The following is a 72,089-nucleotide window of genomic DNA, read 5'->3' as shown; positions in this document are numbered from 1 at the left end:
TGGGTGTCCGGAGCCAGCTGTCGGAAAGAGGTGGACCATGTCCACAGGTAGCCACTGATCAGTGAGCAGGTCAGTGATTACACGGGCCACAGTCCAGCGTGGAAAGCACTGACGATGTGTGGTCATTGTCCAGTGTGCACGGTGTTCATGACCTTGCTCGTCTGGCTGCGTTCCCTGGAAGACGTTGGAATGAGGGGTTTGCCCCCTTGGGACATCACTGAGTGCAGTGCCTAGAGTAAGGTGAGGCTGCCCTTGCACTCAGCGAGCTCCCAGGCAGATCCCTGCGGTCCTGCTGGCCCCAGTCCATAGCATCGGCTGAGGCTTACAGGAGCAGAGCTGGTAACTTCTCTGGAAACAGTGGGCAGAGTGCTCAGCTGCCTTCCCAACACCCATCCAGCCCTCTCTGGCTTCCCCTGGGTCCACTCTGTGTGTCGCTGAACATCTATGCAGTGGGACTATGCAAGGACAAAGCCAGCACGTGATTGCACATTCACTCAGGTGACCCTCTTGTCAAGCTTCTCACAATGATGCCCTCCATGTCCAGAAACAAAAGCCACCAAGCTAGCTGTCACTGAGTCCACTCCAGTCTCCACCACCATGGAGTGATAGAGCAGAAACATGACCCACCGACTAGCAATGGATGATGTTTCAAAATCACTCTTGGGGGTCTTCCTTCAATTTGTCCCTGGGTAGACTTGAACCTGGAACCTTCCTGTTAACACTCAAGCATGTGAACATTTGTACCACCCAGGGACTTCTGAACCCACACATGGTTCTCTTCGTGTGGACTTAATGAACGAAAAGAAGAGTCATCAATGTGTTACCCTTTTGAAAACTTGGGAAATAAATAAATCTGTACTATTCTTTAGTAGAATGGACATATTCTAATCTTATACATTTTAAATTTGTGCCAAAATAAAACCACCTCAGAAGGTCTTTATCTGTTACCTGTGTAGATGCTAGGAGCTGACAGTTACTGGGCTCTAACTCTGGTGCTGAGATGGTTACATGCTGGGTTGGTAAATGAAAGGATCCTGGTTTCAGTCCAACAACTTTCATTGGCAGAAAGGTAGGAAGTTTCCTCCTATAAATATTTACAACCTTGGAGACCCACTAGAAGGTCATAGTGAAGCTGAACGACTTGGTAGCTGTAGGTTTGGTTTTGATAGCTGGTGAAATAATAGATCTTATGTTGCCTTGCTAACCAAAGCCTAGACCCAGATGTCTGTCGTTCTCCGCTGTGTGTTATAAAGTCAGTCTTCTTTCAGCCTGTTTAAATATCAAATGGATAGCTTTCCTAGCATTGGTAGGCAGTGGAATTTGAAAAGGTTTTTGGCGTGTTACATCTCCGTAACAGTTGTTAACTATAGCATGGACATTAGAAAGTAGCGTTGTCAAAGTCCATGCTTCCCTCTGTCTGTGTGTCTGTCTCATAGCAGTGAATGACTGCAATGTTCCAACATTTGGGCACAGACCCACAGGACTATGGAGGAGTAAAAGAGCCTGTTTTTATCAGGAAGCCCAGGGAAATTGAAGCTGAGCTGCCCCCAGGTCTCCAGAGTCCCTCCATTTGGGTCAGCAGGGAGAGGATTCGTGGGATTGTGACCTTGGAGAGAAGCCCAGAGAGTCCCAGTTGCCCCAAGCCGGCCACACTGATGGAAAGTCCCAGGAGGACTTAGAAGTCGATTTCCCTTCCTTGAATGAGGAGTCAACAGGACTGTGTGCAGCCTTCAAGTTGAGGACAGTGATGCACCTGCACCCTCTTTATCTCGGATCATAGCACCAAAGACCAGCTAGCCTGGGGACGCGGCAGCTGTGTTGAGGAGCCATCGTCGTCCGTCACGAGCCACAACGGGCCTCTGCCAGAGAACAGACCTCTGACCAACCCTGAGCCATCTTCACAATCTCAGCGCATTGGACCCATTGTTGCAACACAGTCTCAATCCATCACACAGAGAAGCTGCCTACCCCCTCCCCCAACCCTCTACTTCACCTGGGAGCTCGGGAGAGACCCAGAGGGAGCTGCGCTGCTAACCTAAATGTCACATGCCTCCAGCGATGTGAACCCACTAGCCCGCTGTTCCTGAGGAGAAATTCTACATCTGTGAGACTTACAGGTTTAGAAACCCAACAGAAGGTCACCTTTGAGTGGGCTCTGACTGCCACAATGAGTATTTACTCTCCCAGGCATTTCCTAGCAATTAGCTCCTTTCGATAAAAAAAGCTATGAGTGTCCTCAGATCTGAGCTGAAGATTACACCACAAAAATCAACTCAAAGTGGATCAGGGAACTAGGTGTAGAACCAGACTATGAAGTTCATCAGAGAAAAGCACTCTAGAAGCCCCATATATAGACTTCTAAACGTAACAAAAGCCCTACAATCAGGAGAAGATAAATTGAACTTTATAAATTTCAAACCCCTATGCACATCAAAAACTTCTCTAATATGGTCAAAAAGAAGCCCATAGACTGGGAAGAATGTTTGACATGGCACACCTGTTAAGAGATTAATATCTAAAATTTATAAAATACTCCAACATCTTCACAAGAAAAAGGAAAAAAAAAAAAAGAAACACCAACAAACCCTCAATCACAAAATGGGCACAGGGTATGAATCTATACTTCACCAAAGAAGCGATTCAGATGGCAAGAAAAACACATAAGAAATGTTCAAAATCCCTAGCTATCAGAAAGATGAAAATCAAAACAGCAATGTTGTATCATCTCATACAAGCAACAATGGCAAAGATCAACAGGACAGATAAACAACAAATGCAGGTGAGGATGTGGAGAGATCATTACTCTCATTCACAACTGGCGGGGATGTAAAATTGTACAATCATTCTGAAAGGCAGTCAGGCACTTTCTTGCAAAGTTGGAAACAGAAATGTCATTTGGCCCAGCTATCTCAGTACTTATACACTAGAGAGACCAGCACCGTCACACAAGCATCACACAAACAGATGTACGCACACTCATGCTTACTGCAGCATTATTCACAACAGAGAGGGGATGGAAGCAGCCCAAGTGCCCATCAACAAACAAATGGGTAGAAAATGTGTAGTACAACCACACAATGGAATTTTATACAGCACTGAGAAACAATGAACTTGTAAAACACTTCAAACATGAATAAGTCAAGAAGACATTATAGTGAGTGAATTATCTCAGTTTACAAAAGGATAAATACACAAAACTAGGATGGACGCGTGGGAGGGCAGGGCAGGAAAAGAACGGATAATGACCACCACGCTGGGATAGGAGAAAGGAGGGGCTACCTGAAAGGAAGAGATTTTTCGACATTACACATGTGGAAACTAGCAATCTGCAACAAGACCTGCGTTTAAAGTGAATCAGGGGGAGGAAGAGGGAGGAAAATGCGTGTAAATGAATGAACACCTAGCCTTTCCCTAAATTTTCACTAAAACCACAATTTTTAAAAGAGAAAGAACCTCAACAATGAGCCCCTGAATGTTTGTTTCCCATACACGAAACCCAACTCACATCAAGTCTTCAAGGAGGGGCAAATATGTAAATAGAAGCTAGGTTGTTCTTCCCTTATGGGGTTTTATTGTCCACATATTACTTTCTTTGATGTTGTCTCCAAATTTAAAAAACTTTTTTCCCCCCTAAGAATCTGACAATCACATCTCTGCTTTGTTTGACCATAAAGTGGAAAAGTTTTACAACGCACACACAAAACAAAATACAGTACCTCTGCATGACACTGTCAACATCATTTACAGCACAATTTTACACAAAGGCACAAGTGTCATAAAAGAAAGAGAACTTCTATCCAAGATCTTAAAATGACTCATGTCATAAATAAGTCAGATTTCTGAGAGAGAACCAATAAGTCCTAGCAAACACTATTTTCCCACTAAATCATTACCTTGACCTTTTCCTGTAATATCACCTCCCAACCTCCTCAAAACCAGGATCTCTGGTCGTGGAGAAACCATAAACCCGTGCTTTCTTTTGTAATTCTTTTTAAATTTTATATTGTTTGCTCACAAAATTTATATTCTTTATTCTTATTGTGTTTCATATAGTGATTCCCCTGAACTATGTTTTATAAAATCAATCACCATTGGACCTTGTCATAATTACTCTGTCTTTTCGGGCCCTCACCAGATCCTTGTCATTTCCTTCACCTCCTCCCTCCACCCAGCAAACTGTGCAATCCTGTGGTTTTGCCTCTCCCCATCCTCACCCCTCTGCTCCCACCTCTTCCACTCTTGGGTCCCCATACATTTTTTACTAGTTATCCTTCTATTTGTCCTTATGACACTGAGTTAGGTGACTCAGCACAATACTCTCCAGTCTCTTCCAAATTGTGTAGTATTTTCAAAATTTTTGCTTCTGTGTGATGCATAGTATTCCATTATCTGAATGTATCACAATTTCTCAATCCATTCTGTTGTGGTTGGACATTTGGGCTGCTTCCATAATTTTATGATGCTAAATAACTACTATGGACATTGGCCTAGTCTATGATCTAAAGATTGGCAAATACAGCCAGAAAGGCATAATCTGGAGAGGATTAAATGGATGGATGGGACCTTCTAAAGATTAAATTCCTGGCTACATAAAACACTTTTTCTAACAGGGTGAAAAGAAAACCTACTGACTGAGGAAAACATTTGGCCTGAGCACCATCACAGACAAGGGTCTCATAACAAAAGTTTACATAATACTCCTGGGCCTCCAGAAGAAAACACTGATAACCCAATTGCAAAATGGGCAAAAGACATGGAAAGACTTTTCACAGAGACAGAAATTTGGATGGCCAAGAGACACATGAAGAACTCCTTAAAAATCACTGTCAATGAGAGAGGTGCAAATCAAAATCACAGTGAGATACCATCTCACCCCAGCAGCAGTGGCAGAGTTTAGTAGGACAGCAAGCAGTAAATGTTGGAGAGGATATGGAGAGGTGGAAACTCTCATACACTGTTGGTGGGATTGGCAAATGGTGCAACCACTCTGGAAAACAGTTTGGTGTTTCCTCAAAAAGTTGAACATAGAAACTCCACGTGACCCAGCTATTCCACAGCTAGGAAGGAATATCCCCAGAGAAAATGAGAACTGAGGCACAATCCGAGATCTGTAACCCATCCACTCTTGGATCTCCATTTTGAGATTGGGGAAAGTTACACTGACGTGGGCAGGTGTCCATGTTGCTGGGGATGAGGACATCCTTTAGAACAGCTGGAGATTTTTAAATCTTTCCACATTCAGTCAGTAGCATTTTTGTCTACTCTATCACTGTTTAGGGACCTCTCTAAAGTACTCAAGAGCAACGGTGTGTCTCTGGAGACAAAGGTGCATATGGTCTTTGCAATCCCTTGTTATGCATCAGAGAGCTGGACAATGACCAAGGAGGATGGAAGGAGAATTGATGCTTTTGAGCTGTGGTGTTGGAGAAGAGTATTGAGAATACCATGGATTGCCAAGAAAACAAACAGATTCATTCTGGAGAGGGTTGAACCAGGCTGCTCCTTGGAGGCAAGGATTCTGAGGCTTCGTCTGACATACTTTGGTCATGTTGTAAGGAGGGACCGGTCCTTGGAGAAGGACATCATGCTTGGGAGGGTGGAGGGCAGGCGCAGGAGGGGAAGGCCCTCTGGGAGATGGATTGATTTGGTGACTGGGGCAATCGGGATGAGTGTGTCGGAGGCAATGAGATGGGTACAGCACAGAGCAGAGTTTAGAACTGTTGTACATAGGGTCGCTATGAGTCGCAAGCAACTCGACGGCACACAACAACAACAACAATCACTGTTTATGGGCCTATCACCTCTGCTGACATTGTGAGTGACTCATCTCGGTGGGCTCCCATGTTTATCTGTATCCGTTCACATATATGGACACACACACGTGCACTGACACACAGGGATGCACAATCACACCACTATACATGGAGCACACAGATGCACACTTGCACACTAGCTGACACATGGACATGTGCATTCATATAGGTACACAGATATGCACGTGTACCCGCATGGACACCTTCACTTCTCACATGTGTATGAACAGACAAGTGCACCCTCACACACGCATGCATGCACACATGCACAGCAAATCTGACCTGCTCTGAGTCCAGCTGCATCCACTCTCAGAGACTGTGGGTCTGTCCACTCCCTCCATGTGGACGACAGTGCCAGCTGCCTGCCTGGGGAGGCCTCGGTCCCCATGGACAGAACTAGCAGGCGGTCTCCTCAGCTGGTGGTCATACTTGTGAGGAAATTCACTGATATCACAGAACTCTACGTATAAAACTATTGCAGTGGAAAACCATGTTCGACCCACCCTCACCATAACGAAAATGTATTCATTCAAGCTTTACCAAGATCACCTACGTTAGTGGTTTTTCCCATTGTCAGCCAGGTTGCACATTATTTCTGAGGCCTCTCTTACCTACCTGCCTCACTATTATTCTAAAATGATGAGATAGTTTCCAAGATAATGAGTAAGATTTGGTAAGCAGAATCTAAAGTAACAATTTTAATTAAACTCTCCATGCTTTAACTCTCCTGTAAATGTGGCAACTGCCTTGTCAAGCCCAGGTCCACTGACTTGAGAAGAACTCTTTCTGTTTGAACACTTCATTCATAATACCTTTGTTTTAACAAGTCCTGATGACACGGTGGGAAGGAATTTGGCAATAATCAAAAGCTTGACGGTTCAAACCCACTGGCTGCTCTGAGGAGAAAGATAGCACACCCGGGTCTTGTAAGGATTTACAGCCTCGGAAACCTGTGCAGGAAGTTCTGCCTGCCCTGCGCTGCTCTCTGCTGCCCTGCCAGTCCCTGCCCTATTCTACCTGGCCCTGACCTGCCCTCGTCTCCTCCCTGCCAAGTCTTGCCCAGTCTTGCCCTGCCCTGCTCCACCTGCCTGTCCCTGCCTGTCCGTGTCCTGCTCTGCCTGTCCTTGCCAGTCATGTTCATCTCTGCCCTGCCCCTCCTCAGCCTGATCTGCCTGACCCTGACCCTGACCTTCCCTGCCCTGCCTGCCTGTCCCTGGGGATTGGAGCAAATGGCATTCGACGTGCAGTCTTCCCTCTCACAGAGCACAGGACATTATTCTCAAGTGGCTTAAAACAAATCATTTCTTTGCTGCATAATTACCACCCCCCCAGTCCTCTTTGTAATAACCTGGTCTTCTAAGATGTTCCTGTATGTATAATGCCTAATTATATATGCCTTTTAAATAGTTCTTTCCTTCAACTGTTCCAATGAAGTATTCATTATTTATCCCACCGTTTCTTAGTTTCTCCCCAACCCCCGTGTCAGTCCTCTTTTGTTACAGTGGTGCTTTGCAGTATTTGTCCTTTAGTGACAAAGAATGAATATTTTTTTTAAAAAAAGTGACATGGAAGAGGGGGGAAGGAGAGAGGAGGGAGGGGGGTAAAATGTGCAATAATGAATGAATGAAAATCTAATTTTTCTGTAAACTTTTGTTAAAATCACAATTAAGAGAATTTTATTTAAAAAAACAACTCATTTCTGTTGTTTCTGTCTTTCCCATAGTCACATGATTTTTTTTTATTTAAGAAAATTCATTACTTTAGTAAAAAGGAAAAATTCTAAACTCACTACTCCTGTGTACTGCAAATGATTGTTATCAGTTGGCAACTTAATGAATTATTTGACATTTTTGTTATTGTGTGCTGCCACGTTGGAACCAGCTCATAGCTGACCCTCCAGTGGGTTTTCAGAGACACTTAGTTACATGAAAGGAGATTGCCCATCCTTCTCCCAGGAAGCAGCTGGTGAATTCAAACCTCCTGCCTTTAGGATTGCAGCAAAGCTTCTTACCACTAGGCCACCAGAGCTCCCTGGATTGGAGAATAATGATAGTAACAGTGGCTAATTAGTCTACACAGAGCCAGAGTGGCTTAGTAGGTAAAATGAGGAGCTGTTGACAGAGAGGTAAGCAGTTCAAGCCCACCCGTCACTCCATGGAGGAAAGAGAAGCCTCTGTCATGTCTCTATGGGAGCCTGGAAACCTGGTGGAAGGCCACCAGGAGGCAGAAACAACTTGACGGCAATGGCTTTGGTTTGTACTTAGATTTGTCTAACAGCATAAGCCCATTTGGGCAATAGCTTTGATGTTTATGTTGTTGTCCTTTGCCTTTGGGTCTACTCTGCTCTTGACAACTTTAGGTTCAAGAGAACTGACAGTAGCCTCATCCTGCCCTCTCTCCATGGTCTGTTGTAGCTCTCACCTTTCATGAGAATGCTTTTCATTGTTTCCTGCCATGATCTGCCCACAGTCAGTACAAACATCATGACTTCTTTGCTTATTTGAGTCTGTAGTAAAGGAACACTTGTTATGAGCTGTCAAGTCACCTGTGACTCATAGTGATGTTATGTACAACAGCTCTGAAGCCTTCCCTGTCCTGAGCCCGTCTTACTGACTCCAACTCACCTACCCCCATTGCCCCGGTTACTGTATCAATCCATCTCGTCCGGGATCTTCCTCTCCTGCGCTATCCTTCCATCTTTCTGAGCATGACGTCTTTCTCCAAGGACCACTCCCCCCTGGCCAATGCCCAAACACTGTGAGACGGAGCTTCAAAATCCCAGCCTCCAAGGAGAAACTTGGTTTCACCCTCTCTAAGAAAGACTTATTTGTTTTCCTGGTGGTCCGTGGCATGTTCAAGACTCTTCTCCAGCACCACAACTTGAACGCATCAATTCTTCTTCTGTCTTCCTTAGTCATCTTCAGCTCTCTGATGCATGCAAAGACCATGGCCTGGATCAGGGGCACCTTGGCCTCTAGACTAACGTTGTTGCTTCTCAGCACTCTGGAAAGGTTCCTGACAGAAGATTTTTCCAGTGCAATTCATCTTTTGATTTCCGGACTGCTGTTGCCAAGAGTGTTGATTGCAGAGCCGAGCATGCTGTAACTGTTAACAACCTCAATCTCTTTTCCATCCATCAGAATATTTTATATTATTGTTGGCCAAGTGCCTTGTGCTTTTGCAGAAGTTCACATGAATTCACCATCAAGGACGTTTATTTATTTTTTTAATGTTTTGTTGCTGTTTTCACAGAACAAAGAGAGTTGCAAACTGTGTCACTGACTTGTCATGGTTCCTCGGGGTTTTAAGTCACCACCCGTATGCAGAGGCAACTGTAACTCATCAGGTTCATGTTCTCCAGTGTTTCGAGTGGACAGTATGGCCAAACGGTGATGACGAACAATGGATAACGCGTGTGTGACGGCATCACTTGATGCTGAGAGAAAGTGAGAGCCAGGGCAATAGTTGCACATGAATGGAGCTGTTTGCACACTTGCCAGAGACGAAAAAGTGAAAGATCATGAGGAGAGAGGTGAGGCTGATGGCGGGGCGCAGGAAGACGAGATGCTGGGATCAAGTGGGTCCAGACCTCAGGAGCACCGGGAGAGCCCCTGCCCCTTTCTTCCCCCAGTGGGCCCTGTGGGAAGTCTGCTCTCCTACCTCGGAGAAGTCAAGCTCTTACGGAGCAAGGACACTCCGGCACTTGAGGGTTTGCCATGAAGCTGGGCTAACACAATGACAGTGAGTGTAAAAGGGTTTATTTGATTAGTTCAATAAATTGTTGTTGTTGTTGTGCACCATTGAGTCAGAACTGATCCATAGCTGACCATCCCGTGGGTTTTCAGAGGCTGTAAATCACATGAGAGGAGATTGCCCCTCCTTCTCCCGTGGAGCAGCTGGTGGATTCCAACCTTATACCTTTGGGTTGGCAGCCCAGCTTCTTAGCACCAGAACTCCCCAGTTTAGTAAGTAGAACAACTAATAAAAGATCAAACATTTCTGGGATTTTACACTCTTAACAAAAACATTTGACTAAGATTCTCACTGCTTCCAATCAGGACTGGGAGGTACAACTTGGCAACCTTCATGTGGGTGGAGCCATGATCTCCTGTACTGCAAAGCTGACACAAGCTACTGTCCACCACAGCGGGAAGACTGCACTGAGGTCTAGCCCAGAGTTAGGAAAAGTTCGAAGGGAAGTAGTGCATATTTGCAGCGTCCAAAGGCCGAGCTTTGTTTCAAGTCCCCCAGCCCCTGGGTGTCTAACCACCTGCAGACCCACTCAGCACTCCTGGGGGTTCTTTTCCAGGGTCAGACCTCCTGTCAGCCAGGCAAACCTTGTGCTCACTCACTGACGTGCAGCAAACACTTTCGGGTGTTGTCACCACTGCAGAGGTGCAGCTTGTAGGTGTGGCTGGCGTGCCATTCTCCCAACGGCACAATACCTGCCTGCAGAAGCAAAATCTCTTCCAAACAAGTGGTCCCTTCCAAGACAGAAGGTCCAGGGAGCAAGGCTTCCTTTTGCTATCCACTGTCCTGTAGTGAGATGTTTCACGTGCTTTCCACATCTCAGAGTCACAATATTAGTAGGTAGGCTGAAGAGAAAGTCTGCACTTACCTTGCATATGAGATATTCCACCCTAGCAGCATTAATGTGTCCCAGCCTTGACCGCAGCGATGGGGCTGAGAACCACGTGGCCTTGAGCAGATGCTCGCTCACCAGGACATCCACATGACAGGGTGCACATTTGAGACATACCCTCCCAACCTTGGCACCTGACCTTCCACAGCTGGCAGCTTTCAAGTTATGAGAAAACAATGGTTGTGACTGCAGTGATTGTCGAGCATGGTCAGAGCTTTCCAATCTTCATGTTCTCCTCAACGACCATGTCACCTCAGAAAGCAGAACCTTACCCCCGACAGCATCACCCTGTGTGAGGTGGGTGAGCTAGACACACAACAAACACTGTTTCTGCATCATCATGAGTTACTAGCAAAATTAATAACATAATAGAAATAATAATCATCAGAAAGGAGCTTTGTCAGCCAGGAGAATCTCATCTCCTGCTAGTCTAGCTAGGAGACTGTCTGTCAGGGTGTTAAAATGTCTGTCAAACAATGCTACCAAAAGCAATCTACATGTTCAACGCAATCCCAATATAGATAGCAAATTCATTTTTCAAGATCAAAAGGGAAATTGTGAAACGTATTTGGAGAGGAAAGAGACCCCGAATAAGCAAAGCACTTCTGAAAAACAAAAATGAAGTGGTAGGCATAGCACTCCCTGACCTCAAAACCTACTACACAGCAGTAGTAACCAAAATAGCATGGTACTATGTGACAGGCACATAGACCAAGGGAACAGAATTGAGAACCCAGAAATGGACCCATCTGTCTATAGTCAACTGTTATTCGACAAGGAAACAAAACCTATCAAATGGGGAAATGACAACCTCTTCCACAAATGGTGCTGGCCAAACTGGACTGCTACCTGCAGAAAGCTGAAACAGGATCTACATCTCACACCATACACAAAAAAAATCAACTCAAGGTGGATCAGAGACCTGAGCACAAAGCCTAAAACCATAAAGTTTATCAGAGACAAACTGAGATCAAGCTTAGATGGCTTAGTCTACAGCATAAAGAGACTGCCAAGTACAGCCAAAAATATACAATCTGGAGAGAATAAAATTAATGAATGGGACCTTCTAAATATTAAAACCCTGTGCATGTAAAAAAACATTTTCCAAAAGAGTGAAAAGAAAGCCTACTGACTGGGGAAAAACATTTGGCAATATCATTTCAGACAAGGGTCTCATATTAAAAGTTTACAGAATCCTACAGGGCTTCCACAAGAAAAAAACTGATCACAAAATTACAAACTGGACAAAATCATGGAAAGAATTTTTATAGGGGAAGATATTCAGATGGTCAGCAGAAACTTAAAGAAATGCTCCAAATCATTGGCAATAAGAGAGGTGCATATCAAAACCACAATGAGATACCATATCACTCCAGTAGCAGTGGCAAAGTTTAACAGGACAGCAGGTAATAAGTATTGGAGAGGATATGCTGAGATAGGAATGCTTATACATTGTTGGTGGGATTGAAAAACTGTCCAAACACTCTGGAAGGCAGTTTGGTGTTTCCTCAGACGGTTGAACACAGAAATTCCATATGACCCACTGCTTGGAATATACTCCCAGAAAATGAGAACTGAGGCACAAACAGAGACGTGTACAGCAATGTTCAGAGCAGCATTATTCATCATCGCAAAAACATGGAAACAGTCCAAATTTCCCACCACAATCAAATAGACTCAGAAAGCATAGTATGGAACAGAAAGCACATGATGGAATACGACATAGCACTCAGGATCAATGATTTTGTAAATTACTACCTAACTTGAGAGGGATTGGAGAGCATTATACTAAGTGAATTAACTCAGTCTCATAAGGACAAATACTGTATAAGACTATCACTGTAGAAAGCGTATAATCCAAGGGGAGATGGTGGAAGCAGAGGGATCAGGATGGGCAGGAGGCATCATGGTTAATCATAGGGTTGCACGATTTGATGGGTGGAGGGAGAGGAGGGTAAAGGAAATTAAAAACATCTGGTGTGAAAAACAATGTATGCAAGCTTTATAAGTAAACTAGTAAATAATAAAAATTTTCTTTTTAAAAAAACTCGTCTCCTACCTGGACAGGAGATGCCTGTGGAGCATGAAGAGCTGTGGTGGCCTGAACTCCCACAAGCCCACAAACGCCACAGGACAGACTGGCTGTGGGCATCATGGCGGCCTAAGCAAGACGCTTCTTTCCTCTCTGCATCTCAGTGTAGTCTCCTCTGGGCACAACTCAATCAGCAAACAGGTCATTTACTTGAGCAGGAGACAGCCAAAGTCCCAGCAGGCGTCAGCACTCGCCACACAGCTCTGAGAGGGACGCAGAGGATCCGCGGGAGCTTGGCACCACGGTTCTTTCCGTTCAAAGATGGGGTTGAGGAGAAGCCAGCCAGCTCTCCAAGTCCCACAGGTGAGTCGCTGAGGTGGCTGCACACACCTGCACTTCATTTTATTCTGCTTTGCAGATGCTGACGGGCTTTTAATTGCTTGCTTCCTTTGTTTTTACAAATCATAGGTCTGTGACAATCCAGCTTCAAGGAGGTCTGTCAGCACTATTTTCCCAGCAGCAGGAGCTTTTTTGTTTCTGTGATAAATTTTGGAAATCCTCATATTATTTCAAATGTTTGCATCTGATACTGCCTACTTAATAGACTCTGGTTTAGTGTTATTGCTGGTGTTATGTGTTGTTGAGCACAACTCCTAGTGTCCTTATTAACAGCAGCTCTGAATCCTGTACTATCCTGTGCCATCTTCATCATCTCTGACGTACTTGCGCCCATTTCAGCAGTAACGGTGTCAATCCATCTCATTGAGGGTCTTCCTCTCTTTCACTGACCTTCCATTCTTCCAAGAATCATGTCCTCCAAAGAATAATCTCTCCTAACAACATGCTCAAATTATTTGAGACAAAATTTTGTCATCTTGGCCTTCAAAAATCATTCTGGCTATTCTTTCTCCAGGAAACATCTGTCTGTCCTTTTGGCAGTCCATGGGATGCTCAAAGACAGCAATTCTTCTGTCATCCTTATTCATTGACTCTCAGATGCATAGCTAGTGATAGGAAAAAATTATGGTTTGAATTAGGTGAACTTTAGTCTTCATACTGATGTCGTTGATTCTCAGTAATTTAGAGAGATCTCTGACTGCAAACTTCCCCACATACGATATGTCTCTTGATCTCCTGAATGCTAGTAAAAGGGCATTGACTGTAAATCCACATAAGATTAAACTGCTGACGGCTGAAGTTATGCTTAGAAGAGGCTGGGGCATCAGGGATATCATTGCTGATGACAGACAGACTCTGGCTGAAGACAAAAAATACCAGAAGAATATCTATCTGTGCATTATTGACCGTGCAAAGACATTTGACAGTGGGGAACATAACAAATTATTGTTAACATTGAGAAGAATAGGAATTCCAGAGCCATTAATTGTGCCTATGTAAAACCTGTCACTCACAACATTGTATTTTAAGATGGATCTAGAAATGACTTTTTAAACTATGAAAGCAACCCCATTTTTCCTCACCTTTTCATCTTCAGCATAGTAGATCGTATGATTGTCTGACTCAAAATGCCCCATGCCAGTCCATCTCACTTCGCCAATACCTAGTGTGTCAATATTTATGCGTTCCATTTCTTTCTTAACAATGTCCAATTTTCCTACATTCATGCTTCTCACATTCCATGTTCCGATCACTAGTATCTGCTTACAAACATTTCTTTTCTTTTGTGTTTCCGTATTTAAGGGCTCAGCCTCAGTGGCCATATCTGCTAGTCTAAGTGTGCTTTATTGTACATAGTTTTTCGAAGCCCTTTTAATTTGGAAGTGAATCACCAATCCATGTTCCTAGTCTGCCTTAATTCAAATACAAAGATTTAGAACAGCATCTGACAGACAAGCATTCTATAGGAAGGAGCAGAAGAAAGACATTTCCACAATTATAGAAACAACCAATAGATTCAGTGTTGTCCCTGCCCTTGACACATGTGTCTTGACCCACCCCTTTCCCTGCTCCACCAGCATTCCCTTTTATTCCTGCCTACGCCATTCGACAACTCTCTCCCCCTATCCAGCCCTGGTTATGATGGCTTACATTTCAAGACTTCTGGGCTTCTGTGATTCTGAACGGCTCACACTGCTGCCAGTTTCTTATGATGCAGTCAGTATCTCTGAGATTAGAAGTCTCTAAGTCCAAATACCCAGAGAGTGGGGTGGAGCTCCCCTATTAAAACAAGCTTGGAAGGAGGAGTGGCATCCACTTCTGTAATAGCTTGCCTCCAGAAACCCTATGAACCTGGAGAGAGGATAAGAGACACCCAAGCGTTGAGGACTCTACTTCATAGGGTCGCTATGAGTCGCCTGCAACTCGACGGCACTTAACAACAATAATATCAACATGGAGAGAGAGATCAGCTGGCCCAGTGGACAGAAGGCGATGCTACCAAGCCGAAGGTGGGTGACTTTCAATCTTTGGTCCTTGGGCCTGTCTTTCATTGTTTTTGTTCAGACATTCCTCTAGGTCGTATAGCCCTGATGTACAAGTTGCCGTATAGCAATGACTTGTGGTTGCTGTGAGACTGAACACTGTGACACTGATGTGTCAAATGTGTTAATGGCTGGTTACCCAATGCGGACAGAGAGTGGGGTGGAGCTCCCCGATTAAAACAAGCTTGGAAGGAGGAGTGGCATCCACTTCTGTAATAGCTTGCCTCTGGAAACCCTATGAACCTGGAGAGAGGATGAGAGACACCCAAGTGTTGAGGGCTCTCCTTCATAGGGTCGCTATGAGTCGCCTGTGACTCAACGGCACTTAACAACAACAACAGCAAAACGTCCAAATACCAGGTACTAGTATTAAGGAAGACTACCTATCACAGAAGGTTCTTCACCAGGCATGTGTCCTATATCCGTAGCTTTTCAATCTATATGAAGAACACATCATCTTGGAGGCTGAGCTCTATGTGGAGGGATGTGGCATCAGGAGTAGAGGAAGACTCATCAAAGCTCTGCATTTTTCAGATGACACAACTCTGCTTGCTGAAGCTGAGAAGGCTTCTGCTTGCTGCAGACGATCAAGGACTGCAGTCTTCAATATGGATTGAAGCTCAACATCAAGAAAACAAAGATTCTCACCACTGGGCAAATTGGCAGCATCAGGATAGATGGTGAAGCGATTGAGCTTGTTCACAGCTTCAAGTTGCTTAGCTTCACAATCAACACTCTTGGTACCAGCAGCCAGGAAGTTAAAAGATTAATTGCTTTGGGAAAGTCTGCTGTCAGGGACCTCTCCAGAGCACTGAAGTGCAACAATGTTAGTATAGAGACTAAGGTGCACCTGCTCCAGACCATGGTCTTCACAATTATGTGCTATGCATCTGAAAGCTGGACAATGACTAGGGAGGACAGGAGAATTGAGGCCTTTGAGCTGTGGTGTTGGAGAAGAGTGTTGAATATACCATGGACTGCTAGGACAACAAACAGGTTCATCCTAAAGAGAGTGAAACCAGGCTGCTCCTTGGATGCAAGGATTCTGAAGCTTCTTTTAACATATTTTGGGCATGTTGCAAGGAAGGACCAGTCCTTGGAGACAGACATCATTCTTGACAGGGTGGATAGACAATGCAAAAGGGGAAGACCCTAAATGAGATGGATTTATTCAGTGATGGTGTAATGGGGTAGGTGTGTCAGAGACAATAAGGTTAGCACAAGATAGAGCAGGGCTCAGAGCTGTTATGCATATGGTAACTATGAGTCACAAGTGACTCAATGGCACAACAATAGCAACATGCAAAACCTATGCGTGGATAATGAAGCTATTGTCTAAAGGAAACATAGCATTGTTTAAACTCAGGAAAAGTGTGCTTCAGGATTGTACCCTTTCTCCATACCTATTCAGTCTGTATGCTCAGCTAACCATTCAAGAAACTGGACTGTATGAGGAAGAATGTGGTATCAGGGTCAGAAGAAAACTTATCAACAACCTGCATCACACATATGAAACAACTTTACTTGCTCAGAGTGAGATGATTTGAAATACTTGCTGCAGAAAATCAAAGAATACAGTCTTTAATATGGATTACATCTGCACATCAAGAAAACAAAAATGCTCACCACTGGACCAACAGGCAGCTTCATGATAGATGGGGACAAGATTAAAATTGTCAATGATTTCCTCTTACTTGGGTCCCGTCAAGTGGAAAGCCACAGACTCAAAAACGCAGTCCCAATCCCTGATGAGTCTCTGTCGGGTCTCTGAGTCTGGGAATCTTCAAGGAGCAGCCTCTTCTTTCTCTCATGGCAGGGCTGATGGATTTGAACTGCAGACCTTTTGGTGAAGTCACTAATTATTTCCTAAACAAGAAAACATGTGACCTCTGACTCCCAGCTCCACTTCCTGCACCACCCAGTATCCCCAGCCCCTCTTCTGTTAGGTGTGCACTGAGGTGGGTCTTGGAATGCACCAAGGAAGACCAGTCACCACATCAAGAGACAGTGTGTTAAAAATTCTGAGGAAAGAAAGGTCTTAGGATGACAGCCAAGGATCATTATGTCTAGGAAAGAAGCATCTTCTATCACCATTCACAGAATCTTAAAGGTACCAAGTACTTTTCAAAACAATGTCCCTTTCTGCCCCTTTTCTGCTATTTTGAATAAAATGTCTTTGAAAAGCAGCATTGTCCTTGCAGTTTGAAATAGATTATCTGTTGGTATGTGAATCAGCTGCATAAACAATGCATACGAAGGCGCATATGAACAATGCATATATCAGGGTGCACAATCAATGGTGCACACATTCAGTGCATACAGTATTGGACACAGGATATGCACAAATATGGTATACACATGCAGTAGCACATACACAAGTGCTGTGGTGCATATACAATGTGTCCATCCGTGTCCACATACAATGCATATAACAGTGTAAATATATATGCACTTACTATGTACACATCAAAGGTACACATATAATGCGTACAACAGTGTGTAAACATGCCATGTGCATAACGGAGTACAAGGCCTCTGACAGTACATCCACGGTGAGCGCAGTGGGGTAATGTGCCATCAATGAATGGTGTACACGATGCAACAGCCTGCAGTTCCAACGCTCACGCACTACAGGCATGACTACATATGTGCGCAACATTTCTGCAACCATGTACTTGTCCAATGCCCATAATAACAGACATGTCCAGTGGCATATCACAGTGCCTGCTTTTTATTTCCAGTTGTTTTGCACGAATGAGATTGAGAAATACAAAGGCATCACCAAGCTCATTAAATGCAAAAATTAATATTTTAAGCACAAACTTGAAAAGGGGTAAGGAGAGAGTAAGATATGAGAAATCCTACTCTTGTTCTTCAGGTGAGTCGCTGCCCTAGAAGTGAAGGCGAGCCAGGCACCTTAGTATGTGATTGTTTAGTTTCATTATTCTCATCACTTGGTGGTAATGAGCCACCTCACACTCTGGGTTCTCCTGCTTCTTGAATCGATCAACTGTTGGACTGTAACGCAGACACACCTGACATCAGCTGCCCTTTCCCTTGTCCTTCATCACATATATGGAGGATCATGTGGCAACCCGCTATCTGGTGTCACATGAGTAAATTATTCATCATTGCAGAGCTGCTGATGTGAAGCACTCAGGGGGACCCCCTCCGCCAGAGCAGGCTTGTCAGGTTTAAGTTTTAAGCCCAGTTCCCTTTTCTAAAGCCTGATCAGTTCAACAGACATGGAGCCATTGCCCACCTTGGCCCTGGCGTCATTACTCAGCCACATGTGAGCTTGGTCTTTGCCATTAAATACATTCACTTGCTCGTCCCAAGCACCGACTTCATCATCACCTCTTAAATGAGAAGAGACTGAAGATCCCCAAATGCCCCAAAGTTATTCTCCACAGACGATGCTGTTGATGGCTTCTCCTCGATCAAGCATCTTGAAGGTCGCCTGTCCTGTTCGGCGATGTTCGCTCAGTAACTAATAAAGATCAGCCCACAGTTATTCATATTAGGTTATCATCTCCCCTGGGTGAAGCGTAATCCATTTTGCAATGTTTTCCCCAACAAGACAACATGAGTTTCTCCATGTGAAAATGAATTAAGTGCACAGTTTCTAAATATGGGATCTGACATTGTTCTTGTTGCAAAAAGCAATTTATTCCCCAAAAGGCTTACACTTCAAAGGTTATATAAAAAGGTTCAAATATCAATGCTATCCATTTTTCAATTACTGGGCTTCGTAACACCACAAGCTTTTGGACAGATAAGCAGTGGTATCAGTTTTCCATTCAACATCTTATAGGTTTCCAATTCCACTGCACAGAGAAAGCAAATTTATTGTAATACATTTAGCTGCTTGGGAAACAGGGACATCCAGATTGTTTCCTGCAAGACTATAGAAGTATCAAATCACATCTTAAAGGGATATTTATGAAGTGCTAGATACTAATGATTGTGATTATAGATATAAATGTCCATCTATAAACAGGCTTCTAAGAAACAAGGTGGTGAGGGAAACTCCTCTCCATGTAGGAAAATGAAGGTCCATCCGAGTCTGAAAGCTCTTCAGTCCTCCCTGTGCCATTGAGAGAAGAAAGCAGGGATGTCAGTGTTTACTTTCTGACAAATAAAAATAATCATATAGTTCACATCTGAGCTATTACACATAAAGGGTACCTGGTTCTGAGCGAGAACATTGTTTACTGCCAAGTGGTGCATGTAGCCAAGATCTGTCACAACTGGGTGACAAAAGCAGAGTGCTCTGGCTTCTGTCTCGTTATCCTCTCACAAATGACAATGCCAAAAACGTCTAGAGAACTAGAGAATCAGCTTCCACAGGCTTCTCAATAATATTGACTCATAAGAGTGGTCATGGTGTAGCTGGATTTTTAATAAACACCACAGAAGGGAAGTAATACAAGCACAGGGCAACTTCACCTGCACAGACACACATGTGGCTCGTTCATAGAGAGAGGACATTGAGTGCTGTCCAGACCACAGCCGCAGGAGCAGTCGCTTCACACCCCACCGTGGGGGTGTCCCAGACCGCACGCAGGTACAGCGGATCGAGCCTGGATGAATGGCTGACCTAAAGCATAGTCAGCATTTCGTTTGTCCCTCAGCCGCAGGCAAGTGTCCACGACAGTGCGTTTGGATATTCGGAAATTCTCTCTGTCTAGTCCCAAGAGACACAGGAGTGGCAGCCACGGCAGAGACGGAAACAGCATAAGCGAGTAGACACCTGAGCCCCCAGAACAAGACAGCGTGTGAATAAAGCCCCAACAAGGTACCTCGGAAGGTAAACACGCACATGGGAAAACAAAACAGCAGAAAAGCTGTTGCTGTCCAGTTGATGCCAACTCACAGTGAAATTGCCCTCCACGGTGGCAAATGTCCAAGCTGGTGCTAGAGGGCAAGCCCATGCAGTAACCACAGCAACGGTCAGGGCATCTGCACTCTCCAAGATGGGTCAGGACCAGGCAGCTTTTGGTTCTTTTGTCCATAAGGTCATCAGGAGTCAAAGCTGACGTGATAGTTACCACATTACTAAGCAGAAACTCTGAGACATAAAAAAGATGGCCGGGTTGAGGCTTAATCAGGGGTTGTGACTGGCAAAGACAGAAAAGCAGAGACAAGAAGGGATTTTGAAAATCTCAAAGCAACTGCATATCCAGAGGGTTCCAGGACCACAGAAAGATAGGACTTTTGTTCCGAAAGTCCCAAGCATGTCAGGAGGCCAATCGTAGAGCATTAGGACAGACACAGGCTGTTTCACAGGAGGGCATCTGAAGCCCCTGCACTCACTCCTGCCCTCACTATCCTCCAAGCTCTACCAGGTCCCCTTTGTCCTGTCTGTGGGACTCCACTGAGGGTCATACAAGTACAGAGGTTCATGCATGGAGTCTCGTTGTCTATGACCATCTCTGCTTCCTGCAGCCTTTACATGGAAAGAAGTTGAAAATGGGGTTCCGTTTGAGAAGGGTGCTGATTGTAGTGAACGGATGAGAGAGGGTTTCTTCTTGTCCCCAGCCTAGGTCTTAGAGAGCCACAAACCCCTCATTGAACACCCAGGAACACTCAGAAAAACACAAAAAGACAATTTCCCTTGAGTGGATGTGGCAAATAGGATCTCCTTGAGCGTGGGAAGCGGAGTAAACTGCGCTACGATGGGAAGCACTGAGCTGACCAAGGCGGTCAGCGTGCGGAGGAGGGTCAGAGGCCCCGAGGCCGACTCAGCGGTCCTTCTAGCTCTTCCTGTGGCCACCATGTGCTCAAGGCCTTTACATGAAGAGAAGTGGAGTTGAGCCTATCGCCCCGTTGTGGGCTCTTATCAGGTGATTTTCAACTCAGACCAACCCCATGTGACAGACAGACCATGGCCCACAGAGCTCCGTGGGCTGTAACCTTTTCCCAAGAAGATCACAGAGCTGCCAGAGTAGCAACTGTGCTCGAACCACTGAACCTGAGTTGGTCATCACTGGATATGGCATGCCCCTCCCTGGCCACTCTTGTTTCTGCCACTGGAGGTCTGCCAGAGCTGGGCAGCACATCTGTGTAGGCTCAGAGCTAGAGGAGGAACTGAACTGGCTACAGAGAGAGATGATGTGAATAGACAAGGGCCCTTTCTATCCTCTCCTGCCCAGCAAGGGCTTTCACTACAGAAAATGACAAAGGCTGGCTCTTCAGTAAGATTGCTGCCTAAAGGATTGGAGCGGAGTTCAGATTAATGAGAAAAGAACCATGGTACAATCACACAAAATATTGTTGTGTTGCCATGGAAACCAACTCATAGCTGAACCTTTAGCAGATTTTCAGAGGCTATAAATCACACGGGAGAAGATTACCCCTATTCTGCCATCGGGCAGCTGACGGATTAGAACCCTTGTCTTTGAGTAAGCCGCGCAAGTCCTTACCACTAAGCCACCAGGGCTTGGTCAGTCATTAAAAGAGAAATATTGTATAAGACTTCTCTTATATGCAGTTAGGTAAGTATTTCCTTATAAACAGGATAATTACTGATGGTTACCAGAATTGTAAATGAAAGATAGAAAATAGATAATGTTGTTTGTTGTTAACCATCGAGTCAGAACCGACCCATAGCTGACCTTCTGGTGGGTTTTCAGAGGCAGTTAATTGCACAGGAGGAGACTGCCCATCCTTCTCCCCGTAGCAGCTGGTGGCCTCAAACTGCCTTCGGGATTGCAGCTCAGCTTCTTGTCACTAGACCACCAGTGCTCCCTAAATGGATAATAGACACATATTAAGACACGTGAAAGGAAAGACCTAGAGAATCAGGAGATGATCAGCACAGTGTAACTATAGAAAGGGGAGATTCAGGCAAAGAGAAGGGTTAATGGGAACCAGAGCCAGAAAGAAGCAAGAAAGTGTGACTATATGGTAGATACTGAAATTAATAGTATTGAACAATGTATTGATTTTTTAATAAAAAATCATTTAATTTTTAACTTTCACTTAACTATTTAAAAACACCTCCATCTGAATATTTCCCCTTCTACATTTCCCCAAATTAGAAGTGTCTTCTGCCACAGCACATCATTCCAAGCGAATGAGCCATTTCCTTGGGATGCATCAATCCCCCTCTCTCTTCATTGTTTTCCTCACTGGAGAATCTAGTTTAAGACAAAGTCCAAGAACAGTATCAGGGCCTTGTTTTCTGCCCTGGAGAACACACTCAGTGAAGGAGAGAGATCTAAATAGGCAACTCTGTGACACTTCCATATGTCCACATGTTCCCGGATGGAGCCGGCCCAACAAGGTGCAATCTACACAACAGGAGCGGAGTCCGTTTCCCAGCTGACTGCAGCGCTACTTGTGACTGGCAGACAGGAGCGATCACTTCTCAACACTGTTGCACAATTTTGATAGATACTGTCACACCTCAAAGACTGTTGACAACCTTTTCTGATTTGAGACACTCCTTCTTGATGTAATCTCTCAGGAAACTAACATTTACACACACAATGAAACTCAGAACAACAGCTACTGCCATCAATTCAGTTTCTACCCAAGATCCCCCTTTCAAGTTTCTAGGGCTGTAAATATTTTACAGAAGGAGATCCCCTTCCTGTCTCTCCCGGCACAGTCACTGGGTTGTATAGCCAAGCTTTTCTCTTACCAGCCATGTCTGCCCCTCACTGCACCACGGCAGCTCCTCACACAGGAAGGGCATGCTGGTACTCATAGTGCGTAATAACGTGTCGTAGTGCATGAAGTGATAAGAAGCTGAACAAAAGCTTGATGGGTTGGATGCTAGTCCTGCCCCTCAGTGAGTGGAAGATGAATGCCTTACTTCTGGTGAGCCACGGGGACTTGATGGAGGGCAGCCTTGAGTTCGAATCAACTCCAAGGTAATGAGGAACATTTGTTTTAAAATACTCAACATATCACTTTGTATGTATGATAGAATCTAAGGTATAATGATACAATTTCAAAATTACTGCAGAAAGTCTAAAGTTTTTACCCCAAAGTTTGGGACATTTGAGAGTAAAACTTAAGTCATTCGACAGCCAGACCCTTGAACTGGAGTTGTGCTGACCTCCTGGAGGTCCACCTGCTGTTAGTCCATCCTATTACCTCACCAACTGACCTGCTCATGTCAGGTAAACGAGCCAGGAGAAAGCTGACCTTTTTGTCCACGTGGGGCTGGACTAGAGGCCTGGTGGTGTGGAAGAGGCCACAGTGTATGTGATACAGCAGTGATACTTGTCTCACCGGGTCACTCACTCCTCACTGAAATGTCCTTGACAGTCTTTCACACACTATGATGAGTCTTCAAAACAAAACAAAGCAAACTCCTCTTTTTTTATTGAGTATTGACTAGACAGCTAAAGAGATTAATGGTGGGAAAAATGCAATAAACTTAAATTAACATTTTGATGAGAAAAAGGCACAATTCTGGACGGTTATCATTCAGCCAGCAGTGTCTTCTGTTCTGAGCTGTATGTCACCTACAGGGTGATGGGAAAGGTGCTGATGATCAGTGGCCCGTGGGGGGGACAGAGGCTGCTGCGGGAGGTGCCCTCAGCCTTAGGCCAGGGGACTCTTGTGCTCTCTCACAGAGCCTAGAAGAAAGGTGTCTTGCTGTCCTCCCATCATGCATCAGAAAACTGGCCTTTGACATGTGTAGTTCAACTCAATGAATCAGAGAGATTTAAGAATAATTTTCTTTCATCCTTTGTGTTGTTGAAAAGTCTCCAAAGGACCCATAAGGACTCGCTGGCTGTGTGGTAGGAGCCTGTGCTGGGAGGTCTGGCCCGGGGCGGGGGGATCTGCTGTTACACCCTACTCCAATCACCATCCTTCCCACCCACTGCAGCGTCAGTTATAGACACTCAACCCCCCATGTCCCACTCCTCACAAGGAGAAGTATGTGACAGGGGTCCCTGTGCACAATCCCCTGAGAGGTGACAGGTCTTAGGTCAGGGCCAGTGGCTGCGTGCACAGCCTGTGCTGGTGTCCCCACAGGACTGTTGTCACACAGCCTTTGTCTCCTGAGTTCAAGGCAGCAAACACATGGAGAAATATCGTGGATTAATCCTTTCAAGATGTGAAAGCAAAGTTATTAGACTTTTGTATGAAAACGCGTATATTTTATTTCAAGATTAAAGAGTGTGGAAGTGTGTGTGTGTGTGTGTGTGTGTACACGTGCACATATGTGACTGAGCATGTTTTACTATCTGATAACTGCATGTATCACTTTTAAACATTCATTGCCATGAATACCAGCTATGCAGGCAGATCTCATAGATGTTACACATTCAGTTCCAAACCATGGCTTCAAAGTAGCTGTCAGGGTAGAGTGAGGCATACCAATTCATTGATTCCTCAGGGCGGCAGCAAAGAGGCACACCGAAACTGTACTGTGGTACAGTAAGCGTGCAGCAGTGTGATGGGAAAAGAAGCTTGACACGTTTTTTAAAATGACCAAAATGTGACGCAGAAACACAGAACAAGTCCATGGGGCTGGGAGGATGCTACCTCCAGCCGGTCAAAACCAGTTTTCATAAAGAGTGGTTAGTGAAACTCCATGAAGCAGGGTCGGCCTGTAATCATCATGCTTCTGTTGCTGCCAACGTCCTGGGAAAGCGTAGGAGGAGCGCACAGGACTCCCCCAGAAATCAGCCCCCAAGGCCTTCTGCGAGCACCTCAGACCCCGGAGAGGCCCCTGGCGCAGTGACATGGTCAGGTTTATCTTCAGTATTAGATCATATCGCACTCTCGTCTTGTGCCACGTGTTAGACTCTAACCGGAAGGCTGAATGTTTGAACCCGTCCTGCGCTCTGTGGGGGAGAGGGCACACTCCTCCTGTGCAGGCTCGCGGCCTGGCAAACCACATGCAGGAAGCCTCACCAGGCTTCACCAGGAAGCAGAGTCGGCTTGACGCCACGGTTTGACACCCGTTTTATGGCACGCTTGCTATGGAAACAGAACAAGGTAACTGGTGTAACATTTTCTTTTTTCTCTTGAGAGACTTCCTTACGTCTTATTGTGATTTGCATGAAATACAAGTACACTGGTTTTCTATTTGATCACTTATGCACATTTTGCTCTTTGGTGTTAATTACAATAGCCGCACCCACACTCCTCCCCAGGCTTTGCTGGGCTTCTCATCTCCATCCGCCCTTCTTGCCTGAGCTTTACCCTTGGGTAAATCCTGAGAGGTTGATCATTCTAGGAAGTAGATGCCGCCTGTGTGGTATTGTTCACTTGAGAGGCCTGTCTAATGTCTGATTGAAAGTTAAATCAAAACATTAAGCTTTACATTAATTTCAAAGGGTGACGCAAAGCCACAGCTTTCACTAGTATCTGTCAGACCAGCAAGCATGGCCATCCTTCTATGTTTTGTGTTGGTCCCATTTTCCCTGGTCCTAGCCAGGATTTCTCCTGTATTCTCTTTTAGAGTGGCTCTGTCCAGTTCTTCCGGTCTCGGAGTCCTGGAAGCTGAAGTTCACATGGTTCATTAGGCTGTGGCCCAATAGCTTCCACGTATCTTTGCTCTTCTCAGTCTAGACAGGGATGGACCAACAGCAGTCCCTTAGGTGAGTACCACTCACCAGATGAGGAGCTGGAGCACGGTCTTGGGGGGCCGAGTTAAGTCATCCGAGCTTGATGTCCTGAGAGAGCATGGTCCCAATGACCCTATGTCCATCTCACCTGCTGTGAAATTATGTGACCTACAGTCATTACTTCTGTCATTCAGTATTTTAAAATCTCGTGTTCTCATCCTCAGCCAGCAAACATATAGCAGATAGATGCAGAAAGAGCAGTTGGCATTTCATACTTTGTTTTCTGTACACTTCCTCTTCTACTAATGTACTTAGGAAGAATAATACACTAGTCTAAATTAGGTTTTTCCCTCCTTCTCTCTGCTGGTAATTAGCACAAGAGGGGGTGGGTCTGAGTTAACTATTAATACTTTAGAGGTAAATTTGAATTTTTGCAAACAGCGACAACAACACATTATCAGCCACAGTAAAAACCTGGTTCTTTGCTTTTGCTTATTTTAAGAACTTATCAATGACTGGAAATCCCCAACTGTGCCAGACTATACCACAGTCGCGTTTTCCAAGCTGCTGTTCATTTATGTCGCAGACTGCTGTATACCTGTATTGTTGTCTAACAGTGTTAATTTCTCCTAACCATAAGGGGTACAGAAAAAGAACTTTTCATGATGTCCCTGAGCCATCAGGCAATAGTCTGTGTTTACACAAGGTGCTTTAGCACGCCTTGGCATTTAACTCAAGTACTGTTGCCTCAAAATGAGAACTTAACGCAAAGCAAAAACAATTCATACAGCCAGGGAGAACTCCTAACCTCATTGTTATGTTAACCAAGTCAAGCATGACTTACTGTTATTACTCGTAGTCTACACTGGGGAATGGAGTAAACAGGTTTAAAGGGAATTACACATGTGGGGGGCTCATAACCCTTCCCTCCTCTGAACTTTAACAACTACCAGTTAGAGAGCATTTGTCAAGCAGTGCACTTTCTCCATATTTGACCCTCAGGAAAATCCACCCCACAGTGATGTTACCTATCTGCCAGATTGGAAAAGTAAACTCTCCGAGCTCAGGGAACTTGAGTAAGGTCACATGATGAGAGGTAAGAAGGCCAAGAGTTGGTCCAGTGCATTAGACACAGAAGCCCAGTGCTCACCTGCTTTGCTACATGTCCATGTCCAGGCTTCTCCTCAAGTCCTGTTACCCTACTTTTCTCCACTGAATCTTCATTAGAACAATCGAGAAACAGTCAAGCTGAAAAATAATGAGCATTATCAATGGCTGCCTCGGGTATATGGAGATTGATGCTGCCAGGTGCTGATTCACTAATTCTGTCCTCTCATAATTCTGGGGTGACACAGTGCCTGCCACGGTGGGCCTAGGCATGGTGGGGATCAGTGGGATGGTGCAGGTTGAACAAGGTTTCTGTCTGTGAGTCATACGGCAGTTACAAGTCAGAGTCAACTCTTCAGCATGTAGCAACAGTCCTGCTGATGGAGAGCTCATGACCCCTCACTCTTGGGCCCAGTTGCCCACCCAGCGCTCTCTCCTGCCTCTGGTCACAAGCCTGATGTTACTTCCTGTCACTGTGTGACAACCTTGAGTCTTTACTTCTTATTCTGTGACCAGTAAAAATAGCTCGTGCCATGTTGGCATCATAGGGAGGCATGAGAAGTGAGTGGCTAGTGCTCTGGAAGGAGACACAACACAGAGGGGGCCTTAATCTTCTCTGAGAACTAGCTGAGGCTTGTCCCTGGCTCTCCAGTCCACCTATCCACCAGCACCTGCCTGACACTAGAGCCCAAACATGGACCTTGCTTCTTCCCACACCTCGCCCTCCTGCAGCCACCAAGACCTCTTCAGATACAGTGATGCATCAGCCAACCTCAGACAAAAATCCACAGGAGAATTACACTTTACACTTTCAGTCATATTGTCCTTAGATTAGACACTCTCACACACAGCAGTGCAGAGCAGCAGCAGCACTTGCCTATTAGCGTCACTTGGCCCACAGGGATGTTCAAAAGATCCCCAGAGCCTTATGCAAATTCGCTTTCCTCACAAAAAGCCTCCTTTTCTGTCAGGCGTCCTTGTACCCTCAGTGGATCAATCGGTGCGAGCAGAGGTATTTTTCCCCGAGATGAACAGAGAAAGTGTGGAGGCGAGGACGTGCTCTAGAGAACATGAAACAAGGAGCCTGGGTACAGAGGGTGCAGCCAGCCCCACCCTTGGGAAGGGACGCTCCCTCCTCCGCTTGCATGGCGTTAACTCTGCTCTGAGGTGTTGGTCTTGTGGACCCTCCATTGCTCTTACTCCCTGAAGTCTGTTCCAGTCATGCACTCTGAAAGACAGTTACTGTTCAACATCTCTGCTGCATTTTGATGAAGAGTTTATGGCACTGAAAAATTGTTGAAGATGTTGTTGTTGTTATGTGCCGTCGAGTCGCCTGCGACTCATAGCGACCCTATGTTGTTGAAGATAACTATCCTTTAATTATACATAGTGGCTGCATGAAGCAAAGATGGGAACAAACTCCTCCTGGCAGCCAGCAGGAGCCCTCCCGGCCAAGGGCACAATGGCGGCTTCCACCAGGAGGGCCACCAGGTTGGAACAGTTGCTGGTTTCCCAGGGAGCTCTGTGTTCTGGGCACTGCAGAACCGAAGCCTGATGGTGCTTGCTTCACCTCCTTGTGTCAGGAAGACAAACCAGCAAGCAAGGGCATCCGAGGCATTGCCAAGAAGGTCACAGGGAGCCGCAGTTGTAGTGAGCATGGCCCCTAACCCCATAGCATGTTAGAAATCCTCTTTCTTGTGAAGTTAAGGATGTCAGCCTACGGTTGAGACTCCCTTGGGGATGGCCAGCATCCAGGCTGCAGAGGGCGCTCTGAGAGTTGCAGCAGTCTCAGTCATCCTTCAGAACGCGGCCAGAAAACCCGGCCAGGCTTCTGGAGTCCAGCTTATGAATTCACTTAGTGCTACCTTTTGCACACTGGTGTCGTACAGATTTATCTTCTTCACATAGGGAAAAATTTATTTTGTACATCTTCAAAGAGTATTCCATGAAATATATTTTTGTTAAAGCTTCAATATTAGAATCTATTTGGAAGACTCTGTCTCTCATATACAGTTTGAAAGTTTATTAATTTAAATTGAAATTACAATAAGCCACCATAAGCACTGTACCTCCTCAAGCCAAGCCATTTCTAGTTCTTCTAAAAGCCAAATGAGTTCATCATAATTAATGCTATAGAATAAACCCTGTGTAATAATAATTAACCACATATTGTTAAGTGCTATCAAAAATGCACAGCATTTAATTAGCTTGAAACAACATTCTCTGTATATTACAAAATGAGCTCATGTGATTCTTCCGATGATGATTCTTCAGCAGGAAGTACTTTTGCTAACAGTCTTTGAATGTATTTATTAGTACTCCAATTATATTGAAGTAGTGCACTAGCAATTTAGTTTAAATATTCCATTTCAATTAAACATTTGACCTCTTTGAACTCTCAGGAATTCTCAAGTTAGGGATTAGTTTGTAATTATGCTATTTGTGTTACAGTATAATATAATAACTCTAAAGTTTCACTGTTTCATTATCTAATTGAGATGTTCTGTATAATGAAAGATTTCGACTTAGCAGCACCAAGTCCCTGAGGGTGGGACTAGACACCGTGATTAGCCAAGGTCAGGAGTGGAAAACATGACCATCCCTGACACACTGAGCCAGAGCTGGGACTCTGCAGACGTGTGGCCTGCTCCAAACCAGCCCCTGACATGCCACATCTTCTTAGCTAGCTTCTCCTCTGAGTAGTGTCTTCTTTGAAATTAGACAAAGCCACTTGATTCAGTTTACCTCTCAGGGCTGCCTTGAGATTAAACAAGGACATCCAAGAAGAACTGATATCTTTCCTTGTGGTGTTCATGAAGATTATTGAACATATCATGGATTTTCATAAGAATAAACAAATTGGTCTCAGAAGAAATACAGCTAGAGTGCTCCTTAGTATAATGGTGGAGAGACTTTGTCCAATATACTTTGGGCATGTTGCCAGGAGACGAGTTCACAGAGAAGACCCTTATGCTTAGCGAGAAAGGCGAACAGCCTCGACCACATGGACTGACAAGTAGCTGCTACAATGGACTCAAACACAGACTGGATTGTGGGGTCGGTACAGGACTAGAAAGGGCTCTCTTGCTCTGTTGTCCGTTCACTACGAGATGTCAGGGCTGAGTTCATGCACCAAAGAATGACATTTTTAAATTTAGAGCAAAAGAATTTGTGCTAATTTGTGATGTGCACAACTATAGTAAAATGTGGTATTATAGTATAATGTTTAGTTTGAAATGTTTTTGGCATTTTTATTTTTATTCTCTGAAGAAAATAAGATCTCATTAAAGTAATTATATTGGATATGGATTTGCATTTCTGTTGATCATTTTAAGTCCAGTAGTGAGTAATACCTACACAGAAATACCATAACTATTGAAGTAAAACACTTAAATAAGATGGCAAGAATGTTTACTGAGCATCTACTGAATATGGAGTTTGTGATCATGTGTTTCATTCATTTTCCATAAAATAGCATATATATTTTGTCACCCGGCATCTAAATCAGAAATGAGTGAGCCTAGAAGATAGTCTATTCTGGAGCAAGAGGCCACTCCAACCATGGTTTTGGGAAACCAGAATATGAGTCCCTCGCTCTCAAAGTACGAAAATGGGACCAGCATCAGAAAGATACTGAAGATGGTCCAGATTATATGGGAGAAAATGGAGGAAGAAAGGGAATTCGAGGGCCCATCAGTGTCTCTGATATGGGCCTCTCCTTCTGAGACCAGCTCCAAGACTTGCCAAATGCTGGCAGCCGTCCAATCAGCATGTGGACTCCATGAGTGTGTCAAAATGCAAAATGACGTGTAGGATTAGAGAGAAAATAAGAAATCAATACAAAAATTAATGTAAAGGAAATGTTCAGTCAGTATTAATAAATATTCATATTTGCTGAACATTTTCTTTGCATCAACTTTGCCTGCTCTCGTGCCTACGGTCAGTTCTGAACCAATGAATGGAGCGGACGCTAAACCCAGCAGGTGTGACAGCAGTGCGTGAAGTGAGGGGACGTTTTGGCTTGTCAGGTAGTTGGAACACATCTACATCAACCTCTCAAGGCCAGTTAAGAACGCAGTGATTTATTCAAAGACACCGAACAGTTCATGTTGGCCAAGCAGGCACTTGTCTCTCTGTCTGTAACTTCCTACCTCAGGTCAGACTCCCTCTGCCATTTACCTGGAGCCAGACTACCCTCCACAATGCCTAAGCTGGCATCGCAGTCCTGGTTCTGCATCCACCTACAACAGTCTATCACTGGGTAAGGATCCCTGGCGATGATTCAACTCAGCCTGCAGCCTCCTCGGAAGCAGGACCTTGTTCTCTGCAAAGATGGCAGCCCCGAAAGCCGTACAGGGCAGTCACGTCCTGTAGCAGGTGTCACAGGGAGATGCAACGGGACAGAACTTCCCAAGGATAATCACCAGCTCAGTCAGGAGCCTGCATGTTCTCTCTGGTGCTCCTCGAGTGCTCTCATAGGGATCACAATGGAATGACATCTGCCCACTTTGTAAATCACCACCTAACTTGAGAGGGGCTGGAGAGCATCATGCTAAGTGAACTAACTCAGTCCCATAAGGACAAATACTGTATAAGGTCATTATTGTAGAAATAGAAAGGTAACTAGTAAAACATGTATGAGGATCCAAGGGGAGTGGGGGCAGGTGAGGGGTGAGGATGAGGGGATGTTTAATCATAGGGCTGCACCATTTGATGGGTGGGGGGAGGGGCGGGTAAAGGAAATGGGAAAGATCCAGTGTGAAAAACAATGTACATAAACTTTGTAAGTAAACCAGTATAAAATACAAGTTTTATTTAAAACAAAACAAAAGAAAGAGTCCAGTCAGAAAGAATGTCTTTGCTTCAATGTGGACAACATTAAGGTTCAGGTACTTGAAGCACCTGGTCAAGTCAACCAGAACAAGCCTCTCCTGTCAGTCACTGGGCGTTCCCTAATGGTCCGTAAGTGATCATTCAAGAGCAATCCCTGTCTCTTGGGAGAGCCATATCTGAGCTGCCCCGAAGGATGAACTTTGTTTTGAGATGACATGAAGCTAAGAATTTCCTAGTGAGTCTACACGCAGCACCTGCTCTCTTCCATTTGACTTTCAGCTCTTATCACTCCCTAACAAAATGTGTATCCTTTTCCTGGTATCACTGTAGCTTCATAGAATCGAGAAGGGAGATTGCATTTCAGTTATTTTACTTCTCTCACTTTTGTCTATATATCCAGGAAAACGTGTTTCTTAACTTCACAATCCCTTAAAATGCAAAATGTATGCCTTCGTTTCATCATATTTACCTTAAGTGCTCTTTTATCTCCAGGAGATAAGACTCATATTTATGAAATATGTTTATGTAAATATTCCCTTGTGGCTACCAGAAAGACCATCATCTCATACCCAGTCTAGCTCTTGAAGAATGCGTTTCCACACGGCCCTGTGACTGCAGAATGCAGTGTCAGTGTTGTATTGGGCTTTGATTGGTTGGCATTTGGCATTGATTCCGTTGTTAAGACCCATCAATTTTACTTATTAAGGTTTGTATCATCCGTGCTTACTTACCAGCTGATGCAAGTAAGACCCCTGCATCTGGTTGATTCTCTCTCTCGGCTTGGTTTCTATAATGGCTTTTCTGCAGACCTGCTTTCATTTGCACGATTTAAATTTAAAACCCAGCAAAGTTATTCCTGATTGTTAGGTGCTTCTCCTGCTCCCAGATCAACTCATTTTTAATTGGCTTTGATTGACTATGTGAAAGCCAATTTCAATTGCACAACTCTGGAACTGTGTTCCGGAAGTCGGTGACAATGAAGAAATCCTCTTACAGCCCCCTGCTTCTCCCTCCTAACATACATCAAAGACCACCGAGTGAGAGGAGTCATCCTCCAAGTTCTACTTACAACTTGAAAACACTGACGACAAAGAAAAAAGCTCCTTGAATTAAGGGGGGGAAAGAATATAAAAATACGAACACTGTAAGGTTCTAGTTATGTGAGCTCACAGGAATGTTTCCATAGCTTCTCTGGCCTGGAACCTGGACAAGGAGGCCAACTGGTCACTCGGGATCACCACAGAATGTCCTGGACAGACAGGGAGGAGATAGCAGAACGAATTCTAAATCATGAAAGGATGAGAATTACTGGTCTGATACAGATTCATGGGTGCCCCGAGACTATGCCCCTCCTTAGTAACCCTGAAAACCTAGATATAAGCCCAACTGTGGGATCACCTAGCACACAAACAACAGGCCTATCAGGTAATCAACAGCACTTGTGAGAACCATGCTCTCCAGAAAAACAATCCACATGAGACCAAAAGAATAGTGTTTGCCTAAAAACAAAGTCAGAGTGCAGAAAGGGATGAGGAATAAAGATGGGAGACCCAGGGAGAAAGCAAGAATTGTGTGGCTAGACTAAGCGGATTGCAATAAATGTCATAAAGCAAAATATGTGTACACTGTTGGCTAGAAAACTAACATGCTAGGTAAACTTTCACCCACACTGCAGTGATGGTCTTTCCGTAGAAAAGGCTGTCAGAATGACTTACTAACACTAGGTACAGTTGGACGACTTGATTCTTATTTTATTCCTGTCTTATTGGGTACTGAATTGTCCCTGATTAATAAGTCTTTTGTCATAGAAAGTTTTAAGGGGAAAGAAACAAAAATAAAAAACCAAAATAAAAACACCTCCCTGACGTTGGAAGTCAGCGTTGCACTCACACTTGAAGAACGGCTTCCTTTAGTGGAAGGCACGTCCACTGTTGTTGTTAGGTGCCATTGAGCCAGTCAACTCTGGGCCACTGCCACCTCAGATAGCACAGAACAAAGCCACCAAGCCATGGGTCAGCTTCATAACCACTGGCGTGTTTGAGTTTAGTGCTGTGACCACATCTTATGGAGGTCTCTCCTTCACTGATTTTCTCTTCTGTCAACATGAAGTCTTTACCTAGTGATTAGTCTTTTCCTGATAATGTTTCTTAAATAAGCCAATCACAGTCTAACTATCTCATTTTGAAGGAGCACTGTTTGTGTTTTGTCTAATCCACATTCACTCATTCTGACAGTCCACGGTCTATTCACTATTCTTCATATGCTCACGTTATTCATATGTTCATTCTCACCACTGAGCCAATTGTCAGCACCATGATAGATGGAGAAGGGATTTAGATTAACAATTTCAGCTTACTTGGTTCCACAATCAACACTCTTGACACTAGCAATTAGGAAATTAAAAAAAAAACCAAAACCAAAAACCCAAACACAACAAATTGCGTTAAGAAAATCTGCTCTCAGTGGCCTCTCCAGAGTGCTGAAGAGTAACAATGTCAGTCTAGAGACTAAAGAGCACCTGATCCAAGCCTTCATATTTTCTTGCTATGAAACAGAGAGCTGGACAATGACTAAGGATGAGAGAAGAAGAATCAATGCCTTTGACTGGTGGTGCTGGAGAAGAGTATTGAACATACCATTGACTGCCAAGAGAACAAACAAGTCTGTCCTAGAGAGGGTGAAGGGACCAGTCTTTGGAGAAGGACATCATGCCTAGAAGGGTTGAGGGACAGCACAGGAGAGGAAGACCAAGATGAAATGATTGACACAGTACCTAGGGTAGGTGTGTTGGAGAGGGTGAAGTTGGCTAAGGATATGACAAGGTTCAGAGCACTTATGCGTAGGTTTACTATGAGTAGCTGTCGACTCAATGGCACATAACAACAACAACCATAACTGCACCTATTTCCATTTGAGACTATGTGATGGAAAGCATCCATCCCTTTGGAAACAGGCTCTGACCTTGGCTTTCTCCAGGCTCTCTCTGGTCCAACCTCCACTCTCTCCACTCTCTTGATGTATTCTATGTCCCATCCAATGCCACTCATAGGAGGCTTCCCATTAGCCTTGCTTCCTGTCCTCCCTTCAGGAGATGCCCTGAAGACCCAGCTCTGTTTGATTGCAAAGTGGGTATGAGCAGCACAGATGTGGATCCCTAGAAGAGAGGGAAAGTGAAGAGCCATGATCCAAAAGAGGCCCACAGAAATAAAACAAAATCTCAAAACACACAGAAATATCATGTGCACTGTGGGCTGCACAGGACAGATCTATGCCCAGGGGGTTGATGCCAAAGCATCCCAGCCTCAGATCCCACAGGAAATGTGCGTTTCAGAGCAGAAACCAGGAAGAGTCGATCTGTAAAAGCCTTCTGTAATATTATTGTGAATTTTAAATAGAACTCAATTTGGGAAAGTCAAGTCTTAAACCCTGAAGTTCAAATATCCTTGTTTCAAACCAAATGAAAGTTACCTATAGGCCAAAAGTGCAGCATCAAGTCAGATTCAGAGTATGCCTGCTTGATAGCCAGTGATCCAATCCAAGAACTAAGATATGAAAGGTCATCAAAAGATGCATGTCATGTGAACACTGGACAGGACCTTCAAGATATTTCAGTTCTTCATTTTCCAATGAGGAAAATGTTCTGAAAAAGGCCATCAAGTCCATGGTAATGGAGATGGAACCATAAGAAGTTAAAAGTCAGGTTCCCTGAGTTTCTACTCAGAGCATCTGTCAATGAGAGAAGTCCTTTGTTCCTAAGAATTGTCCTTTACCTGCTATATTCTCCTCCAGTTTAAAGCCACCTGGGACATGCTGTCCCATCATCCTCCTCTCTATGCCAAAAAGCACATCTCCAATGGGCCTTGCAGTTACTCTCGTATGAAGGCATTGTCTATCCTTAATCTTACCTGTTATTGTTGTTGTTGTTGATTGTTCTCAAGTCAAGAACAACTTACAGGAACCCCATGAATAAAAAGACCTGAACCACGTTCTATAATTAACGTCGTTTCTCTAAGTCCATAGAGGTTTCAGAGGCTGCTACTCACCACTTACTCCTTCCTTAACCCTAAAATCTGCTGTGTTCGCAACATTTTATAAAACCTCTTTCTAAAAAATCATTACCGATTTCCAATTGCCAGATTTAACTGTATGATCTCAGTTCACTCTCATCTTGACCTTTTTTGCAATGGTTGACATTCCTGAGAAATGTCCTAAGATTCAAAGTGTCCTGGGTCCTTATCCTAAGTTGCCCTGCACTCTCCCATCTTCCATGACTTCTCTGGGGTCCTAGTGTTTCTTTTTCTTCCCATGTTCTCTAAAGGCTTTATGTCCATCCTCTGTAGAACAGTTGGTAGATTAAATTGCCAACCTTTTCCATTCACAGCTAAATTCTAAACCATTATACCACTCTTTCAAATGATGGACTTACCTCAAAAGCTCCTTAGGTACCAACTTCATTTTTAAAAACATCATTTTTTCTTAATCTTAATAGAGACTCGCCAAATCTAGAAAGCAGAAAGCAGACAGCTTTCCCCTGAGTTTCATGTCTACTTACAAACTTACTATGCCACTGTTCTCGTTTGCTGTTGGTAGGTACTGTCAAGTTCATTCCCATAGGTGTAACTCAATGGACAGAGTAGAATTGCCCCGTGGGGTTTTCTAGGCTGTAATTTTTACAGGAGCAGATTGCCAGTTCATTTTCTTGTAGGGTGAGTCTCTGGGTGAGTTTGAACTTCCAACCTTTCAGTTAGCAGCCAAAGGACTGGATATTGTGCCACCAAGTCTTCTTGTTCTCATTTTACAGAATACATGCCATTCTGTAAATGCCACATCTCTCTTTCCATTACATAAAACTTCTGAAAGGAAAGGCTTGCCGTAACATTTCTATATTCCCTAATCCTTTCTTTGCAGTGAGGACTCAATATTTTTTAAATGAATGACTCAAAACAATAAAAGTCAGAATCCTTCACTCTTCTTCAAGACCATATCTATTCTTGGAGAATCTTATATAATTTAGTTTTATTACATTTTAAAGAGCATAAAATAAGCTTGCACATAGTTATAAACTGAGCTAACCACATACACACACAGAATAATTATGAAGTCAATAAAGCATTCTGCAATCTTAAAAACACATGTCAATAACCTTGCAGAGAGAAAAGTCAAGTCATTACATCAAGCACAGTCTGAAGAGGCAGTTAATATGCCAAGCAAATTTGAGCAGGTTGGTGATGTTGATTTAGTTGTCTTAACTGTGTTGAGTGATTACCTCCATAGATCACACAACAGAATGGAGGAGGAAACAAGATGACGACACACGTATTTGATTTCCTTACATCTCTGAAATCATCAGGCTTGTGTATGTGCACTGCTGAGGGTTCATGGCAGGTTAGTGTAACAGGGTTTTAAACCACATGCCAGCACACACAGTGAATTTAGATATTCTCAGCATAACTCCTGGGGTTTGAAAGCTACACATTTTCAATGCCATAGGCATTAGAAGTGTTAAAGGTAATCACGTGAGAAATTTACATGAGAAATATATTATTGGCTGGGAACAGGAAATGGTAGAAGGTTAGGAGCTGAACACCGTGGGATTAAATGGTATGGCTCAGTTAGATGGTATCAAGTCAAATTCTGGATGTATAATCAAGCCTCCGTGTCACAGTCGAACATGCTCTCAGTTTTCTCTGCTGCGTCTTTCATGGGTCCAGATCACCAGATCTTTCTCCAGCAGAGCCATTGGGTGAGTTCCCACCAATGATGTTTGGTTGACAGTTAAGTGTCTAGCTACTCTGCCACCAGGACTCCTGCTGGACTTAAATATCAGCCCAAACCCAATAATGAAGTTCCTTGAACAAATCAATTTGCATCATAGGCCCGAACTCTAAGACTGGCTATAAAATTGGGGGGCCACACCCACTTGGCCAGGTGGCTGGGAAGATTGAATGGAGACCATATGTGAAATTGTCTAATCAATCACGCTTAGAAATGTTACCTATCTCTGTGTCTTCTTCTCCTTGTATTTCATTCTTTTAATTTCTGTGACAATGACAAACCATTGGTATTCAGTTTCTTTGTGTTTAAGGTAGAAAAAGTAATAATATAAATTGTGACATATGTAATACAAATTCTTTTAAGGGAAATTAAATGAAATAATTTTATAAACCATCAAGGATTACAAAAGTTTTACTTCTTGGGAAGCAGTCCTACTCACCCAGTCTCCGGAGAAGACAAGGGGACACTGTGAGCACAAACCACCAAGACCTGAGGAGGAAAGGGTCCCAGGCAGCATTTCTAGGACCTTTCCAGATCCTCCAGTGGCTGTGTCAGCTAACATGCACGTAGTCTCTCACACCTAGCCACAGGTGAAGACACAGGTACACACGGACCACCCACAGAGACTTGATGAAATGGTCCCAGGCAGCATTTCTAGAACTTCTGTAGCTGCCCAGGGGCTTTGTCTGCTCTGGGGAAATCACCCCTCCCACCCAGCTCAGGAAAGGATACAGGTAAACCAGGAACAGACTAATGAGACCTGGGCAGGACAGGGTCCTGAGAAGCATCCCTGAGACTTTTCCAGCTCCCAAGGGGCTTTGACTGCATAAGGGAGAAATAGCACGCGCCCCCCCCCCCATCCTTGTTTACTTCATATAATGTCAACGAAGCAGCAGGCAGGGTCAGACATCATGAAAAACAAAATAAACCTTCTTCTGAATAAAGCATACCAGATAGAGGACCCAAGGTATGTGCCAGAGACAGGAAGGCTGAATAACTATACTGACAAGAAGTTCTAAGATCTGGCACTGAAGAAGTTACAAACGCCGGAAGTGCTCAAACCGTAAGTGAAGAGCAACAAGAAATTAAAAAGGCACCACAAGAAAGATACAACCAACACTGTGCTAGAAACAAGAAAAAGGCATGGAAATACGTTCCAGATTATTAAGAAGGATATGATAGAAAAGTTCAACATGTTGTTGTTGTTACGTGCCGTTGAGTCACCTGCGACTCATAGCACCCTATGTATAACAGCCTTAAACTCTGCTCTGTCTTGTGCCAGTCCCACTGTCTCCAACACTCCCATCCCGATTATCCCAGTCACTGAATCAATCCACCTCATAGAGGGCCTTCCTCTCCTGCGCTGTCCCTCCACCCTCCCAAGCATGATGTCCCTCTCCAAGGACCGGTCCCTCCTCACAACATGTCCAGAGTATGTCAGATGGAGCCTCAGAATCCTTGCCTCCAAGGAGCCACCTGGGTTAACCCTTTCCAGGATGAATCTGTTTGTTTTCCTAGCAGTCCATGGTATTCTCAATACTCTTTTCCAGCACCACAGCTCAAAGGCATTAATTCTCCTTCTATCCTCTTTGGTCATTGTCCAACTCTCTGAGGCATAACAAGTGATTGTGAAGACCATGCCTGTATCAGACGCACCTTAGTCTCCAGAGAGACACCATTGCATTATGGTACATTCACATAATGATTTCGTGAATCACTACCTAACTTGGGAGGGACTGAAGAACATTATACTAAATGCACTATCTCAGTCCCATAAGAACAAATACGGTATAAGACCATTATTGTAGAAATATAAAGGTACCCAGTAAACCAGTATGAGTATCCAAGACAGAGAGAGAGTAGGAGCAGAGGGGTGAGGATGGGCAGTGGGAGGCAATCACAGGGTAGTACAATTTGATTGGTAGAAGGAGGAGTGGGTAAAGGACATAAGAAAGACCCGGTGTGAAAAACAATGTATAGGAACTTTGTAAGTAAGCCAGTATAAAATAAAAATTTCATTTAAAAAAATAATAAAAATGAAAAAGAAGAAATTGAACAGGTCATAAAAAGACAAAAGACTCCCTTTGAAAAAATTCCTGACCCAGAGGGCTTCACAGGTGAATTCTATAAAACATTCAGAGTTAAACTAACACAAATTCCACTTAAATGATTTAAATAGAAAAAGAAGGAACTCTCCTAACACACTTGAAGCAAGCATAACCTTCATACCAAAACCAAGCAAAGAAATTTTTTTAAAAAAGCAACAAAAACCACACAAACCCCCACACCTATAGACCAACATCTCTCATGAATGTAAATGCAAAGTTTCTTCCTTTTTTTATGCTAAATTTCTTAATGAAATCCTGGCCAAGATAATCCAACAATCTATCAAAAAACAATTGCTCATAACCAAGTGAGAATCATAACAAGAATGCAGTGTTGGTTCAACATAAGAAAAATATAATGTCATTCATCACATGAATAAAGCAAAGAACAAGAAGCAAATAATCCTATCAATTGATGTAGAAAAGGCCTTTGACCAAATTCAACGTTTATTCCTGATAAAAACACTCCGTAAATTAAGAATAGAAGGAAATCTCTTCAACACAGTGAAAAGTATATACGCAAAACCATGTGTCAATATTATTCTCAGTGGAGAGGGAAAGACATTCCTCCAGTGAACATGGACCAGGCAAGGACACCCATTATCATCTCCCCTGATCAATAATGTACTACAGGTTCTACTCAATAAGGCAAGAGAAGGAAATAAGAGGCATCCAAATTGGCAGAGAGGTGTTGAAACTGTTGCTATATGCAGACAATATAATAACGTACACAGAAAGTCCCAAAGACTTAACAACAACAACAAAACCAAAAACTTGTTAGACCTAGTTAGACCAATTTAGCAGAGTAGTAAGAAAATAAATCAACATACAAAACATAGATTTCAAGAAAATTTTTTTAAAAAACCAGTTGGATTTCTCTACAACAACAAAGCATGGAAAACTAGAAGAAGAGTATTTTTTACAAGCCAACCACAAGATGAAATACTTAGTATAAACCTGTTTTTGTTGTTATGTGCTGTCGAGTCACCTGCGACTCTTAGCGACCCTATGTACAACAGCCCTAAACCCTGCTCTATCCTGTGTCTGTCTCATTGTCTCCAACACACCCACCCCAATTACCCCAGTGACTGAATCAGTCCACCTTATAGGTCTTCTTCTCCTGTGCTGTACCTACACTCTCCCAAGCATAACGTTCTTCTCCAAGGATTGGTCCCTCCTTGCAACATGTCCAAAGTATGTCAGACAAAGCTTCAGAATTTTTGCCTCCAAGGAGCAGCCTGGTTTAACACTCTCTAGAATGAATCTGTTCATCTTCTTAGCAGTCCCTGGTGTATTCAATACTCTTCTTCAGCACCACAGCTCAAAGGCATCAATTCTTCTATCCTTCCTAGTCATTGTCCAACCCTCTGATGCATAGCAAATAATTGCAAAGACCATAGCCTGTAGGAATCTCTAGTTAGGTATAAAAACCTAACTGGAGAATCAAAAGATCTTTATAAGGAAAAGCATAATATATTACTAAAAGAAACAATAAAAAAACCTAACTAAAGGCAAAAGATCCCCTTTTCATAAAATAAGAAGATTCTACATTGTGAAAATGACACTCCTACTAAAAGCAATCTACAGGTCTGACATAGTCTACAGGTTCAGCCCAATATAGATATGAAATTATTCTTCAAAGAACTAGTTTCATTTAGAAAGGAAAGAAACCAGAATAAGCTAAGCTCTCCTGAAAAACAAAAAATTAAGTAGTAGATATCTCACTTCGTAATCTCAAAACCAACTACACAGCATAGTAATCCCAACAGGATCTTAAGGCATTGTAAAAATAGAAGGACAACTACTAAAATGTATATGGAAATCCACGGGGGTGGGGGTGGGGAGCAGAAGTGTGAGGCTGAGGATGGGCAGGAAGAAATCACAGGGTCGCACAGTTTGGTAGGTGGAAGGAGGGGGTAAAGGGAATGGGAAAGATCCAGCTGGAATCCAGAAAGATGGGGTAACGGTGAGCAGAGTTCAATGGTGACAATTTTCTACAATAATGAATGGGAATGAGTGTATGAAGCACAATATGACTGAAGGAGAATATATTCACAGTGTATATGAATTTTGTATGCAAACAAATATAAAATAGTTTAAAAAAAAAAACAAACCAAAAACAACAGGATGGTGTTGGTACAACTACGGACATAGACCAGTGTAACAGAGTCAAGAACGTAATGCATGCCTGTTCTAGGAAACGATTGATGTATCTGAGGTTCTCAGATTGAGTACTGATTCAGCCATTCTCTTCAAAAGGCCACACTGTGCCAGGTCCATCATATACTGGTTGATGCCACCCCCTAAGGACTTGTTGATGCTGAATTCCTTACGACTCTGGTCCCTTTAAAGATAAAATTATAATGGTAAGCAACAGGGCTATTGTGGTACACAAGTTAGGAAAGAGATACTGGTCTGAAGAATCTAATTTCTATCTTCTATGACCTGCGAAGTACTCAGGATGACCCTGTATTTTATATTACTTCTTTGAGAAAATAGAATGGTGACAGAGTGGATAGTGACAGTTTGTGAAATACATTCCCAGGAATATTCTCAGAATCTTGGGTCTTCCAAACTCTACTAATGCAATCATTTTTCTCTCAGAAACACAGCAGTTAAGTAGATAAGTGACTGGTTACATTTGAGCGCTTATCAAATGATTATTCTAAAATATAGAGACAGCTTCCCAGAAGACTAGAAATAAATCTTTTCTCTTAACATTTTGACCATTTTTTTCTCTTCCCTCTAATTTTGACTTGATGGCACACAACAGTAACATATAACAACCCTCAAATTTCAATCTCGTTGTAATTTGGTCCAGATAATGTGATGTACTTAAATCAATAGAAAAATTTGAAAACACACAATTGTATTTAAACCAGTTGGTGCTTTTCTAATATGAAAAAAAGATCTTAAAACTACGTACGATAAAATAAACAAGAAATGCACTTGACTTTTTTTCAAATTGCATTCCCTGCCTGATGGTATTCTTTGTACATGAAAAGCTGAAGAAAATAATTTTCAAGGATGATAATCATGAAATAAGCTGGTTTTCTCAGACTTGGATAGTACGGGTCTATTGCTAACAAAAACATTGTTGGAAACTATGCTGGTTTCTGTTGTTGTACCTAGAGCTATGTTTACTCAAAACCAAAAACTCATTCACAAATGAACAAATACCCCACACAGTCAAAACCTCTCATTGATATCCGGTTGGGACTAATTCAAAGTTGACCATCCAATGGGTTTCCAAAGCTGATCGTCCATTTTTCTTTTGTAGAGTCACTAGAGGAGTTGAACCACCAGTGAGGTGTGAATCAGCAGGTTAGGGTTGCAACTCTTTACAAATTATACCCATAAAGCTTTTTAGCTTTTCATTACTAAAAACTGCAGATCCGTAGATAGATCTCCTTTAACAGCACTCTGAATGTTGCTGTTGTTCTTAGGTGCCTTCAAGTCAACTAGAACTCCTAGAGACTTTATGAACAACAGACCTGATCCTCACCTATCCTGCTCCATCCTCACAATCTCTGTCAAGGTAGAGCCCACTGTGTCAAGTCACTGTGTAAATGCATCTCACTGAGTCTTCCTCTCTTTCACCATTCACTGCCCTTCCCAGCACGATGTGTCTCTAAGGATGGGTTTCTCATGGATCACTCCAGTAGCAGTGGCAAAGTTTATCAGGATAGTAAGTAATAAATGCTGGGGAGGAGATGGCAAGATAGGAACACTTATACATTGTTGATGGGATTGTACAATGGTACAACCACTCTGGAAGGCAGTGTGGTGCTTCCTCAAAAAGCTGAACATAGAAATTCCATATGACTCAGCTATTCTACTGCTTGGAATATACCCTGAGAAAATGAGAACTGAGGTGCAACTGGAGACTTGTACACCAATGTTAATAGCAGCATTATTCATCTTGAATGGATTGAGGAATTATGGTACATTCACACAATGGAATACTATGCAGCACACAGGAGCAATGATTTTGTAAATTGTTGGCTAACTTGGGAGGGACTGGAGAGCATTATACTGAGTGAACTAACTCAATCCCACAAGGATACATGCTAAGGATTCAAGGGGGGGGAGGGGAGGTGGAAGCAGAGGGGTGAAAATATGCAGAGTTGGGGGAATTAATCATGGGGTCATACAATTTGATTGGGTGAGGGGAATGAGAAGGATCTGGTGTGAAAAACAATGTATATGAATTTCGCAAATGAACTAGTATAAAAAATAATGTAAAATAGAATGTACATGAGTGATTTTATGAAACAAAGCAAATTAAATATTGTATAAAATAGTATATGAATGAAACATACTGTACAGGTATTATATGAAAATCTATAAAAATGTTTTTAAAAAATTAAACAAACTGTACTAGCCTTGTCTATGACCAGTACTCTGGTGGCACTTCCTTTATGACAAAGTTGTTTGCTGTTTTGACAGTTCATGAAATATCCAATACTTTTCCCCAACAGCACAAATCAAAGGCATTATTTAGTCTTTTTTTATTCATTGTCTTCATTGTCCGACTTTCAAATGCATTTTGTTGTTGAGTGCCATCAGGTTAAGTAGAACTCACAGTGATGCTATAAACAAGAGATCAAGCCACGTTCTAACCTACTACATCCTATCATCTCCAATAGACTCGATCTCATTGCAGCAGCCGCTGTGTCTGGTCCATATAGTTAAGGGTCTTCTTTTCCTTCTCTGTGACCATCTAATGATGGTAGTAATTTCCAAGAAGTAGCCTCCTAACAACATGCTCAAAATATGTGACAAAGATGCATCATCTTTGTCTCCATGGGGCACTCTGACTGCACTTTCTCCAAGACACATCTGTTTGTTCTTTTGGCAACCCATGGGACACTCAGAACTCTTCTCTAACATCACAACTCTAAGGCATTGACCTTTCTATCACCCTTATTCATTGTCCAACTCTCAGATGCATAGCAGGTGATTGAAAAGACCATGACTTGAATCAGGTGCACCTTAGTCTTTAAGCTAACACCATTGTTCTTCAGTACTTTGGAGAGGTCCCTGACGGATTTTCACAATATCTTTTGATTTCTTGACTGCCGGTACCAATGGGACAATCATAGATCTATGCAAGATGAAATCACTGACAACTTCAGTCTTTTCTCCATCTATCATAATGGTGCCTTTTGGCCCAGTGAAGGTGATCTCTGTTTTCTTAGTGTTGAGATGTAATCCATACTACAGTCTTTGATCTTCTGCAACAAGTGCTGCAAGTCCTCCTCACTTTCATCAGTCAAGGTTGTGTCATCTGCATAGTCTTTCTCCAGTCCTGACACCACATCCTTCTTCATAAAGCCCAGCTTCTCAAATTGTTTTTTCAGCATACAGATTGAAAAGGTATAGAGAGAGAATCAGATGTGTAGAAAGGAATTAAAAATATCATGGCTTAGATTAGGCACAATTTAGTCTTTAAATTGAATTCCTTGCTTTTTAAAACTTTGAATATATCCTTGACAGCAGATTCTCCAACTTAATATGTCTTTTGGCTTTTTGACTGCTGCTACCAGCAGTGCTTATCGCATAGGGTTAAATGAAATCATTGACAACTTCTGCCTTTTCTCCAGCTGTCGTGATGTTGCCGATTGGTTGCTTTCAGTGCAGCTTGGACTTCTACCTTCAGTACTGTTTGTTCTTCACCATATGTTATTGCATGAAATGATTCAGTGTCAACTAATTCTTTTTGGTACAGTAGCTCTGTGTCCTTCTGTCTTTTTTGATGCCTCCTGCATCATTCATCATTTTGCCTATAGAATTCTTCAGTATTATTGCACCTCAAGGGTTGAACTGTTTTTCAGTTCTTTCAGCTTGAGGACCGCTGAGCCTTTTCTTCTCTTTTGGTTGTCTAACTCCAGTCTCTTACACATTTTGTTATAATGCTTTGTCTTCTCTATCAATCCTTCAGCTCTCTTATCCCAGCCTTCCTTCCCCTTGTTTTGGCTTCTTTTAATACCAGTGCAACTTTCAGAGTCTTTTCAGACACTCATTTTGGTCTTTTCTATGAGCTTTTGCTTTCTTCATGGATGATGTCCTAGCTGTCATTCCAGGACTCATCTAGTCGGTCATTGGTCCATCAGTGTTTAATATGTCAAATATCTTTTAAAGATGGTTTATACATTCAGTTGGGATACATTCAAGGTCATATCTTGGTTTTTCTGGACTTAGTTTTCTTCAATGTCAGTTTGAACTCCCATATGAGTAGTTGATGTTAATGCCCTATTTCATAGTCAGCCTTGGCCTTGTTTTGACTGTTGTGCCATCCACTTCTTAAACAACATGCCTCTGGAAACTATGAACTTTGATAAATGACAATATCTGTAGAAAGGCTTCGGGCCTTTTGTTCATAGGGTTGCTATGAGCTGTGTTTGAGCTGACAGCAATCAACAACAACATTGAATTTCCCAGAATCTCCTTTTATAGATGGACTCAATATGATTCTTGTATAGTCTATAACATGAGGTCCTTGAGACTAGTCACCACTTATGGTTTTTCAAAACACATTGTGGTGAATAAATAATCATTGAACAAAACTCTCCGTACCCTTTTCCCTTTTGTTTCTGTGCCAAGGTCATGTTTTCCAAATACAAGTCCATCTTTGTTTCTACCATTTGCATTCTAGTCACCAATTATTATTAGTGGGTCTTGATTGCATGTTTGATCAATTTCAGACTGCTGAAGTTGGTAGAACTTCTCAATTCCTTTATCAATAACCTCAGTGGTTGGTGCATACTTTTGCATAGTTGTTGTTGCTGGGTTTTTGGTGGGTACTGTTGAGTCAGAGTTGAACCATAGCTGAGCCTCCAGCAGATTTTCAGAGATGGCAGGTCACAGAAGAGAAGCTTGTCCACGTCTATCCCACAGACCATCTGGGGATTTAAACCACATTCCTTTGTGGTAACAGTGCAGTTCTTTACCACTAAGCTTGACGTGATGGCAGCTAACAAAAACAAGCCACCAGAGCTCCCTCTGTTTGAACAATAGTTGTATTAATAGGTTTTCCTCTGTGCGCATGGATATTATCCTATCACGGATAACATTGTCCTTCAAGATTGATCTTTAAGTGTTCTTTTTTATAATGAATCCCACACCATTGCTCTTCAATTTTTTTATTTCCTGCATAGTAGATCGTCTGATTATTTGACTTAAAGTGGCCAATATCAGATCATCTTAACTCACCTAGTATGTTTACCTTTATGTGTTCCATTTAATTTTTGAAAACTTTCAATTTTCCTAAACTCATACTTCATACATTTCTTGTTCCGATTATTAATGGATGCTTATAACCATTTCTCCTAATTTTGAGTCTTGACATTTCAGAACATGAATGCCCTTCATTGGGTGAAGGCTTTACTCCATCTGGATCATAACCATGGACTCTGCTTTAAGAATGCAGCACCTCCTTGACTTCTCTTGCATGTCTGCCACCCCAAGGGGCTCATATATGACACTATATCCAACAGAATTCTTCTGGAGGACTTCTGAAGGCCTATATTTCAGAAGCAAATGGTCAGTTCTGCTTAGTCTGTCTGAGTCTGAAAACTCCATGGTGGAAAACTTGTCCAACCTGGGTGACTCTGCTGGCATTTGAAACACTGGGAGCACAGTTGTCTTCCTCATATTTCTACATGTAATTCCACTCCCAAACCCAAATGCACAGCTTTCGAGCCAATTCTGACTAATGGCGACCCTCCTTGGGTTCCCAAACTGGACATCTCAAAGGGAGGAGATTGTCTGTCCTTCTCCTTCAGGGCAAGGGGTGGGTTCCAACCAAGAACCTTTTGGTTAGTGGCTCACTGAGCCACCAGGGATCCTTGCTTCATTCCCTCCCTCATTGCCGATCAAGGCAGAGCCAGCTCATCGCTGATCCACGAGTTCTCAGTGCCCGTAAATAACTTAGAAGAATACATGTTGAATTGTCCTAGTGTCTACTGAGCTGTTTATAAGCTTTTTTGGTTTGAACTTTTGATGTGAAATACATGTTAAATTCTTAATTTTGAGGAAACCTTGCATTCCTGAATAATAATGGATTATAGACTGTTTTCCACTCTCCAATATAATTGTTTAGGAATAAATTGCCTCATTTCCTGTGTTTCTCAGATTTCACAAACTTGTTTCTGTTGGCTTTGTAAACTGAATTGGGGGAGGGGGATTCCCCTATATTTTCTTCTCTGGAAAAAAAAATACCAAAGGAAGTAGTGTTTCTTGAAAGTTTACCTTAAAGAGGATGTCAACACAATATGGCAAAAGTGAAGAATGATACAATTTTTAAATGACAACAACAACAAACAACCGAACAACCTAAACTGCATTGTGCTCAGTAAACCCTAGCAGCATGCACGACCCCCTGGGGCAGCCCCACCTCATGAGTAACCAGCTCTGAGAGCTGAACCACTGACAGCTCCGGAAGTGTCTCCTGTCTGTGTCCGTGGGAAGAACACATTGATGGACCATAAAAAGACTTTCCCCTTGCCTTTCTGGCTCTGGTCGCTGAGAACTCCTTGTTTGTGAAGGACAGAGATGCCACAGTTTCACAGCCCAAGTCCTCCTTTCTGTCTCCCTGATGCCAGTGTTTAACCCCTACCTTGGTTCCTAATAGAATTCAAAACATCCTCCCAAGTCTACCACTGTGGAGTTGAATCTGACTCATAGAGTTCCCCCATTGAGCTTTTAAGGTTGTAAGTAATTTTTTGGAGAAGAATGTCTGTTCTTCTTCCAAGAACTGTCTGGTGGGTTTGAATCACAGACCTTTGGGTTAGCAAACCAGCACTTGACACACTATGCCATCAGGACTCTGGAAAGATGTCCCGACAGTCCAGCGTCTGTGGAAGCAGAGGCCAGTCCACTCGCAGGTGCCCACTGATCCTCTTCCTTCCCCCTCCTGCAGGCCCTAATCAGCGTTCAGGTGGAAAACGCCAAAGAGCAAACAGGCTCCATCCGACCCTGGAAGATAAGCTTTATTTCAGCTTAATTTGGCTTCCTTTCCTTTGTGTTCTAATGCACTTCATTGCAACCTTCTTTTCTATTATCTACAAGGCAATTTTTATTCCTTTTTTCTCATATTAGTCCCACATTATTGATTTCTCTTTCTTTGAGCTCCGGTACCACTTACAGCCCATACCACTCAGAGAACCACTGAAGCGAGAGGAGTATAAAATCTAAACCCTTCATATTAGAAACAAGGAAACTGATGGTTTGTGTAGTTGAGTTATTTGCTAGAGATCACAAACCAGCAAGTCCCGCCTTAGTCTCCACAATACCTGCCTGTTGCCACTTCTTCTGAAAGTGGGATTTAATCTTCTTACTTCTCACTGGGGGGCTTTTTAAACTTAAAGCACAATAATATTTTTGTTAGTGTTTAATGATTTATATAAATGTTCATTTTATAGCTGCATGAAATTTCAGTTTAAAATATAAAATATGCAGGAAAATATATTTTTTTCCTTACCTTGTAATATATGAAGGTGTGTGTGTGTGTGTGTGTGTGTGTGTGTGTAACGTACCATCATGTCAGAACCTACCCACAGCTGACCCTCCAGTGGGTTTTCAGAGGTAGTGAATGCCATAGGGGGTGATTGTCAATTTTTTTTTCTGTGGAGCAACAATAATATGGGAGCTTTGGTGGTCTAGTGGCATGAAGCCATTCTGGAACCCATATATACATATGTGCTACTTTTTTTCCAAAGAGAAAATAGGGGAACTTTTTTCCCTAGTTCAATTTGCAATGCCAACTTCACTAGAGAGCGCTAGTGACCTACTTACTGGACAAGGAGTTGAGCCATCAACACTAACAGTTCAAATCCACTAGCTGCTCCATAGTAGAAGGTTGGATAGCCTTCTCTTGAGCAATCAGTTTACAGCCTCTGAAAACCCTGGGAGGTCGGCGATGAGTCGATTCTGGCTCAACAGAAACTCTCAATATATAAATGTATACATACAGTGTCAAAATTATGCATGTAATTATCTGAAGGAAATTGTGCTGTTAGGTGCCATCGAGTCAAGCACAACTCATAGCAACCACATGAACAAAAGATCTGAACTCTGTTCTATCCTGCACCAGCCTCACACTTCCTGACACACAAAAACCCACTGCAGCAGTCACCATATCAATCCACCTGGTTGACTGTATCCCTCTCCTTCGTCGCCCCTCCTCCCTTCTCAAAATCATGTCTTTCTTCAAGGAATCGCACCTCCTAGAAATGTGTCCAATGTGTGTGAGTCAAGGCCTCATCATTTTTGCCTCCAAAGAGCACTCTGTCTGCACCTTCTCCAAGACACTCCTGTTCATTCTTCTGGTCGTCCATGGGATGTTCAGTGCTCTTCTCCAACACCACAGCTCAAAGGAGTCAATTATTTTGTCATCTTTATTCATTTTCCAGGTCTCAGATGCATAGCTAGTAATCAGAATGACTATGGCCTGAATCAGATGCACCTTAGTCTTCAAACTGACATCACTGCTTCTCAGTAATTGGGAAAGATCCCTAACTGAAGATTTTCCCAGTGCAATGCATCTCCTTATTTCCTGACTGCTGGTACCCAGGATGTTAATTGTGGATCCAAGCAAGATGAAGCTGTAGACAGTTTCGGTCTCCCCTCCATCCATCATGATGCTGCCTGTCGGTCCAGTGGTAAGAATCTTTGTTTCCTGACATTGAGACGCAATCCATACCTAAGGCTGCATTCCTTGATCTTCATAAACAGATATTTTTTAAGTTCTAACAGGTTAAATATTTTTTTTCAAAAGTTGGATAGTTCATATGTGAAGGAAAACTTCTGATCCAAGCCCTTATTTCCAGGTCGGTGGCTTTCTTTCCCATTATCTTCATTCCCATCACCACGTGCTGGATGTCCTACATCCCTGAGAAGGAGAGAGGGATTTAGAGCCTCTTTCCGGTAATACATTAATGTGCTGTGGAGGCTTATCAGTGACCATTTGTGTCTTGAGGAAAAAATAAGGCTCTGTGGGCAAGTTTTACTGATACTGGCTGAGAAACTTTGCCTTCTCCACTTGCCACAGTGGAGGAGCATCTGACACTCACCGTCAGGGACTCTTCTCCACACTGTGGGGGAGTAGTCCACAGGAGGCAATGTTGTTGTTACGTGCTGTGGAGTCAAGTACGACTCATAGTGACCTATGAACAAAAGATCTGAACCCTGTTCTGTCCTGCACCATCCTCACACTTCTTGACACACAAGAGCCCACTGCGGCAGTCACCGTGTCAGACCACCTGGTTGAGGGAGGCAGTAGGAGAGGAGAAATGCTTGAGCACTGTAATATCAGTCCAGCAGGCAGCAGGGCCCACATTTGATGCTAGAGAACCAATATGCATTCCTCCAGACACTGACAAAGATCAACTGGTGAAAGACATTACCTGCTAACCCAAAAAGTGTAAATAATTGATATGCTATGGATACAGAGTTTTTTTTCTTGGGATTTTTCAGTGTCTTTCAGTAAACAGGGAACTTGTAGGCTCAGACTCCTGACACACCCTGGAAAATAATGACACAAATGGAAAGCTGACAGCCCAGCTCAGAAGCTCAGAGCATGCCATGTTCACTATTTCTTGTATGCATGCTTTCCATAACTCCTCAGCCACCCTCCATCTATCTCTACCCTTGTCCTCCAGCCCACCCCACTCTGTGTGCAGAGTAGAGCTGAGTTCCATACGGGCTGTTGACCTTATGGACCATGCCTGCAGAGGTCACCCAATTCAGTCTCTGGCCCTTCCTCTTGCCCTGCACCCCCATCTGACTGACCTCCTTCAGGTGCGTTAGCCAAGTCAACTCTGGATCAGAGTGACCACACATGACAGGAGGGAGCTGCCCGGCAGGCTTCCTCAGGGTCACCGTTATGGGAGCAGCTCAGCAGGTCGTTTCTCCCCAGGATTCACTGGTGGGTTCCAATCATCAACTTTTCAGTTAGCAATTGAGCACTTAACCATTGTGCCATTAAGCCTTTCTTGCCCTTCCGTTGGTGAAGGATTTACCTGTAAGTCCTATTCATGCCCTTTGTGTCCTGGAAACTAGTTTCCTGTATTGACCAGGGAGACCAACAGTTCCATGTCCATCTCTGACTTTCCCTCTGCCCTTACACCCAGTCTCCTCCATCTAACACCCCTCCACTGCCCTCCAAATCAGATACTGGTTAATTGTATCACACGCTGGTCCGGGAATCACAACTTGCCCCGCTAGCTGTCACTGGGGACCATGCCCCCACCCATCCTGCCTACAGAAGCTTGTCACAACTGTCAAATTACTGCCTGTCTTAAAGATATCTCATCTCTGTCCTATTGTCATTGTTATTTGTCCAAAATTCAGTCATCCTATGAACAAAAGATTCGAACCTTGCCCTGTCCTGAACCATCATCACAATCTCCCACATGTCCCAGCCCATTGTTCCAGTCACAATATCAACCCACCCTTTTAGGGTCTTCATCTTTCTCCTCGACCCTCCACCTTTCTCGGTGTGATATCCTTTACTCTCCTGACAACATGTCCAAAGTCTACAAAATGAACTTTCTAAATCCTTGCCTCTAAGGGGCACTCTGGTTTCACTTCCTCCAAGAAAAACTGATTTGTTCTTTCGGCAATTCATGGGATATTCAGTACTCTTCTCCAATATCACAGTTCAAAAGCATTGACTTTACTGTCATCTTTAATTATTGCCCAACTTTCAGATTCATAGAAAGCAATTGAAAACATCAGGCTTGGATCAGGCACAACTTAGTCTTTACACCGACATCATTGTTCTTCATCATTTTGGAGAAGTCTTTGAGAGCAGATTTTTCTGAATGCAACATGTCTTTTATTTTTTGCTTGCTGCTACCATAGGTGTCAATTGTGGATCCAAGTAAAACTAAATCATTGATGCTTCAATCTTTTACCCATCGATCATGATGTTGCATACTGGTCCAGTGGTGAGAATTTTTGCTTTCTTGATATTAATATGTAACCCACACTGAAGGCTGTAGTCTTTGATATTCTGCAGTAAGTGTTTCAAGACTTTTTTAACTTTCTGCAATCAAGATTGTGTCATCTGCATAACACAGATTGTTAGTGAGTCTTCCTCCAATCCTGATACCACATTTTTCTTCATATGGTACAACTTCTCCAATTATTTTCTCATACAGATGGAACAGGTATGGAAAAAGGATGTAACCCTCATGCACACCTTTCCTGATTTTAAGTCATGCCATTTATCTCATCTCTCTTATACAGAAAGGAGAGACACTACTCCAAGATGCATAGCTAACCCTACCTGCATCCCTCACAGTAATAAGTGCAGATTGAACTGTGCTCCGAAAAATGCCACATGGAAGCCTCAGGTTCTGTACCTGTAAATGTGGCACTGTTTGAGGATAAGAGTCTATTTTGTCATGTTATCAAGATCACACTGGAGTGAGGTGAGTCCTAGACCCAATTGTTTCTGAGTGGTATCTTGGGAAAAGACTAGGAGAGAGACAAAGATACATGCTGAGGACGGTAGACTCCATGGCATTCAACTCTAACAAAGGAAAGCCAGAGAACAGGAGAGCACGGAAGCAGGAGAGGCTTTTCATGTGCTTCCAACCAGAGACCAAGCTCTCACTCCTGCTCCCAGGTAGCTTCATCTGCAGGCGTCTCACCTGCTCTTGGCTCCCTGGGACTCCACAGTGTGTCTCACAAGATGTTCTTCTGACTGTGCCTGATACAAATACCAAACAAAAGAGCATATAAAACAAAATGAAAGGGCCATACCGCTCATTAACTTAGACATAAAGTTCCTAAACAGCATATTGACAAACAGGCTCTACACCATGTCCAAGTGGGATTTATTCTGGGTAATCAAGAGTGATTTGGAAATCAATGAGTGTAGTAATTTTAGAAAAGTTGCCAGTTCCTTACAAAACTAAGCAAAACCATACCAACTAGCTCAACAATTGTATATTTGGACGTTCATCCCAACTAAATGGAGATGTGTGGTCACACCAAAACCTGTCCAGTGATGTGGTGTTCATGGCAGCATTGCTTTTAACAGGCCAGATCTAGAAGCTGTCCTGGTGTCTGCACGCCACTCACACAGTGGGTCAGACAGTCCACAGCAGTAACAAAGAGAGGACTGCCAAATCCCCAGGGAAATATGCAAAAGGAAACCAGCCAACTGCACAAAGCTACACACTCTGCTTCCTTGCATGCAACATTCTTGAAACGACCAAATCAGGGACTGTCTGTAAAAGGACCAACTAATGGATCTTGTGGGGATGGACCAAAACATATCCTGACATATTGCTGTCTTCTTCCTGGTTGAAATTTCGTGCAATGTTTCTCAAGCCCTTGCTGTGGGGAAGTGGATGAAGGGTTCAGAGATCTCTGTGTTCCTTCTTCAACTACAAGTGAACCTGTAATGATCTCAAAACAAAAAGTTTAATTAAAAAAATTCTACTGATGACTAGACATTGGGTCAATTCATCAAAGATTAATTTGCCTTAAACTAATTTGGGGGATAGCAAAGCATTGATAAACCAATTCACAGATTCAAGCACATCTCTGAAAACCAATCGGCAGAATCGCAATCTGCTGATGGACCAATTTACCAAATGATCTATTCGCCAGCATGCCCTGCTATCCAGCACTTCTCCAGGGGAGCGTTTCGACTTTGACAGAAGCTGCTCTGTGATGCTTTGCATGGTAGGGAAAGTTAATTTCTAAATTAAATATTGCCAAAATGTAAAGAACATTTTTTAAAAAAATGCATATGTTAGTTTTTCTGTATAATACATTCTAAGTCCAATGCTGCTTTTCTAAAACTACTATTCACTCAGGATTTACTTTCTGGAGTTAGGAGCGGTGGAGCATATGTACTATGGGGACACAGGGTTCCTATCTGAGAATCAGAAGCATATAGATAGACCTGCAAAGGCCTAGGATACAACATTCACGCACTTCTTCCACCATTTCTTCTATGAGCCAGATAAGTTCTTCTTGTTGTTCAGTGCTGTCAAGTCACTTCTGAATCACACTGACTCAGAACAAAGCAATGTGCAGCCGAACTCAATCCTACCCTCCTGCCCTGCCCCACCTCCGATGTGTTTCCTCCTATTGTTGCAGTCACAGTGCCAATTCACATGCTGGAGGGCTGCTTCTTTCACTGACCTTCTGCTTTACCTACAAGATGTCCTTCACTGGGGTCTAGTACCCCTTGACCACATGCTCCAAGTGCCAGAGACAAAATGCTGACTGGCACCTGATTCTCGAACAAAGAGCTACCCTTCGGTGCTTCCCATCTTTCATTGCTCGAGGCTACCTGACCAGTGAGGTGGACAAGCCAACCCACTTCTAACCTGAGAAAACACTCAGGAGACAGCTAGACGGTGTGCTGAGAGGTGGCCAGGAAAGACATGGTGGTCCTAAGGAGCAGCTGAGGCCAGAATCCCATGTGCTGTTGGCACAGCGCACAGGCCGGTGTCAGCAGGGCACTAGGGCATGGAAGCCAGGTGAAGGCTGGTCAGGGGGCTGAGGCTCTGAAACCTTTGAACAAGTGCATCCAGTGTCCCTGGTGAAGAACCACCAGGCAGGTCAAGGAGCCAGGGGGAAAGGCAGTGAGCCGAGAGCCTATGCTGACCGGGCATCACTGAGGCTGGGAGCTGCACACAGGAGCTGCTGGAACAGCACGTGGACATAGAGAAGTTGTCAGGAGACTTTTCCAACAGCCCAGGCAGGAAGTAACAAGCTCCAAATCGCGCAGACTGTTGTAGCATCTAGATTAATCCACCAAGGACTGGAAAAGCGAGGCCAGAGTCGGGCTAAGCAGAATGGTGAGACAAGAAGACGGCATTTCTGGATGAGGTATTGGGGTGCTACTAGTGGAAAAGGCAAGGAAAAGAGCAGGGTCTGCGAGCCCCAAGGAATGACCTAGACTCAGACTTGGGCCAGGGAGCTGAGAAGGCACACAGTGAGGTGGCACCAGTCAGGGAACCTGGCTCCACTGCCTGAGGCCTTGGCCAAGGCCTGGCCCTCCTGCGTGCCGTCTCCTCCCAGAAAGGCCGGGAGCAGTGCAAGATGTGCTGCCACCACCAACGTCCTCCTCCCCAAGGAGGGACTTCTGTTCTGCTCTCAACAACATGTCCCACCCCTCCCCTCCAGCCTTTCAGCCGGGAGGACACAGAAACCAAACTACCCAGAGCCGATCTGGCTTGAGAGCCACACTGCTCCCACTCCACCTCTGCGAGCCATGCCCAGATTTCCATTTCAGACTGGGAAAAGTCATTTTCCTGATAGCACCAGCAAATGGTGTTGGCAGCTGAGAACAGCCACCTTTTCTCTCAGCCATAAAGATCTCCAGGTCTCAGTGGAGCCTTCTGCCGGCAGATTGTGAGCCGAGAACTGAGAGGGGGCTTGTGGGTGTCCTCACATTGGTGAACTGGGGCCATCTCAACAGCAGTGCTGGCCCTGTCCCCCGTGTGCCCAAGCCACCAGCCGCAGAGATGGAGTTCCTGGCTACGTCTTCCTGTCTTGGCATGAGCAATTCAGCTCTGCGTTCTGAACTGTTATCACAGCACATTAACACACACTGTCCAAAAGAGATGAAAATATGTGTTTGAATAATAACATTGTTGAGCACCATGGAGTGGATTTGAGCTATTGACACTTTGACACAACCAGGATTTCTCAAGAACAAGGAAGGGGCGAAAGCAGCTTTTTCATGCTTAACGCCCTCCTGATACTCATTCAACATAATTCTTTAATGTTTTTTTATTGTTCCTTCTTCAAAGACAGTTCCATTTAATAGGAAGGTTTTACAATTGCTGAATGTATAATACTGTTTATAAGAGAGAATTAGAAAGAACTGAAGTATACCAATAAAAATGGCATATTAGCAATTTTTTTAATTCTCAAAGAAGAAATAATAACAATAATGTCTCTGCTACTAAATGAAAAAAATAATACAGCCTTTTGAAAAGAAAAGAAAATGAAAGTAAAGAAAATGAAATTCTTATAACCACAGAAGGTGCTCAGATGTGTACCCCCTTCTAGAGGGTTGAGGTGATAGGGTTTCTGTCTGTGAGACCAAGTGTTTACAAATATTTGAGCCCATAAATTTGCAGAGAAACTGAATACAGAAAATTCTTGTTAATGCAGTACATTCTGCAGTGGTTTTATAGTCTAATTTTCAGCAATTCCCCACAGAATGGAAGCAGTTCAAAGGCAATTTTATAAAGTACTTTGCAGATAACTATTATCTGCTAATTATTAGAAATTGCATGTTGTTGTTAATTGCATAAATAAATTGTTTTATCTGAAAGCCATTAAAAAAGGTTTGGTGTTGGAAGCATCCATGGTTTGATGTCCCTGCATAAGAACGCTTGACTCTCAAATGATGACATGCTGATTTCAGGACAATTTCTTAGACTAATGGATTGGGGGGGCGGGGGTGTCCCCAAACATGAATTTTATTTTATTCCCTTAGCATACTTCGTTTGATTATAAATTTACATGAAGAGAAAGACTGCAAATGTTTTATTAAATATATTTAAATGATGCTCACATCATTCTATATTTGTTTTCAAAATCCTTAAAAGAGATTTACATAAATATTTCTCTTTATTAAAATAGATCTCATTAAGAAGAAGAGAAAATGTGTATTTTATTAATATAACTGAGCTGTAATTAGCCAGCAGAGACTTGTATTTGTGGGAATAGTAATCTCACATTTCCTACAAAATAATTCCAAAAGTGAGTGGAATGTGGGGACAGAGGTGAATCCTGCATATCTGGGCCATTCTCCTAGAGTCCCCGAAGAGGGGCTTTGAGGGAGGAAGAACAGTGTGCCTGTCTTAGAAAGAAACTCCTAGAGACTGGTAAGGAGGAGCTGGGGTGCCGCCTTCAGAACCAGTAGGAGGACCATGTGTCGGTGTCGGTGCCCCTGGGTGACAATGAGGCTCCTGAGATGCTGAGTGAAGGAGCTTCTCCCACGGACCCAGAAGAGCGAGCGCTGGAGACAAGACCCGCAGCCCGTGAGGACATGATGCGAGACCCGCAGCCCGTGAGGACATGATGCGAGATCTCGACATGTGAGAGTGACAGGAACCCGCAGAATTTGGAAATGCTCTCCTCTCCTGGAAGATTCGGGGTTGTGCGTCAGCACACACCAAGAAAGCCCCGCACCCACTTCCCCCCATGACTCCTGCTGTTCAGCTGTCTGCTTCCACTTGTGTGTGAGGCGAGGACTGTCCTGCTGTCCTACTCAGCAGCAGTCCCTCGCCCAGCCAGAGGTGGGAGGCATCCACTGTGTGCTGCTCTGGGCGGCTGATGGCGCTGTGGTTTAAATAGTCAGCTACTACCTGAAAGATTGGAGATTCAAACCCATCAGCAACTCCAAAGGGGGAAAGATGAGTCTGTTTGCTTCCTTAGAGATTTACCCTTCAGGAACTCCTCTGGGGAAGTTCTACTCCATTCCCAGGTCTCTATAAAAGAGAATCAGCCCAGCAGCAGTGGGCCCAGGTTGGTCTATTACATTTGGGGATTTCAGCAAGTGGATGGGGCTGAACCATCCTGATAACTTTCCACCAGATGTGTAGAAGGTGTGTCACCCATTAGATACTTCCACAGGTCTACAGGCACTACGTGAGAAGTGCAGCCTAACTCGGGAAAACTCCTGACCCATATCCAAGGGATGACACACACACACCAGCCATCTGAGACATGGTGGTGCCGTTCAGAGGACACCAGTCTTTTCTCAGGGTTGTTTGCAATGTGGCTTCCCCTGTCTGATGTTCCTGGCAAAGACACAAGCTATGGCTAAAGAGTAGCAAAGTCCACCACCTCTGCACCTATTCCCAATCACAGCCACTTTGTGTGAGGCAACAGACCTGCTATAGGGTCCCCACCTCTGAAATCTTTGTGGGAGCAGCCAAGCAGTCTCCCAAGAAGCAGCTGTGTGGGTTTGAGCCTCCAGTCTTTATATCAAGCAGGTGGGGACAAACCTTTTCCACTCCAGGGACCTCAGACCAGGGCAGTGTTGCATCCATGTAGATGGATTATTAACTTTATTCCAGATATAGGAACCCAAACTCAATCCATCTAAAGCCACAATGAGCATTTTCAACTGAATTATGCTCACCAGTCTATGCCAGAAAATTTGGAGAACAGCTATGTGGCCAGCTGACTGGAAGAGATCAATATTTGTGTCCATATCCAAGAAAGGTGAGCCAACAGAATGTGGAAATTATCAACCGATATCATTAATACCACATGCATGCAAAATACGCTGAAGATTATTTAAAAAATGGTTAAAACAATATATGTTGTTGTTGTTATGTGCCGTCGAGTTGCTTGCGACTCATAGCGACCCTTTGTACAACAGCCCTAGACTCTGCTCTGTCCTGTGCCAGTTGCACTGTCTCTGACGCTCCCATCCCGATTACCCCAGTCACTGAATCAATCCACCTCATAGAGGGTCTTCCCCTCCTGCACTGTCCCTCCACCCTCCCAAGCATGGCATCCCTCTCCAAGGACTGATCTCTCCTCACAACATGTCCAAAGTATGTGAGACGGAGCCTCAGAATCCTTGCCTCCAAGGAGCCACCTGGTTTAACCCTCTCCAGGACAAATCTGTTTGTTTTCCTAGCAGTCCATGGTATTCTCAATACTCTTCTCCAGCACCACAGCTCAAAGGCGTCAATTCTCCTTCTAGCCTCCTTGGTCATTGTCCAACTCTCTGATGCATAACAAGTAATTGTGAAGACCATGGCCTGTAGCAGACGCACCTTAGTCTCCAGAGAGACACCATATCAGATGTTCAAGATGGGTTTAGAAGAATTTGTGGCATCAGGTATATCATTGCTGATGCCAGATTGATCTTTGGTGAAAGCAAAGAATACCAGAAGAATGTTTATTCATGCATTATTGACATGCAAAGGAATTTGACTATGTGGATCATAACAAATTATGGCAAACATTGAGAAGAATAGGAATTCCAAACACTTAATTGTGCTTATGTGAAACCCAAAGCAAGGCTATTGTGCGAACAGAGCAAGGGAAGACTGCACAGTTTAAAGTTAGGAAAAGTGTGTATGCTTTATCCATATCTATTTAATCTGTATGTTGAGCAAATTTATTGGAGAAGCATGACTCTGTGAAGAAAAATGTGGCATCAGGATTGGAGGAAGAATTATTAGTAACCTTCGTTATGCAAATGACACAACCTAGCTTGCAGAAAGTAAGGAGGACTTGAAGCTCTTACTGCTGTCCTCAATATGGATTCCATCTCGATGTCAAGAAAACAAAAATCCTTGCCACTGGACAAATAGGCAACTTCATGACGGATAAAGAAAAGACAGACTGTTAACAAATCTATCTTACTTGGATCCATAATCATGGAATTTAGTGCCTATAGACAGAAGATCAGGAGACATATTGCACTGGTAAAGTCTGTAGCCAGGGACCTATGCAAATTATTGAGGAGTAATGATGTCAATTTGAGTGCTAAGGTGCACTTCATTGAGATCTTGGTCTTTTTAATCATTTGTTAGGCATCTGAGAGATGGACACTGAGTAAGGATGACAGAAGAATTGATGCCTTTAACCTGAGGTGTTAAAGAATGCTGACGATCCCATGAACTGCCAAAAAGAACAAATAGATATGTCTTGGAGAAGGTGCAATCAGAGTGCTCCTTGGAGTCAAAGATGATAAAGTTGCATCTTAGATATTTTGGGTATGTTGCTAGGAGAGATTGTTCCTTTGAAAGGGACATTATAGTTGGGAAGGTGGAGGGGCAGCAAAAGAGAGGAAAGATCCCTAACAAGGAGTGCAGCAATGGTCTGGATATGTCAGAGGCTGTGAGGATGGCACAGGAAAGGGTAGGGTTTCAATCAGTTGTTTATTGGGTTGCAATGAGTTATACTCAACTCGATGGCACCTAACACCACCACCACCTTCTCTGATCTATTTTGCCATTCACCATCTTTATTCCCCGCAATGAGTCAGTTAATTATTCCAAAGAGGCTGTGCTGGCAGAAGGCCAGGCATTGGAACTTCAAATACCAGCAGAGGCACCCACAGTCAACGGGTTGCGGTGGTATTTCCAGACTCAGACTAGGAAAAAAGGCTCCAAAAGTTGTTAATTGCTTTTATTAGGTGCTGTCAAGTTCACTATTACCATAGCTACTCTATGCACAACAGAAGGCAAGGCATACACATTTTACTAGTTACCCTTCTATTTTTACAATAATGGTCTTATTTGTACTCACGTGGCTGAAATTGCTCACTCAGCATCTTCAGTAAGAGAGATACAAATCAAAATCACAGTGAGATACTATCTAACCCTAGTAGCAGTGGCAACATTTAACAGGACAGCAAGCAATATGTTGGAGAGGAAGTGGAGATGTAGGAAGTTTCATACACTGTTAGTGGGAATTGTCAAATGGTACAAGCACTCTGGAAGGCAGTTTGGTGCATCCTCAAAAAGCTGCATATAGCAACTCCATATGACCCAAGGAAATTGGAACTGAGACACAAATGGAGATTTGTACACCAGTGTGCAGAGTGGTATTGTTCACAATCGCAGGAAGCATATCTTTTGATTTCTTGATTGCTATTTCCATGATAGTTGATTGTGGATTCAAGTAAAATAAAACCACTAATATTTTCTATCTTTTCTCTATTTATCTTGATATTATTTGTCTAGTTGTGAAGATTTTTATTTTGAATGTTGAGATATAATTTACAATGAAGGTTATAATCTTTGATTATTTCATCAAGTGCTTCAACTCCTCATCTTTTCTGCTCATGTCATCTGCATAATATATATTGTTGATGAATCTTCCTCTAGTCCAGATGCCACATTCTTCTTCATATAGTCTAGCTTCTCAGATATTTTCTCAGAGTGCACATCTGGACCCACAATCATCACTGGAGGTAGCGGCAGTCAAGAAATCAGACATGTTTTCCTTGAACAAATTTCTGCCAAAGGCCTCTTCTGAAATTATAAGGACAAGAGACATCATTTGAAAGACTGAAGAGCACCTTACCTATTCAGGGCATTTTGCACTGCTTCACATGTGTGTGAAGGCTGGACCATGAATAAGCAAGACTGAAGAAGAATAAGTTCCTTTGGACAAAGAGGACTGGATATGCCACAGATGACCAAAAAAGACAAATACGTCTCAGTGGTGGTGGTTGTTCTTGTTGTGATGTCTCAGTGGTAGTGCAACCAAATCATCTCCAGATAAAACTCCATTTTATATACTTAAGGCTTGTTGTCAGGAGGTACTAGTACTTGGAAACTAGACATCACATTCCCAAAAGTAGAGGGTTAGTGAAAGAATTTAAGACCCTTCATGAGATGAAATGCCATGATGACCTCAACACTGAGGCAGAGCATGGTGGAGATACGGCAAGGTGTCCACCTGTTGTTTATAGGGTTGTTATGAACTCGACTGTGTGGATCACAACACACTCTGACTAACCTTGAGGAGAATGGGAATCCCAGAACACCTCATTGTGATCATGTGAAACCTATACTTGAACCAGGAAGCATTATCAGAACAGGGCAGGCAAACACTGCATGGTTCAGGATAAGGAAAGCTATGCATCAGGGATGCATCTTATTTCCATACCTTTTCAATCTATTTGCAGAACAGATCATTCAGGAAGCTGGACTTTATGAGGAGGAATATGGCATCAAGATTGGAGGAAGATTTATCAACAACATACATTATACAGATGACACAACCTTGCTTCCTGAAAATGAAGGGGACATGAAGTGTTTGTTGCAGGTCATGGGCTGTTGCAGGTCTTCAATATGGATTGAAGCTCAACATCAAGAAAACAAAAATTCTCACCACTGGACCTATTTGTAGCTTCATGATGGGTGAAAAAGAGGTTGAAATTGTTGATAACAATGTCAGCTTGCTTGGTTCCACAATCAATACTTTGTGGCACCAGCAGTCAAGAAATCAAAAGGTGAATTGTATTGGGAAAATCTGCTGTCAGGGACCTCTCCAGAGTGCTAAAGAGCAACAATGCCAGTCTAGAGACTAAGATGTGCTTGATCCAGGCCATGGTCTTTCTAATTACTTGCTAGGCATCAGAGAGATGGATAATAAGAATAAAAGAAAAAGAATCAATGCCTTTTAATAGTGGTGCTGGAGAAGAGTCTTGAACATGTCGTGGACTACTTTGTCCTGGAGAGGGTGAAACCAGTTTGCTTCTTGGAGGCAAGGGTTTTGAGGCTCCACCTCACATACTTTGGGCATGTGGTCAGGAGGGACCAGTCTTTCGAGAGGGGCGTCATGCTCGGAAGGGTGGTGAGACAGCACAAGAGCAGACGACCCAGGATGAGGCGGACTGACTCTCTGACTGGAGCAATGGGATTACGTTTGTTGGGGACAGTGAGAATAGGTGACTCAATGGCACATAACAACAACATGAGGACACCTAACATCACTCTGAATACGTACAGTGAGAAGATACCACCCTGACGCACCAAAGCACTATGGATAGTGATAGAATTGCGTCCATTTGTTGCTGGAAGACAAAGTTTCTGAGCTGAGAGGCACTCAGAATACACAGTCGCTGCAGCAACTAAAAGGAGGCAGCCAATGTCCATGACAATGTGCAACACCACAAAGTGTTTCTTTTTGTTACTTATGGGGTGGCCGGCTCCCTGTCAAGTAGCATCAACCTTTCACCGAGTTGATGGTTCCAGCATCTTCCCCAAACACCAAAGACAAGACTGTCCTTTTTGTTGTTGTTGTTGTACATCACACTGTCTATTCAAACATTCACTTACAGTCTTACTCTAAGTTACTTTGAAATGTACCTTCTCCAGACCAACGTTGCTGGCACTGCCTTCTTCTAGTTGCTTCTTTCTGAGATAAGACACCAGTCCTGAATATTCACACCTGCCCATCCAGCCCTGTAACCCGTTGACTCAAATCTGTGCTTCCACTACCCCACCACCCTTCCTGCTGCACGTGGAACACACTCTTTCCCATTCACAGACACCTGTACATGGTCCTCCTTTCTCTTTTCTTATTTCTTGGAGAATCTTTGGGAACAGTGGCATCCTGTGTAGCAACCCACAATACACTCACAATTCCGTGGGTGCCATGAGGGCCTGTATGTGCCTCATCTTTGTCCACAGTCCATCTCCCTTTCACCCCTAATGCTTTCTTCTTGTAGCCTCTTCTGACTCAGAGAGGTCTGACTCAGAGAAGCACCCAATGCAGCCAAGCTGAATCAGAGAAAGAAAACATAGTCACTAATGTGGACCACTCTTCTTGTTTTTAAATGAGTCTTTGATGGTAAAGGCTCCATTGAGTCCTAGAACTTTCCAAAGGGTGAGGTAATATTCCAGGTCCCATGAAGAGGCTCAGAAGCATCCTCTCAGGTCTGTGTTGTCCACTCAGTCGTATACTTACATCATAGACACCTTTGTTATTTCTCAAGCAGAATTAAAGTTCTCCCAAAAAACTAAAATTTGCCTACTAGTGTAGTTATCTAATACACTATGCACAGAAATATCACACGTGTGCGGCTTTACCTACCAGACATTTACACTCGCACATTTAGGAGAACAGTAGACTCTGTTCAGAACACCGGCTGTAGGCGAGGGAGGGAGAGTGGGATCTCTCTCTCTTCTTTTTTTTTAGATTTTAATAAAACTTAATAAAGAACTTGGATTTCCGTTCATTCATTGCTGCACATTTTCCTCCAGTTTGCTTTTTTTTTGGAAGACAGTTCTTTAATTGTTATACAGCGCACACACACCCCAGACCACTGTACTATGCAGCTCTTATTCTGGACTCTTATACACGGCATTGAAACAGATGAGGGAGGGAAGTGTGTAGAAGGACTACATGGTTGGGTATTATTGGCATAACAAGAATCTCTTCTCTCTTCTATCCTTCTCTCTGCTCCCCAGCGCACTCCACTGGTCCTAAGAAGTTACCAGAACTTGCACGGAGCCTTGGTCCAAAACATGCATTCTACTCTTTTTTTCTCCATAGTAAAATGCTGTTTTCTCTCTACTCACTTCCCTCTCCTTTTAGTTTTTCTAAGAAACATGGTGATGAAGGCCAGACCTCAGGGAAACTCTTCATACATCAGATCATGGCCGTGAACTAAGTAAGAGTGTTGAATGCTAATCTCCTTCCTCAAACCAAGACCAGTCGGTCATCATGGGGAGTCGTCAGGTCATTACACAATTGCCAGCTCTCTGAGAATAAAGGTCTAACCAAGCTGACTTGGAGGAACACAATTCAATTTATGACACATAAGTTGATTTGCAAAGTTTTCAACATTATCTACTTACATAAGAGGTGACAGAGGGAAGAAAAACATTAGGAACCATTCCAATCCTAAAGTTTGATTCAAAAGGTAGTTTTGGGGATTAAGAGCAAAAATACAAATTCTGAAAGGCTGGCTCTACTCACCTGTCAGCTCTGCTACCAAAGAATTAAAGGATAAAAGACATTTCACAAAACAATGTATATAAACTTTGTAAGTAAACCAGTAGAAAATTTTTAAAAACACATTTCACCATAAGAAAGTATGATAAATTTATAAGATGTGCTTTGTTTGCTCTATCATTAAGAAAGTGTCATTTTTGAGCTGGCTTGTTCTTTATCTGAAGCTCTATTCTTTGTTTTCCTTGTTTCTGAGGATTTGTCTGCAAGTTGTTAAAAATTTTATCGATCCCTGGCATGTAATCTTCCCTCACTATCTACTTGTATTTAGTATAACTGTGATCTCTTCTTGTCTGAAATGTTGAGACTTCTCTCCAGGTTAAAAAATAAGTTTGTATTGGCTTTAATTGTTTAGGGAAAGGAAAGAAAAAGAAATAAAGAAGAAAAGCAAAGAGGCTTTCCATAAAGAGCATGGATGTCATTGAATGAGTTCATGTCTCCCTTTGTGTCTCTCCTGCTCACTGTATCTGCTCTTTGGTTAAGGACCATTCATGGAATGCTGGCCTCTGCTTTTATTTAAGCTTCAAATATAATTGAGCTTTGTCCCTAATAACAGTACATCCTTTCTGGTTCTTAACACCCTGAGGACTATTGCAGTTCTCAACCCCCTTTTCCCATGTAAAACAATGACTCAGAGCTCAGACTCTGTTACTCCCTCTGATGACTCCTCAGCCTCCTGGCTGCTGCACGACTCACACATACAGCCTCTCAGCACAGAGGGAGTGTGGCCACAGTTGCACTAGTATCCCAGTCTCTCCTCAGCCTCCTGGCTCCTGCAGGACTCACACGTACAGCCTCTCAGCACAGGAAGAGTGTGGCCCTAGTTCCATCTGTACCCCAGTTTCACGCACAAAACCTTGTGTGACTCTCTGCTCAAGTGAGAGTGTGAGCTATACAAGAGTGGCCATCACAGAAAGATCACAAGGTGGTCACTCTAACAAACAGAAATTTATTCTCTCACAGCTTAGGACACTGGACATACAAATTCTAGAGGAAGGGTTTCATCTGCACTGGAGGAAGGTCCTCCTTTCTTTCCTCTATCTGTGGTCCCAGAGTTCTTTGGAACACTCTGGTACTGTTGGCATCTATCTTTCCCTGGATCCAGCAAGCTCAGGGACCCAGGTCCAAGGACGCATTCAGCTCTTGAGTCTTCTCTTTCCGTGGCAGTGGGTTCCTCTGTGCCTTTGAGTTGTGGTGTTGGAGAGGAGTATCGAGCATGTCATGGACTGATAAAAGAGCCAAAAAGTCTGTCGTGGCCAAGGTGCAATCCATAGTTCCTTGGAGACAAGGGTGGTGAGACTTCTCACATCTTTGGGCATGTTGTCAGAGGGTGTAGGCCTTGGAAAATGACATTGTGTTGGGAAGGAGGAAGGCCAGAGAAAGAGACAAAGACTTTCAACAAGATGGATTGACACAGTGGCTGCAAAAATGAGCTTGAGCATCTCAGAAGTTGTGAGGATGGCACAGGGTAGGGCATCTCAGGGGTGGTGACGACGGCTCGGGGTAGGACAAAGTTCAGACCTGCTGTTCACGGGGAGGCTGCTTTTTTGTGGTTGGTGGTTGACCAGATGACACGTAACAATAACAGATTCCACTGGTCTCTGCTTGACTTGAGGCATAAAAGAATTTATCGGTTTTGGGGTTTTGTTATTTTTTCAGAAGCATTTTTTTTTAATTTTATGCTGCTTTACATATAAAGTTCATATACGTTGTTTTTCATACTGGATCTTTCCCCTTTCCTTTACCCACCCCTCCCTCCACCCATCACATTGCATGATCCCCACACACCCACCCCTTAGATCCTCAAGCTCTTACACTTTTTTGGTGGGATTGTAAAATGGTACAACCACTCTGGAAGGATGTTTGGTGTTTCCTCAAAAAGCTAAACATAAAAAGTCCATATTAAAAGAAAAAAGAGAGAGAGAGATATTCCATATAAGCCAGCTATTCATCTTCTGGGAATTTACCTTGAGAAAATGAGAAGAGAGAAACAGAGATTTGTACACCAATGTCCATAGCAGTGTTATTCACCACCACAAGAACATGGAAACAGGCCAAATGTCCAACCACAATGGAATGGATTGGGAAATTATCGGACATTCATACAATGGAATACTACACAGCACAAGAAGCAAATATTTCATAAATTACTACTTAGCCTGATAGAGATTGGAGAGCATTATGCTAAGTGAACTAACTTAGTCTCATACAGATAAATACTGTACAAGACCATTATTGTCTTTGGGGTTTTTTCCCCTAAAAAGAGACTGTCTCAGATGCAGTCTTATCCTGTACATTGTATCCTACCTCATTAATATGTTGTTGTTGTTAAGTGCCGTCGAGTCACATAGCGACCCTATGAAGGAGAGTCCTCAACGCTTGGGTGTCTCTCATCCTCTCTCCAGCCTCATTAATATAAATGCCACTAATTCTGCCTCATTAACACCACAGAGGCTAAGGTTTTCAACATAGAAGATAATTACATCTGATCATACAATGGGGGGAAATGGCATAAAACTGAAATCATGGTTAAGATCATGGCATACTTTTTTGGGGGGAGCACGATTTAGTTCATTACACCTGGGAGTCATCCCACTCCTGTTAACGGAATCCAGTGTGACCCTCAACTTAGTGTGAACCACAGGGCGGTCCCAGGCCCATCCACAAAGCCTCCAGTGGAATCATCCACTGGCTTTTCAGGCTGCTGGCCACGTGGAGGAAACGGCAAGTTCCCAAGGAGCAGAAGGTTCAGACAGAGGCGTACTTTCAGCACAGAGCCCAAAAGTGGAACTGACCCAGGGGTCCCTGAACAGCATACAGATGAGTGAATACAGGGAATGTATCCATCTACACAGTGGAGAGATGCCCAGCCATGAGAGACACAGAGCTCTGACTCCCGCCACCAATTGAGGGGACCCTGGAAACACTATACTAAGTCACAAGACGAAACACACGAGTTCACACACAGTCCAGGCCCATTTCTACGCAATGTTCCTTTCCCGGAGAGAACAGTGGCTGAAAAGGGCTGGTGGGGGCAGGGGCCAAGGTGCACAGTCGGCACAGGGTCTCTTTGTGGGGTGATGAGAATGTTCTGGAAGTGGATAGAAATGTTCATTGCATAGCATTGTGAATGGGCTAAATGCCACTGTACTGTGCACCTTAAAATGTTAAAATGATGCATTTTGTTATGTGACTGTTATACCAACACTATACACAAAACAGAAGCAAAGACCTGAGGCACCAGGATTGCATTTAGAGGAAGCAGAGTTGGGAGTGGAGAAACCGCTTCTTCAACCCCAGAGTTAGATGGCAGTAGCCCGCGTCCTCTATACCAGAGTCAGCTGTGGCCACATCCATAGGATTGCCTCTACAAGGAGGCTGCCGCTGGACTGTCTAATCGGAGCTGGCCCATAGCTGACCCTCCAGTGTTTTCAGAGGCAGCAGATGACCTGGGAGGAGACTGGCCCCGCCCTCCAGTGAGCAGCTGGTGGCTTCAGCCATGTGTCTCTGTGTTAGCAGGGCAGCTGCTTCTCCCTGAGCCACCAGAGCTCCTGTGAGGAGAAGCGCGCTCGTAACAGTGCCCAGGGGCTCACATCCACGTCCAGGACTTAGACACAGCGTCGGACTTCTTGCCTGTGGTCTGGGATCCAACCTAAGGTTCGAGCACTTTCTCAGGCAGGTATCCTCTGCTGCTGCTTCTGCAGCCTAGAGACGTCTGGTCTCTGTTAGCCTCTTTACTGCAGGGTGGGTCACTGCAGAGCACACGCTCATGTGAGGCTTTGGCCTGGCCTGTACTTTGTTGTTTTATGAGATCTGCTGAGACCACATCTCAAGGGGTATGTTAGAAGTGTCAGTCAACTTGATGAAAGAAAGGACAAATTCATTAATTAATCCAGTCCTGGGCCAAGTGCCCCCCCTCCCCGCCCCAGCTTGGAGTGGATTTTTATGGTTGAGTTATAAATCCCTCACAAGGGGGGTTTACTATGGACAAGCTGTCAGCTCAAAATGCCGTGGCATTATGGGTGCTTCTGGGACAGCACTGCAGGGCCTCCACTCACTACCTTCCCTGTGGACTCTGACTTAAACCTTTGGCAGATATTCCAAATGATTATACTTGAAACCATCCACTATGGAGTGCCAGGCCAAGCCTCAAATGCCTCTGTGTCCAGTGGCCAGGCTCTCTGACCAGTGGGATGTCTCACAGCAATGCTAACGCTGTACAAAAGTGGACCCACGGCAAGGGTAAGAGAAGTGGGTGTGCTGTGAAGAACTGGATCCCCACCCTCCTACTAACAATCAACCCCACCACCCTCAGGCCAGTTCTGACTCAGCGTCAGCCAAGGGCAAAGCAGCTGCTCCACAGGGTTTCCGAGACTGTAGTCTTCATAGAAGCAAACTGCCCCACCTTTCTCCCAAGATGGCTTTGAACCTCCAACCTTGAGGTGAATAGTCAAGTTCTTTAACCACAGAACACTAGGGCTCCTTCTGCGAAAATCAGAGGTTCCCATATTCCCTTCCCAGCACAGGGGGAGAAGGATCTCGCCTCCCAAACTCCACTCCAAGCACAGCAACTGTGAGGGCAGGCCCAAGGGGCCCCTCCACGGTCAGGTTGGCGGGCACTTCCCTTACAGCAGGGCCCCATATCTTAGCAAAATCAGCTGCAGCTCTGCAGACCCTCCCCATCTGTCTCTCCGAAGTGCTGCACAGAAGGCCAGCCATGCTGCCTTCTCAGACCCCATCTGCAGTATCCACAATGCTTCTCCTCCAGGAAATAGCAACCCTGCGACATTGCCACCATTTTTAAAAACGCTTCGGCTTCACCTCAATAAAATGACATGACAGACTGTGTGAAAGAGACTTCTGTGCCACTGCTGAACAGTGTCCCCTCAGGACAAAAGATGCCCTGAGGGCCTCCATCCTGTACCTGTGATCACACCACATTGGGAAGACGGGCTTTGAAGCTATCATTAGTGAGGTTTATACGAGGTCACCTGAAGTCCTGATTAAACATGGCTGGTGTCATAGAAAAAGAAAGAGTGGGAACGAGAGGAAAAGGTGGAGGGACAGAGGCAGGGAAGGGGTGGCTGCCTTGACCAGAAGGAGGCAGGCAGTGTGTCTACAAGCTGTGGGAGACCAGTGATCGTCACAGCCACCACAACAGAGGACAGAAGAAAGCAACCCGCCCCGCTTTCAGAGCCAAAGGCACCATCTGAACCCACAACAAACCACAGCCTCAGAGTGCAGCAAGGCTCATAGCAAATCTCCACCTGGTTTCCAGCACTGACATCTTCACAGGACCCTGCTGAGCTCTCAGAATGGACCGCAGAGGCGGGTAGGTTCACACTGTCCACGTTGACGGTTACAGCATAAAATGTCACTGCTCCCTCTGCTCCTTAAGGGAGCACAGCCCTACTTACTTCTGGAATTCTGACCTAGTGGGTAAGGCACTGTGCTCCCAACCCAAAAGCAGAAGGTTCAAGTCCACCTGCTGCTCCACAGGAAAAATATGGACAATCACCTCCTTTACAGTTTACAGCCTCTAGAAACCCGCTAGAGGGTCGGTGGTGAGGCAGTTCCAGCTGAACGGTGATCAGAGACAGCTTGAAAGAACAAGCAGATGCTACATGGCCCAAAGCCAGGACAAGGTGTGCACTGAGGTTGTGTCCCTTCTCCACACTTGTGCAGTCCGCATGCTGAGCAGAAAGTCTGAGAAGTTGGACTATGAAAAAGAGCAGGACCCCAGGACTGAAGGAAGATTCATTGACTGATGATATTCAGATGGCAGGCTTTGCTTGCAGAAAACAAAGAAGGCTGGAAACAATTCCTGAGGAAGATTAAAGATGACAGCTTTCAGTGTGGATTATACCTCAACATGAGGAAACAGAATTCACACAAATGAACCACTAAGCAGCATCATAACTGGAGAAAATGCTGAAATTGCCACAAATTTCATTTTACTTCAATCAAGCCTCATGGAAGAAGCAGTCAGGAAGTTTAAAAAATACATTGCATTAAGCAAATAAACAAGATTTAAAGATCTAATTAAAATGCTGAAGAGCAAGAGTATCTCTCTGAGGACTAAGGTGTGCTTGACCCAATTCATGCTCTTCTCAATTACCACTACACGTGGCAGAGCCTAACAGTAAGAGCAAATAAAAATCGATGTCTTCCAGTTATAGTGTTGGTTTAGAATATTAAAAATACCATACATTACAAAAAAGAAAACAAATCTACCTTGTAAAATGTGCAGCCAGAAGACTTTCAGAAGCAAAGAGGGAGAGACTTCATATGGACTTAGATCGCCTTCTCGGGAGGTTCAGTCCTTGGAGAAGGACAGCCCAGCTGGTAGAGTGTCACCTCAGCACCAAGGCGACAGGCTGACAGAGTCGTTGCACCAATGGGCACAAACAGCAATTGTGAGGAGGGGGCAGGGCCAATCAGTGTGCTCTGTTTATACAGGGTCGCTATGAATACCAGTCTACTGGATGGCACCTGACAACAGCAACAGCCTACACGACTGGAACAAGAGAGAGCTGTGTGTGAGCCTGGAACTGTTGGCACCTGCATCCAGCAGCCCTAGGAAGCCCACCCACAAGCCTGTGGCTTCCTGAAGCAGACCTGGAGTACAAAGCTCCACCTGCCCACCCTGAGCACTGGCCGGCAGTCCAGGCTCCCACCCAGGGAATGAAAGGTCTCAGCAGGTCGTCAGGCCCCTGGGTGCAGCAGCCCACCCTTCCTCCATCACCTCTCTGCCTTCCAGATCTTAGCTATGCAGGGTCTGGGCATCTTCTCAGTCCTGGCCCTGACCTTCAACATCACCGATCCAGGAAGCAAACCCCAAGTTCAGCAGAAAACAGCCAAACACACAGCATTTTGTGGCAGGTCTGGGGACATACCACTCTTCTGTTCTGTCCTGGGTACTACAGACATCAGAACAGCTGTCTCTGTGAGGAGATCCTCACTTGTAACAAGGACCTGTACTTTCTCTGGGGCTGTAAGTAGCCAGCACCAGGGTACCTGGCAGTCACCTGCTGTACCCTGGCACTGCCCAGAGCACCCAAGGCTGCCCAATCAGAGGCTGCATCCTGGGACAGGGCTACAGGCCCCACCCTGGCCCCTCTGAGCCTGCACCCAGCCTGGAAGCTCCTGGTTGGTGCATGTGGCCTCTGTTTATGTCATTATCACCTGTGACAGTCTGGCTTCAAAGTCCACACTGATGGTTTCTCAGCCTGAGAGACTTTAAGATCAGATCTGGTACAGTTTCCAGGGGACATGGTGGAGGTTTGTCCCTTGTCACAATGGAGCCATGTGAACTCAG

The sequence above is a fragment of the Elephantulus edwardii genome, unplaced genomic scaffold (genome assembly GCF_000299155.1).
Source record: "Elephantulus edwardii isolate Elephantulus edwardi_28Jun2011 unplaced genomic scaffold, EleEdw1.0 scaffold00207, whole genome shotgun sequence".
Classification (NCBI taxonomy): Eukaryota; Metazoa; Chordata; class Mammalia; order Macroscelidea; family Macroscelididae; genus Elephantulus; species Elephantulus edwardii.
The sequence above is the reverse complement of the archived record's forward strand: the minus strand, read 5'-3'. Positions refer to the sequence as shown.